Genomic DNA, 72,089 nt, shown 5'->3' on the forward strand with positions numbered 1-72,089 from the left:
AGCTATTGGGGGAGAGGTAGGCAACCCCACCAGCCCTTCCAGTGTTGTGGGCAGGGTCCAATTTGGTAGAAATGCTCGAATGCACCCTCTGAGCACACCTACTAGAACAGGCCTCACAGGTGAGATATGCTGGGGAATGTCTAGTTCAGGGATCGGCAACCTTTGGCACGCGGCCCGCCAGGGTAAGCCCCCGGCGGGCTGGGCTGGTTTGTTTACTTGCCGCGTCTGCAGGTTCGGTCGATCGCGGCTCCCACTGGCTGCGGTTCGCCGCTCCAAGCCAATGGGAGCTGCGGGAAGTGGCGCGGGACGAGGGGTGTGCTGGCCACGGTTTCCCGCAGCCCCCATTGGCCTGGAGCGGCAAACAGCAGTCAGTGGGAGCCGCGATCGGCCGAACCTGCAGACGCGGCAAGTAAACAAACCAGCCCAGCCCGCCAGGGGGCTTACCCTGGCGGGCCGCGGGCCAAAGGTTGACGATCCCTGGTCTAGTTTGTGAATTTACCTGGTGTTAGTCATGAATTTGGTCCCAAACTGCTCAGTGGTGTTAGGAATGAGGTGGCTGTGTGTATTCCCACTGGCAAAAACTGACAGCTTGTCTACACAGTGCACATTGCAACAGCAAATGGCCCGTGTAGACCCTGAAGGCACTAAAAAATTCCTGAGTGCATGTTATGAGGCAACACTTTAAATCAACTTGATGTGATTTTAAATTGTATCTTGACTGGAATGAAGAAGTACAGTGATTCCCAGCAGACCGAAAAAGTGATCAACTATAAAGGTATTGTACATAGGACAATAGTCTTCATTATAAAGTCAAACCAACAGTTTACATACCATATGGCATCTTTGATTATACCCTTGAAAAATGTATTTTTGGACTTACTGTGCTGCAGCATCTGTTGCGCCCTTGTGGGGATTATCTATTTTAGCTCAAAGGATCATATACAGTCCTCTCAGACTTGAAGCAGCCACCTGCATAAGCTTAAATGATAGTTTTCTTAAGGTATACAATTCTTTCCCTTCACATTCAAGTTTTATAATTCATTTTTAGTCGCAGAACTTTGAGGGGGGGTTTTTAAGTTATTTTCACATCATTTTTGTGTCATTGTACCCATGGTTTGGGGGTACTACAATGTATTTGAAGGGCATTATTTGGCAAATGCTTTACTAATTGCACTGTGGAATAACTTAAAATGTTGTGTTGTATCCTAAAGGTGATGTATCAGTGTCATTTATTTTACATCACCCCTGTTTCTTAGGCTCAGCCAATATTAATTAGTCAGTCAATATTGTTTGGATCCAATAACCAGTGTCCAACTAGAAGAAGCATTATCAAGCATAGGATAGAATAAGGGTTCTTCTGGCTTTTAGTTATGTCCTACCTATTTTATAGATCTGGACTCTATTCCAAACTATGCGACTGACTCACTTTGTAACATTTAACCACTCCTTAATTCTGTTTTCCCATTAATAATATCGGCTTCATAACACTAAATTATGAGATCATTGGCTGAAGATGATTATTTATTTTTTGGCTACTTCAAAAAGTGGGTACCCACCAATTTGTGGGAAGAGATCTCTGTACTTGGCCTTTTTACACCTGCTCCTACATCTGCTGCCAGAAAATGGCACTTTTGGGAACAATGTTATTTCCTCTGCACCTGGTGTACTCTAAGATGGTGGCTCTATCTTTTCCAGAAATACATGAACACAAAGCCCAAGTTTTAGTGTTTCTGAGACTTACTCAACATAATATAAAAGCTAACATACAAATAGAAATCTTTTAATGTTTTTATTAACCTTTCTCTTTGGATTTGCATACATGAGTGACTGTACATGTGTCCAGGTGTGTGGTTGTGCCTTAGCCCCCCCCCCCCCATTGTCCATGACTAACCCTCCCAGAAGAACATGTCTGAAGGGGAGTAGAGGGTGAGTAAGCTAGCATGCTTCATGCTGTGGCATGGCCTCATACTCATGCCAATTTGCAGCATGGACACGGATAAGGATCTTGAGTTTCAATGTTCCAACAATGCACTCAACCCTTTTCTTCCTGATCCTTACCCAACCTACCAAGCTCCCTGACCCCCGTTTTCATTGATAGTACCAAGCTGCACTGACTACTTCAAAGCAGCTTTCTGGTGCACTGTTTAGATCAATGCTGGCGACCATGGCTCCTGCTCTGAGAGCAATTGCCTGGTCTGCTGACCACACCTCAGTGCTGATCAATGTGTAGTTGGAGTACATCATCCTCCACAACTTCTCCTCAAGTGACAGGAACATTCATCTATCCTGGGAAATTTCATAGAGGCTGGAGCAGGCAGGCATTGAGTGAACTGAAGCCCAGTGCCAGGAACACATTTGAGTATTTTGCTCTCCTGTACAGGAGCCTTGAACAGTTACTATGGAAGGGCTCATCGTACAACCCCCTTCTGCAAGGAACTTGACCAGAGGCTGCCAAGGACCCCCTGTACCGAACCTGAAATAGTTCATGATCCCCTCCTGAATCGTGCCTGCCTCTTAGTGTGATGGCATGCTGATGGCGGCCAGAGTGAGGATGCAGCAGGAACTATGGAGGATGATCCAGAAGTCCCGGAGGATGTAGAGTATGTATTTTTGCAGCTCTACCAGGAGGAGCCATTAGAGGAAACCTCTCTGTGACACTGAACCCCATATTCTTCGCAGTAATATTATGATATGATTTTGGCATAATTATAATGTATTTTATTTATTTATTTATTTATATTTATGCAAGATAAGACATGTGAGGTGTCATTGGAAAGGTTATGATTTACTGAATATGATTATCCTATTTGTATGCATATATCATTTTTGTATCTGAAGTTAGGAATATTGACTATATATCTGTATTACAAATGTAGTTACACCTGGGGAACACCCACTAGGCAAAAGACTCTCAGTCTAGATGGCTGGCTGGGAAGGGCCCATTCAGGTTAATAAGTCATTAAAAGAAAACAATAGGTGTTAGAAGAAGCTTATCTCCCACCAGGTAGCCTTCCTGAGAACACTACAGACAGCCTCCGAGTTATGGCTGCTGTGTCACTACAGGGACATGTGACCAGGTCACCTAGTGCTGGTCTCCATCTTGGGATATCAGTGTTTTTCCACTGATTGGTGTGGGAACCAAGCTTTGAAATAAAGGGTTCCCGCCATATGCAAAAGCTATTTAAGGCATGGGAGTGATATCATTTTGGTTCTTCACTGACTTCCCACCCAAAGAGACTCTTGGAAACACCTAAGGAACACAGACTGAAATAGAGGAAGTGCTGGACCCAGGCTAATGGGATTTTTAGTCTGGTAAAGGAACACCTGTGTTTTTTAAGATGAAAGCAAGTGCAGCTGGCCCCTTAAGAATTTGCAGCCTCCTTTTATCATCACTTCGGGTGAGAATTTGCTATTCATATCCAATCTCTTTAGTATATTAAGCTTAGTTTGTGTGTTTTGTTTATTTGCTAGGTAATCTGCTTTGATCTGTTTGCTATCCCTTATAATCACTTAAAATCTATCTTTTGTAGTCAATAAAGTTGTTTTTGCTTTGTCTAAAACCAGTGTGTGGGAGTCATAACTCGGGGCAGAAAGTTGTTGCATATCTCTCTCCACATTGAGGGAGGGGACAAATTTCATGAGGTTGCACTGTACAGTTCCCTGTACAGCACAAGATGGTATAATTTTGGGTTCACATTCCACAGGGGTAAGTAGCTGGGAAGTTCCTTAGCTGGAGCTTGTGACATTCCAGCCCATATTCTGCATAGAAATAAAAATTATGCAAAGTTTTTGTCAACACGATTCACATGTGTTTACAAACCTTTGCTATGCAGAGCACTCAGTCTCTCAAAGACCTTATCAACATTTGCTTTGGGGGAAAGGAATATGCACCCATTTTTTTAACAGTTTAATATCAGTGGTGCTAACCACACGTAGTGGCAATTATGCAGCACTAAATCCCTGCTAAATTTGAAATTAGTCAAAGTTGGGGGTTTTTTTGGTGATGGGGGGAAGGAGTGTCCATTTAAACACAGGAGAGTAGCAGACACTGTCTTTGCCAGGGTTGTTATTGGAATTGTGTCTCAATTTTCTGCATTGTGAACTAAGCCATAAAGACATTTATCTACCCATGTTCTGTGCTGTGAGTGCTACTGCTTTGAAAACTAGTTGTGCTTCCTATAAGCACATAACTGCACTTTCCCAATCCCTTTCTTGTACCCTTGGGACTTTGGATACTTCTGAATCTGGGGTACAGAGTGGGGGCGGGGTGCATCCAGAAAATTTTCCCTGGATATCAGAGAACCAACACATTATGAAAATCAATCCAATGTGCAAATTCATGAGTATAATTGTTTTCCTATAGTGCAGGGGTCGGCAACGTTTGGCACGCAGCTCACCAGGGTGCTTACCCTGGCGGGCTGGGCCAGTTTATTTACCTGCTGACGCGGCAGGTTCGGCTGATCGTGGCCCCGACTCGCCGCGGTTCGCTGTCCCGGGCCAATGGGGGCGGCGAGAAGCGGCGCGGGCGAGCGATGTGCTGGCTGCGGCTTCTCGCCGCCCCCATTGGCCCGGGATGGCGAACCGCGGCCAGTGGGGGCCGTGATCGGCCGCGTCAGCAGGTAGATAAACTGGCCCGGCCCGCCAGGGTGCTTACCCTGGCGAGCCGCGTGCCAAACGTTGCCGACCCCTGCTATAGTGATTTATTCTAGTACAAAACTGCAAAAACTTTAGTACAGTCTCTACTTTATAAATGTCAACTAGACAAAACTTTGTTCTTGTGTTTTATTGCCTAATATATAAAAGTATTGATACAAAATTGGAGGGGGGGGAGGGACAAAAAGCTGTTATACTTAACAGTTGAATACTCAACTTTTCAATCCTACTTTACTTTGAGAATCTATTTACATTTTGCATGAACAATCCATTTTAAAGCTGCATTATCCTCTCACTTGCAACTGATTAGAATTTTCAGTCACCCTCAGGAATGTGTTAAGTTATGTAAATGTAATGCATTCATATAGTCAGTGAAGCGTGATACATATTCAATGCCTCCAATATGCTTGCATCCACCCATGGACAAAGGAGTGTTACCTGAAATGACCTTAAATATAATATCTGGTTTCTATGTATATGTAGCACATGATGTCTCCCTGTGTCATATCATAAATAGAATATATAATTCTATTCCATATAGGTGCTTATACTGTACTCATCACTCTAGTATCAGATTGCCTTCTAATAGTGCATTAAGCAATGTGTCTATATTGCTGTCATGTGTTGTTCTCTCATATCCACCAGAAGGGGACAATTGTGTGCAATGGAATGTTTTGTTTTGGTAGCGTGTTAGGTTATTTTTCTGTTGTTGGAGTGTTTTGGGGTTGTTGTTGTTGTTTTTTTGAGGGGGGGTATTTTTAAATATACACATTCTATGTGTTTAAGAGAGGCCCTGTAATACAGTGGGGAATGTCCAGCACTGGGGCTAAGGAGAACTGGGTTCAGTCACTTCGCCCTCTCTGTGCCTCTATCAAGCCGGTGGGGCTCTTCAGCTGTGGCAGGAAGTCAACCTAGCAGAAGGAAAACTCTGATTTCAGACTGAGAATGTTAAGTGTGGCCAGCTGGTTTGTAAAAGTAGTGCTGAGGTATGGATGTGCACCACTGACCCTGGCTAATGGGGCAAGGTGGAACAAGTATTGATGATGTGTTTCTATGTGTTACTCTTTGAGAAATGAAAGAAATGTACCTTGCATATGGAATGGAAGGTGATGAAGTTTGTGATGGTCCATAATTCCTGTGGGAATTCATTCCACCATCTTAGAGTAGCCCCCAAGAAAGCTTTGTCTCCTAAAAAATGAGCTTTACCCAATTGTCTACCACAGTCTTCATCCTGAAGCTTTAGTCAGTCTTTTAGGCCAGGTCTACACTACTGCTGCTGCTCAGTCTAAGCTACACAATTTGAGTTATGTTAGTAGAGTAACAACAGTTGACATAGTTTAGATCCACTTACCGCGGGGTCCACACTACTCTATGTCAATGGGAGATGCTCTCCTGCTGACATTGCTTCGGCCTCTCGTTGAGGTGGAGTACAGAAATCGATGGGAGAGTGCTCTCCCATCAACTGAGCATGTCTTCAATAGACCCACTAAATCGATGCCACTGCATCGATTTCAGCTGTGCTGATTTAGCTCCGTTGTGAAGACAAGACCTTAGATACCCTAAACTCAGGCCCTGGAGCACCTTGAAGATAAGGACTGAAATCTATGTCTCATTTAAAGCACATATCATGTTATTCATGAACACTAGGTGTTTTCACCTTTTTCAGATATTCTTTTAAATATCTAATTGCCTTTGCACACATTTTTCACTTCATGTTCTTTTTCAATTACAATTGTTTTCCAGCATATTCTAGTACACTTCCAAGAATGTATCCCTTTTCCATCAAAGGTCATTCCAAAGTTATAATAATAGGACTGTATGAGAAAATAAGATATATGTATATTATAATGGGAGCTGATAGTGACTTCTATATTTAGGTTTCCTAAAACTTCCATTATAAAAGATCCTTGCATCTTTTTTTTGAGACCCTCCAACTTTTCTATTGTTTGCAACCGCCCTTTGAAATTTGGCAGGGAGAAAGTCTTTAGGGTAGAGAAGTACATGATATTAGCTCCATGTAATTCCCTTCTCTAGTATGCATATGCAGGAAACTTGGGTAGGATGCCAAAACAGTAACCGAACATGAGCATTCTCATCCGAGATTCAACCCAGCATTAGCAACATATGCTGTACTTAGAGTGTCAGGGAGGTATTGTTGGAACCCTAAAGGGGAGGATGGGGAGGGAGTGCTGGGCCAGACTCATGCCCCACACCCAGCACATTGATCCAGCAGTTCATTTCCGTTTCTGGAGCATAACACGAGGATGCTCTCTGTGGGAGAATAAGTGACACTGATTCACTGGGCTGGACTTTCCCCAACTGCCTGTTGGACTCAGCACATAATACCAGAAGTTCATTCTCCATACTTCTGGAAAAACAATTTTCTCCTGCTGTCATCCACTGTAATTATCCCTGTAACTCATATGGTAGAAGCTTGTGATGAAGGTTCATGATTCAAGCTCTGTTGATGATGCTTGATGGAAGGGGTAGTTACAGTTTTATATAACAGAAATTTGTTTTTGCCTTTTCCTCTAAAAAAATCAGTGTAGGAAATCACGTTTTTTAAAAGGAATTTCAAATAAATGTATTTAGGTTGCATGCTCAAATACTCACAAATTTGGAAATGCAAGATTTAAGGCTACCTATGGTGCTTTCTGTGTGTGTTTACGCCAGGGTTCTGAGCCAGACTGGGCCCTTTAGAAAATAACACTATACAAGTACTAAGCAATCAATCATCCACCTTAACTTCACTCATACATCAGTTTACATCTGAAATTAAAGCATGTAGGTTTTTGTTTTTGTTTGTTTGTTTGTTTGTTTATTTAAAAAAAAATGTAACAGAAAAAAACCTGCAAGGGGTTATTTGTTTAGTTGAAAGACAGAAACAAGCATGAATGTTAGAGTATAAGGAATCTGCTGACCAGTAATAATCTTAGGAGTTCTGCACTAAGAATATGTAGATCTGGGCAAAAAAAAACATTGGCTGAAACTCTTTTCTGGCAAAACTGGCAATACTGAACTATTTCATGAATTTGTGTTGGCGTCACAAAATTGTGTCAGAAAAAACAAACAAACCCACAATTCTGAAAAAAAAAACCTTTTCATTTCAACTATTTTGAAATGAAACATTTTGATCTTTTAGTTTGAAATGACTTTTGTTAAAAATAACAAATCAGGTAAGAGTTGAAGAACTAGGTACTCAATGAGCAGGCATGTGGCTTACAGAGGATTGTGAATAACAGAGAATGGAAAAGTAGTCGATGGAGGAGAAATCATTAAAGACCAGATGTGTCTTTTCCACTAGGTCAATTTTCTGATTTTTTGAGTGAGCTACTGAGTAAACAGTTGGGATGCGTCTATTTCTATAGGTTCTCCAGCAAGACAAATGGTTATCTTCAGTTATTTTTCCTGATACATTATTCATTTTTATCATCAATTTTATTTAATTCAGGTGAATAATTCCCCTGCTGTTTTGTATGATCATCCACTATTATATATTCTTTCAAGCCCTTATTATACTTCTACTGTTCTGAAATTTGTTTGCCAAAGTAGGTTCCGGAGTCTTGGTTATAGCATACCTATTTATATGCATAATTCTATGCTAAACTGTAATGTTTCTTGATTGCTGTTATCAACCCATTCAATCAAGAAATATCATAGCTTAACACAGCAGTTTGCATAAAGACTAGGGGGAAAATCACCGTGGAAACTTCAGTCCAGTAAACAAAACTCTGATGCATTGTGTATATTTCCAGAATAGAGAGAAAAGGTGCAACTCTTCACCCTCAAATAAGATTCAAAATTGGTAGTAGATGGCACCATACAAAACTCCAGAGTATAGCAAAAATGTTTTCACTGTAGCATTTCACCTATATTTTCCTAAAATTGTTGTCATTTATCATTTTTTGACAATCTAATTTTTGAAGGGATAGTATATAAATGCTGATGATACAGAGGTGATGCAGATAGCATGCTGCTTTATTTTCTTCATTGTTGGTTTTCAAAACTCTTCATTATTATTTTCCCTAATTGTATCTTCATATTGCTTTCTTTCAAACTTTTATCTAACTTACTGCTGTTCTTATATGCTTTGTTATTGTAGACTTTGTAAGCTGTTCCCCTTTAAATGGTTCCAATAACTGGAGTGTGTGTACTGTTGCACACATCAAAAAAAGCTCCCAGAAATTTCTTTTCTTTTCCTCAAGAAACCTGACCACCTCATTTATAGCTCTTTTGTTAGAAAAAAATATCCTGATATATTGAAATTAAATCAAGGTACGCACCTATTTAGGGTTTTACTTACTGCAGCCAATTAAACATGTTAATCACTATAATTGCAAAGACAAGTGCTTGCTATAGACATCTTATTGACAAGAATAAAATAATTTAATGAAAAGTCAATGACACCTGCTTATATTAGATAAATGAATGAACTATTTGAGGAAAGTTGGAGCAAACGGATGAAGTGATAAAAATAATTGACATAACTTTTATAATATTATGGGCTAAATCTCATTGAAACTGGAGGGGTGGGGGACGTGATAATAACCACCACCCTACTATTAAGATAGCTGTAAGAAAGAGTTACACTCCTTTATGAAACAATAGCAGCCTCCATCCCAACACAGGCACATGTCCGTGCCCAAATGCACTGTGAGACCACTCAGGAATTTGAACCTTGTAGGAGAGGGACTAGGATGGGTATTCTTTGGTACAGGTGTGTGTGAAAGAGAGACGGGGAGAAGCATAGGTGTAGTTTGACTTCTATATTTTGAGTGGGAGGCAGCTCCAGAAAGGCCAGCGGGGCCGTGCATGGGGGGCAAATTCCACATCTGTCCAAGGGTTGCAGTTTGGGGGTGATACAAAGGATTTTGAGCTGCTCTATTTTGTTTTCATGCACAGTACTGAAAAAATCTGCTTTGCCACCATTAACTGAAAATAGGAGGGGGAAAACAAAATAAAATTAATTAAAATTGGTAAGAAATAGGGTGGCAGCAATAGACCATAACCTTAAGATGCATAAGTTAACAAATAAGTATATATTAAAGAAATAAGGTGATGGCTTATAGTTTAAAAGTTTGGTAATTTTAAGCATGCAATCAATGTTAGCTCACAGCTAAGGACAGTGAGATGGCAGTTCTAAACAGTTCAGCCATTGACTAATGTTTTCGTAGGCAGGGTGTGGACTGAGGTCAGGTAAAGATCATTCCAAAACTTCAGGGAGGGTCACCATAGATTTAGCAGTTGTGATTGATCTATAAGTGTGGACCAATCAGAGATGGTCTGAAGATGATTGGAAGATAGGTATGTTAATGCCAGGATTGAAATATAAGCCAATCATAACAGGCCAAAAACTATATGAAGGAGAGAGCAGGCAGGTAAAAGTTAGTTGGTTAGGAGCAGGAGAAGAAGAAGGAGAAGATAAGAGACACCTAAAAGGGTAAAGAACAGCAAATAAAAGACCTGAAGGAAGAAGCAAATGCAGGGTGGCAGTGGCAGCAGCAGCAGCAGCGGTGTTGCTGGGACAGAACAAAAGGACCCTGACAGAACAGAGGGAAAGAAAAGCCTGCAGACAGACAGTAAGCATGTCAGCCATAGTATAGGATATAGAATAGAAATAGGATTAATGAATGTGTGTGCTTGGGATAATAAAGTTGGATGTCTCTGTAGTGGGGTGGCTGCCCCACTCCATGAGAAAAAGGGCTGGGACAGTCCAGAGAGGCTGCACAGACCAGCAGCCAATCAACAAAGGCCTGTAGACAGTCAATCAGGGCAAAGAAAGAGGCAGCCAATCAGGGCTGGGCTGGGCCCTATATAAAGGCTGCCTAGCAAAGGAGGGGGCAATCTCTCCCTGACAAGCAAGGGAGAAGGACTGGCTCCAGAGGTAAGCAGGTAGCACCTTGGATAGAGCAGTGCTGGGAAAGCTCAGGGGAGCAGGGGAGAGCTCCAGCCCAGTTACGTGCCAGGCTGTGGCCCCTGCTAAAAAGAGTTGAGAAGGTGCATGGGGCCAAAGGGGAAGTGGCCCAGGGAAGATGGGTGGACAAGAGGGGAGAGACGGAGGGCAGAGGGTGGCTGCTGCTAGAGGGTCCCTGGGTCAGGACCCAGAGTAGTGGGTGGGCCTGGGTCCCCCCCTTGCACTGCATCTGGCCATGGAGGAGTGTGGTCGAGACAGACTGCAACTTGCCCCTGAAGTGAGTGGCTAGACTTTGGGGTTATGGTTGGCCCCTGAGGCGGGTACAAGCGGAAGGACTGCTGTTAACAACCCCCTTCCGGAGGGGGTGAGAATGGAGTAGTGGGCGCTGCTGGAGGAGAGTGTCCTGAAGCGGACACTGCTGAGCGGGGAGCAAAGTAGTTCCCAAATCAGCAGAGCAGACAATGGGTGAGACATCATGCACAGAGGGCGCTCCACAGCTGACAAGAGCTAATTCCCAGAGCAACTAGCAGGAGGTGCCAATGGTGGTGAGTCTAGACCCAATTACAGTCTCTGTGTGTATATTTGTTATTGTGTATAACATTTAAAGTATATTAAGATTCCTGTCAGTATCCTGCATATGATTGATCATGTGCAGAACATAATCACTTAAGGCATTCCAACTGTATCACATTACAGCCTTGTGAACTTTAGCTTGTATACGTGTGTGAAGGGATTTTTTGTTAATGTTTTAAGTTAGGTTTTGATTAATTGTATTAGGAAAGATTGGTTACACTAAATAAAGGAAACACTTTGTTTTGGAAAAGTACTGCGTGAGTTTCAATCCTTTGAATGGAGGGCTGTATCCGTGTCCTCCCAGTGGTGAACAGGTTCTGGGAAGTTTCCTGAAGGGCATAGGGAGATCTCTGGCAATTTCACTAGGGTGGGCCCCCTCCTTTCACCCTGCAAGAACAGATTAATAGGTTAGCATCTGAAGCAATCAATAGGAGGGCTACTTTGGGATCCCTGAATCCTTTCTTGAGGCAACAGAGTGGCAACGTCCAAACTGTGACCATAGGGAGAAGCAGGAGAAACACAGAAAAGCAGACAAAGAAAAGGAGCAAAAAAGACAGACAACAGCCTGAGCAATTATTGAGAGTGTAGCCCTGAGAAAAATCATAGTGTGAGAGAGTTGAATGCTGCCTAAAAGGGGTTTGGAGCTATAAGCAAACAAGCTATCTCCTGTTGTTTGATTCCTTCTGGAACAGGAATCTGTACATTGTTTGTAAATAAACAGGGTTGTATTAAAGAGACCTGGATCCACCATCAATTTCCTTTCCTACTGAAACAACCTGCAGGCCCTTAAACTTTGGCTAACTTTTCCGGTCAAAAGGGATAACAACATAACACATCAATGAATAACTGATACTGCTACCCCTCTGCTGTGTTCTCTTATAGTGTATATTTGGGATTCTCTCTTTCAATATTTTAGTAAGAAAATAACCTGTACTGGCAGTAATTCTACTTATCTTCAATAAATGTTAACTGAACTTAGAAATATTGCCCTGAACTCACTGTTCTTTGTTTCAGTCAGGGATGCAAAAGTAAAAGTGTTCCACTTTTTCTTTTCCTTGGTTCATCAAGAGCTTTTTTGTTTTTATTCTTTGTTCCCTTCCAATAACACGAACAATTCTAATGTGAACTCCAGAGTTCTCATATTCAGACATGAAAGGGACAAAATTTGAGAAAAGTGGTAGTTGGATTTTTATTTTTATTAAAGAAAACAGAAAAAAATGTTTATAATTATGACTTGTGAGAGTATGAGAAATCTAGATTTGGAACCAGGGAAACAAAAGATGACTTTAAAATAGTCTAGTGTCAAGGTTATTTCTTAACATGCACAGATCACACTGATTACATGTTAAATTTTCCTTCACTAAGCCCTGAGCAAGACACCAGCAAAAATAGTTGGTTAGTTGGGTTTTTCAGTAGACCAGTGCAGAAGGTCAAAAAGCAGAAGCCTACTGGGAAAAGACTAGGCTTGGCAGATTTATATGCATCATTGCTTGGTTTCTGAACATTGCCTGAGGAAGGTAACATGGGTTATGGATGGCAGTTATTACTGGAGATGCATTACAACTAAGATCTGAGGCTTATTGTGTCATCAATTTTTAAACAGAACTGGCCATTGAAATTAGTGGGGAGTTCTGATTGAAAATTGATTGTACACTAAGCCCCCAGGGAAATAGACATCCCTTGTAGATACCTTTTCAGTAGAAACAACTGTAATCCACTGATTTGAAAAAAAGGCCCTCATTCTTTAATTTCACAATGTAAAGCACCATTTGTACTGAGCTGCAGTAGCTATGTCACATTCCAGGAATATAAAATGTAATACCGTATATTATATAAAATATATGGGGGAACTAATTGACACTTAGTTCATGGTGCCCTGGTTTAGTGCTACCTCATTAATGCACATCACTATATTGCTAGTGCTGACTTCCTAAAATTCCCGTATTTTCTCTGAAGTGATCCCTTCTGTGCTGGAAAACCTAAACACCAGAATGTGCCCATATTAAAATACCCTCCTACCAAAATGTTCTATGGCCAAAAAATCAGGTTTAAAGCTATCAGAGAAACTAATACAGTATATAATGTTGAAGATGCTCTCCACTTCAGTTAACTGATGTGAGTAATGCTCTAATGTGCATTTAATACATGCTAAAAAGGCACTTTTCAACAGCTCACTTATTTAAATATTTGCAACAAATTTAACGGCACAACTGGCAACTTCAGAAATATCATCATCTAGGTCAGAGGGTCTCAAAACTTCATTGCACTGCGACCGCCTTCTGACAACAAAAATTACTCTAGGGCCCCAGAAGGGAGGACCGAAGCTTGAGCTCCGGGTGGGGGTGGGAGCAAAGCTGAAGCCCAAGGGTTTCAGCCCCATGCAGTTGGCCTATAACCTGAGTCCTGCCACCCACAGCTGAAGGTTTCGGATTCAGCCTCAGGTGGTGGGGCTCAGGCTCCAGGCTTAGGCCCCAGCAAGTTTAAGCTAGCCCTGGTGACCCACTTTGGGGTCCCAACCCACAGTTTGAGAACCACTGTTCTAGGTTGTTCAAATCTTGGTGCTTCTCCGCTATAAGTCCCACTTCTGTCTGTCTAGAGTGTCCCTACTCATAGAAGTGAGGCCTCAGAGGGATTGTTCTAAGAGTGGAGTTTGCCACCACATGGAACAAAGTGTCGAGCCTGTACTCAAATTCCATGTATTTCAAAAAGAACAGGAGTACTTGTGGCACCTTAGAGACTAACAAATTTATTAGAGCATAAGCTTTCGTGAGCTACAGCCCACTTCTTCGGATGCATATAGAATGGAACATATATTGAGGAGATATATATACACACATACAGAGAGCATGAACAGGTGGGAGTTGTCTTACCAACTCTGAGAGGCCAATTAAGTAAGAGAAAAAAAACTTTTGAAGTGATAATCAAGATAGCCCAGTACAGACAGTTTGATAAGAAATGTGAGAATACTTACAAGGGGAGATAGATTCAATGTTTGTAATGGCTCAGCCATTTCCAGTCCTTATTCAATCCTAAATTGATTGTATCTAGTTTGCATATCAATTCCAGCTCAGCAGTCTCTTGTTGGAGTCTGTTTTTGAAGTTTTTCTGTTGTAAAATAGCCACCTGCAGGTCTGTCATTGAATGACCAGACAGGTTAAAGTGTTCTCCCACTGGTTTTTGAGTATTATGATTCCTGATGTCAGATTTGTGTCCATTAATTCTTTTGCGTAGAGAATTAATGCACACAAATCTGACATCAGGAATCATAATACTCAAAAACCAGTGGAGAACACTTTAACCTGTCTGATCATTCAGTGACATACCTGCAGGTGGCTATTTTACAACAGGAAAAACTTCAAAAACAGACTCCAACAAGAGACTGCTGAGCTGGAATTGATATGCAAACTAGATACAATCAACTCAGGATTGAATAAGGACTGGGAATGGCTGAGCCATTACAAACATTGAATCTATCTCCCCTTGTAAGTATTCTCACACTTCTTATCAAACTGTCTGTACTGGGCTATCTTGATTATCACTTCAAAAGTTTTTTTTCTCTTACTTAATTGGCCTCTCAGAGTTGGTAAGACAACTCCCACCTGTTCATGCTCTCTGTATGTGTGTATATATAGCTCCTCAATATATGTTCCACTCTATATGCATCCGAAGAAGTGGGCTGTAGCCCACGAAAGCTTATGCTCTAATAAATTTGTTAGTCTCTAAGGTGCCACAAGTACTCATGTTCTTTTGGCGGATACAGACTAACACGGCTGCTACTCTGAAACCTGTCATGTATTTCAAGAGATCAGTGGGAAGCCAGGACTATCTTTATGGGTGCTATATGCTTTTTCTGTATCAACTCAGCATCCCAGACAATTCCTGCCCCCTGGCTTGTCCTCTAGTAGTGCACAATCCTTTGGAACCTCACTGTTGCTATGGTTTCTGCAGCTTTCACCTACCTTGGGTAACACACTGTGGAAGAGGCCTGGTGAAAAATTAACATAACCTGGGTCTGTTTTATCTCCCCACCTTGATCTCTGCAGGGCAGATTTCCTCTTGCACTCCCTTTTTGTTGCATGGATCCCCAGAACCATACACAGTCCATGCGGGGGGAGGGGAGGAATGGCTGCTGCCACAGAGGCACCGAAACCTTTTGTTTTTGTTTTTTGTTCTCAAAGATGAGGTGTGGTTAATTTGTAGAGTGTCCTCTCTGCTAGCAGACCCTGGGGAATATAATCAGGGCCAGTGTATTTAGTATCTGGAATCATAACAGAACTGAAGACAGCAAAAGGAAACTAACTACAACATGACTCATACTAAATAAGTACATTTTAAACAGATAATACTTCTGCTAAATATAAGGATAGAACAGTTTTTCTTTTTGTTTTGAATAGTTGGGCTCTCTGAAAGACTATTTAAATAGAGATGCAAAAATATAAGTGCACAGTATTTAGGAGAACAAATCTGGCAAATATAGGGTTGCCAGGCGTCTGGTTTTTGACCGGAATGCCCGGTCGAAAAAGGACCCGGGCGGCTCCAGTCAGCACTCCTGACTGAGTCATTAAAAGTCTGGGTGATGGCACAGCGGGGCTAAGGCAGGCTCTTTGCCTGCCCTGGCTCCATGCAGCTCCTGGAAGCAGCTGGCATTCCCTGCAGAACAAATGTTTCCCCTTGTGTTTGGAAGAAGAAAATTGTGCCATTTGCCTATGGTTGCCAACTTTCCAATTGCACAAAACTGAACATCCCTGCCCCTGCCCTGCCCCTTCTCCAAGGCCCGCACCCCCACTCACTCCATCCCCCCTCCTGCCATCACATCACTGGGCTCGGGCAGGGGGTTGAGGTGTAGGAGGGGGTGAGGGCTCCAGCTGTGGGGGTGGGCTCTGGGGTGGGTCTGAGGATGAGGGGTTTGGGGTACCAGAGGGGGTTCAGGGCTGAGGGAGGGGTTTGGGGTGTGGGACGGGGATCAGGACACGGGCTCCAGCTGGGCAGCGCTTACCTCAGGCAGATCCTGGTTGGTTGGCGCAGAGGGGCTAAGGCAGTCTCCCTGTCTGCCCTGGCTCCGCGCAGCTCCTTGAAGCAGCGGTCATGTCCCCATGGCCCCTAGGCTGAGGGGCCAGGGGGCTCTGCGTGCTGTCCAAGCCTACAGGAGCCACGCCCCCGTAACTACCATTGGCCACAGTTGCCAGCCAATGGGAGCTGCAGAGCCGGTGCAGGAAGCGGGGGCAGCGCATGGAGCTTCCCTGATCACCCCTGCGCCTAGAGACTGCAGGGACATGCCAGCTGCTTCCAGGAACTGCGTGGAGCCAGGGCAGGCATAGAGCCTGCCTTAGCCCTGCTGTGCCATCACCCAGACTTTTAATGACCCAGTCAGCAGTGCTGACTGGAGCCACCCAGGTCCTTTTTCGACCGGGCATTCCGGTCAAAAACCAGACGCCTGGCAACCCTATATTTGCCACTTTTGCAGAATAGCAAAAAATGTTGGTAGTTAGTTGAAACAAACCAAAATTTTGTCATCCTTTCTATAGTGCAAAATCTGTCACAGTGCAGTATTTCTATTGCAATGAGACAGGAAAAGTATTTTCAGGGTCTCATTTAGGGTTTGATCCAAAGCCTGTGGAAGGTAACAGAATGATTCTTATGATGTGTCTGCACTGCAGCTTTAAGCATGCTCCCAGCCTGTGTAGACAGAAACATGCTAGCTCTGTGAGCTTTAGTGAGCTAAAATATCAGTGAGGACATTGTCGTGTGGGAGGCAGCTCGGTCTAGCCATCTGAGTTCAGACCCAGAGGATTAGGAAAGCTTGGACTCAGGCAACTAGCCCAAGCTCCTGCCCATGCTGCAGTGTCCACACTGCTCTTTTTAATGCATCAGTTCAAACAGAGTTACTGCACGTCTGTTCACCTGGGCAGTAAGGCATGCTACCAGCTGCACTGTAGACATACCCCTACTGACTTCTCAGGCCCAAAGCTACTGAAAACAGCTTTTTTCTTTTAGTGTGAGGAAATTTGTGAGAGTTTTTCTCATTCTCCTTGACATATTTGACTAGAATTAATCCTACTTTGCTTTTTCGTTGCCCTTGTCTTGTCCCCTTGAGCCTTGACTCTGAATTTTCTCCATTTCCAACACAGGTTTGCTTTTATCCACAGCAATTTTAGCAGCCCCTTGTGCATCTACATTGACTGATTTGTATTTCTTACATTCTTTTCTGAGAGGAATTGTACTTAGCTGTGCCTTAATCATAGTCTCTTTGAGGATTTGCCAGAATGCTTCCAAACTGGTATATTATAATACATTGCACCTTGTACATTGGCTTTCTTAATTCACCAGAATTTCATTTCCTGAAATCTAATGTCCTTATACAGCTGCGTTATATGATCCTATTCATTATTATGATGAATACAAGTATCTCACGGTCACTGCTTCCAAGCTTCTCAGTCATTTCCTCCCTGTCAGTAAGAAGTGTCTCTTCTTATGGACTTTGCTCTCTGGAACATAATATTCTCCCCTCTGTGTAATTTAGTAACCTTTTTAATGTGTTACCCCACATATAACTGGGTAAATAAAATTCCCTATGGACCTGATCCCTATGGATCTGGTTGTAGTTACCTGGAGCCCTTCCATTGACTTGAGTGAGCTTTGGGTCAGGCCCATGAGAGCAGTATCTTGCACTAACTCCATAGGTTAGTCTGAAAACTAATTCTAAGGGCTTGCTAACTGTTACTAGGCTGATTAGTTCTAAAAAAAAGTCAGCATTTGTCAACAGTTACGACATGATGGAATCTTAGGTTCAATCTACACTGCAATTAAAAAACCTGCAACACCAAGTCTCAGAGCCCAGGTCATCTGACTTGGGTTCATGGGGCTTGGGCTGTGGGACTAAAAGAAGCAATGTATATATTTGGGCTTTGGCTGGAGCCCAGGCTCTGAGACCCTTGTTCCTCCTGGGCTCTCAGAACCCAGACTCTACCAGAGCCTTTAACATCTACACTGCAATTATATAGCCCTGCAGCCCAAGCCCTATGAGCCCAAGTTAACTGACCTGGACCAGACATGGGTGTGCCATAGGTCTTTTATTACAATATAGACATACACGGAGACTGCAGCAGTTTCCTCCTTTAATTAGTTAGGAGTTATTTATGCAGGTATTTCCAACACACTTGTCTCCATAATGTCTATGTGCTATGTGTCTGTAGAAATTATTGACAAATGCTGACATTCTAATGGCTTCTACTGTTCTATTTTGGCACTGATGAGGATTGGTTCATTGAATGTTCCTATATACTATGTAGATTTGTAGTGATGAGTCCTCATGTTTTGTTTTAATTACCTTTGTAGTCATACAGTCAGGGCAGAAGGTATTTATGCAAAGGAAATGGAGATAATTATTTTAGCTTGATAATGTCACAAATGAACAGAGGAAACTGGGAAATTGGAAAATACTCCATATTTCTATAGACAGAAAACCAAAGCCAGTGTTGCTGCTTATTTTTTATCAATGCAAAGTCAAAACACAAATAATAAGCATATGCTACATACCGAACAGCTCATTTGCAACATTCAACTAGCAAAGAAACTAACAAAGAAAATAGCAACTAGCATTTAACTAGCAAAGAAAATACATAAATACATTCTTTAGATTTATAAAAGAGGTGGTCCTGTTGCAGATCTACTTGATTGAACTGGAAAACCAATTAAAACTCTCCTGTAGACCTGGTTAGTATAGTATGGTATAGTATGGCCTAAACAAGCTGAATGTGAATCAAAAGAATTGAACTCATACTTAGAGATTTAGGCAATGTCTGTGATAAGCTCCTGCTCTGGGAGCCCAATTGTCAGAGTAGTAATAATAAGAGCTGGCCAGTGGCAATGGGTATTTTGCATTCTCAGTGCTTGTCCTTGGAACAAGGACAGCTGGAAGGGATTGTCAAACACCCCACAGTGCAGGAGCTTGGATCTTGGATCAGGGAAAGAGTCAGTCCAGAAATAGCTGTCCCAGAAAGTATCAATTTGCCCAAACCTCTCTCACCTTCCAGCTAGCAGTTCATTTGCTGCCTGAAGTGATAAACCATCTGAATTTCATCTCCCTAGAGACCTGATACATGCACCCACAGGTTCCACTTCCAAAGAAAATTGCTTTTGTCAGCCACCTACGATATGTCTACATGGGGATAAAAGACCTACAGCTAGCCCAAGTCAGCTGACTTGTGCTCACAGAGCTCAGGCTGTGGGGCTAAAATTTGCTGTGTAGATGTTCGGATTCAGGCCTGAGCTCTGGGGCCATCCACCTTTGCAGGGTCCCAGAGCTTGCGTGCCAGCCCGAGCCTGAACTTCTACACAGCAATTTTGCAGCCACAGAGCCTGAATCCCGCAAGTCCAAGTTAGCTGACCTGGTCCAGCTGCAGGTTTTTTATCCATGTGTAGACATTTCCCTACTCTATGAACTACTCCCTATACCAACACTAACCTGCATCAGTTGCTAACCCCTCCCACAGCAATGACAAGTGCTCTTGCAGAGCCTCCCAAGCCTCACCCATTTCAAACTGAGACCAGTTGAGAAAACTGGATTATATGCAAGAGCAAAGGGGTAGGTGAATGCAAAAGCAGCTGGCTTTGTATTATTTAAAAGTAGGTACCAGGCAGAGTACCAGGAAAACAGAGTTCACAGCACAAACAGAGAAAATATGAAGAGTGGTGATTTTTAATACTAAACAAATGGCATCCATGTACAACTATTTATTTTTAGTGTAAGGGAGATTATTTACTATAAATATTTCTGGAAATAGTGTTTAAAAAATCCCTCCTGTCACAGTGTAATTCAATGTTTAATACTGGAAGAGTGGTATTTTATATAGAGGTGGGTGAATAACTGAATTTTGGATTTTCTGGCCATTCCAAAAATTGAGGGGGGAGGAGGGGAAAGGTTCAGCCCAAATTGAGTGTCATTCTCCCCCCGTACCCGCAAGAACTATTCAAGTAGTTTATACAAAGTGGGCTAGCTTCAAAAGGAGAGACTGAGAAAGAACCCATCCCAGAGTACCCCATAGCCCAGGGGTCGGCAACGTTCGGCACGCGGCTCGCCAGGGTAAGCACCCTAGCGGGCCGGGCCAGTTTATTTACCTGCTGACGCAGCAGGTTCGGCCGATTGCGGCCCCCACTCGCCGCAGTTTGCCGTCCCGGGCCAATGGGGGCGGCGGGAAGCCGCGGCCAGCACATCCCTCGGCCCGCGCTGCTTCCCGCCGTCCCCATTGGCCCTGGACGGCGAACTGCAGGCCAATGCTCAAACCACTGAGCTATCCCTCCCCCCATAGTCCACAAAGACATTGCATGGGATTACAATATCTGTTATACACTCAAATCCCATTGCCTTGATTAGAAGATTAAAGTGTTCAGCAATTCCATGAAGCACCTCAGAACCTTGTAGGACTCAGCCTCTTTCTGACTATGCAGGGAAAATAACAAGGAAAAAAATATATATTTCTACCTTTTTTCCCCCTCAGGTTTTCTAAATGGTAGGGAGTTTATACTCCAAACCTTTCCAAATTTCAGTTGGGCAGTAGTTACAATTTGACTATTTCAAACCCTGCTTGTGGTTTCCAGTGAATATGGTGTCCTCTTTCTCTGCCCTATATAGAGGTTTCCGGTGAATATGGTGTCCTCTTTCTCTGCCCTCTATATAGGTTCTATATATGTAGAACCAGTAGAAGGACCACAAGCAGTGAATGTTTCCTTACTTGAAACTGATGTCTTACTTCTCCTTCCCATGATCAGGGAAGAAGATCCATGCCAGTACAAGCAATCATTGTCAGATGAAAGATGGACACAAAACATTAGATCCACAAGGTTTTAGGCTTCTCTCTCTCTCTCTCTCTGAATTTTTACATTGGCTCACATGTAGTGTTAATTAACAGTTATTTTTAACTGTCAGATGTCTTCAGACTTTTAACAACTGAGTTTATAATACATCTACAGTATACTGGAGATTATGTTAATCTTTCTTAGAATTTGAATCAAGGTTTGTAACCATCATCATATTGTTCCAAGGTCAAGATAACCAATCTATAAACATTGCTTGGATCCTTCCTAGATAAGAATGGATTGAGTTAAGAAGAATAATTCCACTGTGCTGACTATAATTTTGGAAAGACTAGTCCTTTCTTCCTGTTCACAGTATAGAGCTGGTCAAGTACTGCCAAAAAAACAGAATCTGTGAACACTCATTCAAAATTGAAATGGATATTTGTGCACGTGACTCTGTGGCGTAGATTTCTGTGCCCTTGCAGAACTCCAGGTGAATGGAACGTGGTTCCATGTTGATGCAGAGATCCACCTGGACAGATCCTGTTACTGGATCTGGCCCTTATTCATCAGCATTCATACAAACAGGCTTTTGTTGACACTAGTGTTTCAGAAATACCTGTTCTTTGGGTACATTTACATTCAATCAAAGGTTTTATCTCTATTTGTCATTTCTAAATTTTGTTATTCTCTGATCCAAAAACTTTGTAATTCAACTGAAAGCATAAATAACTTAGCATATAGATGAAGTGGGAGGGAGAGCTCAGTGGTTTGTGCATTGGCCTGCCAAACCCAGGGCTGTGAGTTCAATCCTTGAGAGGGCCACTTAGGGTTCTGGGCCAAAAATCAGTACTTGGTCCTGCTAGTGAAGGCAGCGGGCTGGACTCAATGATCTTTCAGGGTCCCTTCCAGTTCTTTGAGATAGGTGTATATCTCACATATAAATGAACAATTTCACGAACACCCCATAGGCTTAAATTTGTTCACATAAACTATTCATCAACTACTGATGAATCTGCAGGAGTCAGGATTAGTTTTTGAATGACTCACAAACAGAACAAGGGCTACATTTGTCAGATAATTTATTTGCCCTTAATTACCATTTTGTTCAATATCTTTGTTACAGGGCCTAGGTGTTAACCCTTTATTTTTTCTCAGAGTGGTTTCTTCTAGTTGGCCATCCAGCCTATCTAAGAGACTGGCTCTGTGATGGTTGCACCATCATTTGCCAGTTAGACCCATTTAGCCTTAATGACTTAAATCACAAGCCTTGAGACTATGGGGGAGTGTGTTTAAATTGTCTCCTCCAATTGACGTTCCAACCCTCCAGCACAGGACTTCAATTCATAAAACATTTTCGGGGGCCAGACAAGAGTGCTAGAACCTCGGTAGAAATTGGCAGTCCTTGAGACCCTGCCCCCTCTATGGGCCCACACCCTTCTCCTCCTTCCCCCCCCCCAAGGCCCTGCCCCCTGGCCAGGATGGAAGCTGGAGCTAAGCCATGGTAAGAGCTGCCCAGGGAGCCACCTGCCCTGGGGGCACACCCTGGGGAGAGGGGCCTTGGGCCATGGGCTGCTCTCCGGTACCCTGGACCCCCACTCAGGTCAGGTGGTGAGTCTGGGGCTCCTCACAGCAGCCCAAGCTTCCTGCACAGCTCTTATCATGACCCGGCTCTGGCTTCCATCCTGCCCAGTGGGCGGGGCCTAGGGACGGAGTGGAGGAGCAGATTCACTGAGCACTCCCACATTCATCACACATGGTAACTTTTCAGAGTTGAACAATGTTTAATGGCAGTATGGAAGGATAAAAAATTGGCAGCCTTTCTTAGATTTCAGCTTCAAATTTCACAGAAATGCACTCCAGGTTCCACAGTCACAAAAATATTTAATGTTTGGATTATGTGTTGATTAATGATAGCACATGTTAAAACTCTTGATGTGTTGCTCTAAAGCTACAGAAGTCAATGGAAAGATTCCTACTGATTTTAGTGGATTTTGGATTCAGCCCAGGGTGAGGAATACCAGGAAAAGGATGAAAAACCAGGGAGTATAAGGGTCCCCAAAGTACACATGATAAGACTTTGGCTAACTGTATCATCATACAGTTTCCACATTGTCTTTCAATATGGATACATAACATGTTGCTTTTTTCATATGCTAATATCTTTATTTCTATGCAAAATTCTGCAAAAATGTCAAATGTACTAATCTATCATTACAGATGGGGCTGGTATCACCAATTCTTATTAAGATTGCCTGACACTTCCCTTTCTAAGACCCTGCATTCATTTGTTTATAACTTTGCCAAATTCTATCCATTTGGACTGGAATATCCTATGTCGGTTGTCTTCCTCCTGCTAGTTTCTGGGAGAGGGGCAGATTTTTTTGTTTCTTCGTTAGTTTTTGTTTTGTCATTTTTAAAATTCAGCCACAGTGGTTCAACTGTTTCCAAGAATGAGATTAGAGAAAAATACATTATTTTGCTCATGTTAAAAATGATTGACATGTTTTATTTGAAATGCTCTGGCACCCCATAATTTTGAGCAGGGATATAAAATTTGGCAGGGGACGTGGCCTTTCTCTTAGGAAGGTGCCTTTTTCCAGACCTCTGAAAACCTGCCCAAATTTGACCAAGTTTTAAAACTTTAAAATATCATACTCCGCCCATACTCAGATATGAACTGGTAACCTTAACTCTGGCATTTCCTAAGTTTTGAGTGCGGGACTTCTGTACAATATATATTAAGTTTAAAAAAGCCCTTTAAAAATGGTCTAAGCACAAAAAAAATCTAAAAAGAAAATCAAACTGGTCAACCAGTCCCTCACCCCACCCCAGCAAACACATTTAGATCTTAACATAAGTTAAATGGAATTTTGTCAAACTTTTCTAAATGTCTGGATCAAAGACAAGCAAGAGAATGTTTCAATTAAATTATTTTTTTGGAAAATTTATAGGTGTTTAAAATTTACAGAGGTGTAGAATAAAACCACTTATTTAACCATAACCACAATGACACTGGCTTGACATTATAATACTAATATAGTGTAAAGAATATGTTTGTTTATTTCTGACTGGTAACATATGGGGGAATTACACTAATCAAGATAAATGTAATATCTGTTAACTTAACATTTCTATATCAACAGGGAGGTTGATACAAAATCTGCATATAGATAATCGTTAGATTGATGAGAAATTAATCCATATTTACATAAGTTAAAGAGCATCTTAGATTCATTATAAACATGTTTATTTGTAAATAAAGACATTTTAGTCCCTTGAGCTAACATAAGTTGACTAATTTCTTTAAACTAATATTCAAAACACTAGTGAATACTCTGTTGCCTTTCAAAATTAAAATTCGCTTTCTAATTTCAACCTCATAACAGCAGCATTTTTGCATTCATTTCATTTTGCTAATCACCATGGGGGAGATTATAAGGCACAAATGAGAGTTGAACACCCAACTTGCATTGACTTTCCATAGGATTTGGTATCTAGTTGCCTTTTATGCCTTTCTGCTGTGTTATTGTATTTTGTTTTGGTTTTATGTTGTCGGTGTTTTGTGCCTTTGAAAGTCTCTCCCAGAATACCAAAAACCTCCATTAGATGTGGTTGTCGCAACAGCCAATTTCTGACTGAATTCATTCTCATTAACTGACAGAGATAGATAGATAGATAGATAGATAGATAGATAGATAGATAGATAGATAGATAGATAGATGATACTTATTTTGGTTTATTTATTTTCTGTTGTATAACTGGAACTGAAACAATTATGAATAAAGAATTTGTCTTACAAATATTTGTTCCAGTCTTGTTACTAAGAAAGATTAATTACTGTTTGCTGTGTTATTCTAGCCATGTTAGTCCCAGAATGTTAGCGACACAAGGTAGGTGAGGTAATATCTTTTATTGGACCAACTTCTGTCTTGTCTATCTAAAGATTAATTACAAATTTAGCATTTTAATTGTGTCCTGTAATTTCTGGGTATTAGCAGTCACCTCTTCAAGTCTTCCCACCATTCTTACTCTTCTTAACATGGAGTATTATAAAAAATACATATATTTTTACTGGGATGGTTCTTTAATTGAATTACTACATATCTCATATTTTAGAGATCACGGCATATACAGTTAAAGCTTGAAACTTTGCCAGGTACTAGTTGCCAGTATAACAGCAGCCTCAATTTTGTGTGGTGTAAAAATGGTATTTTCTTGCCAAGGAACCAGAAATAGGGACAATTAAATCTGTAAAGCAGGTTGAGATTTTTAACAGACACACTTTCCCACTGAAAAAATGGAGTTTGATCAAAAGATTTTTCACATGATAATGTCATTTTTGACAAACAATTGATTTAATTTCAAAATTTCCAGCAAAAAAATAATAATTAAAAAGCAGAGTAAAAAAAATTTAGCCAGAATTTTTGTTCACTTTTTTTTTTACAGGAAAAGAAATGATCGCTGCGTTCTAAAAATAGTATTCATTATTACGTTAATATAGATATTGAATATTGTTTTTGAAGTCTACATAGTTCAATGACTGTATAACTCTGGGAATTATTAGTGACTGAAAAAGTTTAGCAGTTTTTTACTTGAATCCAGATTTTATCATTCATGTCTGCACATCTTTGCCATCTAATGGCTGTATGGAAGGCTCAGTGAAGGTCCTAGTAAACCAGTGTTCATATAAAAAACACTTGCAACAACAAAACTACTGAGCTCTATCTCAGCAGAACAGAGAAAGAATGACCAAGTATAAAGCTTGTACTATCCTCCCTTCCATAGCAAAGATCTATCAGGTGTAATGATGCGTCCCTTTAGTCCACAATGCTATAACTTGAGAGCCTCTGTGCTCCCACAAGTTAGTCCACTGAACGAGTTGTTGGAGTGTGGAGCAGATTGTTGGAGAACTGCTCCATATAAAAAGAACATAATTAACCTTATACCTAGGTGTACCAGAGTGGGTTTACTTCCAAAGACACTACATCAGGATGGAGACAAAGTTGCAGGACAATGTGGGGAGAACTACATAGCTGTTGCCTGTATTCTATCATTTCTGTGGATAAACAGAAGATCTTATTTTCTAGTATTTTCAAATTGACAACTACTATGACCACCAAATTGCTTCACATTCATGCTCCTAAACAGTGAATCTTTGTGTGATTTAATATAATCTGTTAAGTCATTGAGAGTATAAAAGCTTCCTTATCATACATTGTTAAACACAAGAAGGTTGTTGATCATATTTTATTTACTTTAAATGTTTTAAATGTTTCAGAACCATAAAGCTATGTCCATAGGTGGCCTGCTACAGATATTTTCATCCTCCCTCTCTGCCTTCTTTCCTACTGTTGTTAAACTCATGTAGGCCCTGATCCAAAGCCCATTGAAATCAATGGAAACTCAGTGGTTTCATATCAGGACCAAGATGGATCTTGTTTTAAATTAGGCTGTAAACCAAGTGGAGGAGGGATGATATCTTGTTGTGTGTTCATGCACTATAGAGGCTCAGCTCTAAATGGGACTAAATGTATTCCAAGTGATCAATAATACTAATGCACCTGTCTATACTACATTTGACCCACATCTTGCACATGCTTTATTTATTATTTTATTTATTTATTTGTTTGTTGCTGTCCACATGCAACAAATTGCAGGATTGGCCAACACTGACAAGATAGACAAACAAAGTATTGTCCCTATTTTATAGCTGGAGGCACAGAATCTTGTGTGGATTTGCTCTATGTCACACAGGAAGTCTGTAGCAGAGCCTAGAACACCCGAATCTCCTGAGTCTCAGGCCTTTTCTACATGCAGGGTTTAGTCCACACAGAGATGATGCACACTAGATAGTGTTCTGTACATAAGGTGCACTGATAGCATGCACACACGGCAGCTGTGCCCTCTTTCAATTTGCATCCTTGTGTACACATGGCAGGGGCTGGGTGCATACTTAACATGTGGGAAACTGGGAGGGTCCTTGGATTCACTGCTGAGCAGTGTGCATTGTATAGGAATGTATAGCAGAAGCCAGGCTGAAGCCGGTGAAATTTTACAACAGAGTAAAAGAGGCTGTCAGAGACAAAAAGACATCCTTTTAAAAATGGAAGTCAAATCCCAGTAGGGAAAATAGAAAGGAGCGTAAACTTTGGCAAGTCAAGTGCAAAAGTATAATTAGGAAGGCCAAAAAAGAATTTGAAGAGCAACTAGCAAAAGACAACAACTAACAGCATTTTTTTTCAGGTACATAAGAAGCAGAAAGCCTTCCAAAAAATCAGTGGGGCCACTGGACACTCAAGGTGCTAAAGGAGCACTCAAGTTAGACAAGGCTGTTTTGGAGAAGCTATTGAATTATTTGCATCAATCTTTACTGCAGACGATGTGAGGGAGATTCCCACACCTGAGACATTCTTTTTAGGGGGCAAATCTGAGGAACTGTCCCAGATTGAGGTGTCATTACAGGAGGTTTTGAAACGGATGGATAAACTAAACAGTAATAAGTCACCAGGACCAGATGGTATTCATCCAAGAGTTCTGAAGGAACTCAGATGTTAAAATGCAAAACTATTAAGTGTGGTACATAAACTATCGCTTAAATCAAACTCTGTACCACATGACTGGAGGACAGCTAAAGTAACACTGAATTTTAGAAAGGCTCCAGAGGTGATCTTGGCAATTACAGGCTGGTAACCCTAACTTCAGTACTAGGAAAATTGGTTGAAACTATTATAAAAATCAGAATAATCAGACATATAGATGAACACAATATGTTGTGGAACAGTCACCATGACTTTTATAAAGTGAAATTATGCCTCGTCAGAATTCTTTGACAGGTGTCAAAAAGCATGTGGAGAAGGGTGATTCAGTGGATATAGTGTACTTGGATTTCAGACAACTTTTGACTAGGTCCTTCACCAAAGGCTCTTAAGCAAAGTATGGATAACAAAGAACCAGGGGTCACCCAATGAAATTAATAAGCAGCAGGCAACCTCCAATATATAGAGGTGCTTTGGCTTTATTTGAGCATTTGAAGCCAGGTGACTTTGGTTTTGGACTTCATTCGCTGCATCACCAAGTAGATGATGTGGCTGCATCAGTGACTATTCCAGCAACAGTTGCAGCAATGGCAGAGGAAGTTAGGATGAGGATAAAGACACCAAGCAACTAAAGGAGCTGTTCCTGAAACAGCTTTAAACAGTGTAGCATGATTTCTAAGTTCAGGAAACTATTGTTGATTGGTTGAGAAGAACCAGTAGTGGCTACAGAATTTCAGGATGGCAAAGGTAACCTTTTCTGAGATCTGTGCTGAAATAGCCCTGAAGCTATAGTGGCAGTGTCCTAACATAAAGTGGCCCATACCCCATAAGAAATGGGTCATCATTGCCATCTGGAAGCTGGCCACCCCAAATGTTACTGGTCTGCAGTCAACCAATTTGGTGTAGGGAGATCAACTATTAGTGCCATTGCCATGCAGGTGTGTGATGTCTTGCGCTGGTTAATAACCTTGGTAATGCTCAGGAGATGGGGTTAGCAAACTGTATTGGGGCAATTATTGGGATCCATGTGCCTATTGTTTGCTACCCTCACTAGGGTTCAGAATTTATGGACAGAAAGGGGTATTTCTCCAAAGTGCTCCAAGGGCTGGTATATATTTGTGAATCTGCCACAGTCGTCAATGCATAAATACATGACAATAGGATATTTAGGAATTCAACTTTATTTATCTTAATGGATAGAGGACAGTTTGCCCTCAGGATCACTATGGATATTAATGGTATGGAGATTACTCCAGTTATCCTGGGAAAACTGGCTTAACCTTTGCTGCTCTGGCTAATTAAACCATTCACAGATCATTTGGACAGAAGGAAAGAATTGTTTAACTATTGACTGAGTAGGACTAGTCTGGAAAAATGGGAATTGTGAATGTAACCCCTGCTTCTTCGGTGTGACATTCTGTCCCCCTCTAGTGGTTAAAAGAGAGGTGTATTTTAGCTCAGACAGTAGAGGCTCATGCATTACGCTCAAGAGGTCCCAGGTTTGATTCTTGCTGCCGACACCCCTGTGTGGGTAGGGTTACATGAAGATGACATAAAAGAAAAATCAAACTAGCTGCAATACTGAGAATTACAAGATTGCAGAAAATAAAAAATGAAGAGATAAGAAAATGGCTAAGGCAAGAAATAATGCTGTTGCAGAAGATTCAAGAAAGATGACTGTGATGGTTTGGACACATGTCCAGAATGGCCAGGAAAAGGATACCATACCTGGTGATACACACCAGAGTATAAGGAACTAGAACTAGAGGAAGACTGAGGATGCATTGGATAGACACAATGAAGAATGACATAAAACAAAAAGATTCAAAGATGAACAAAACCATGAATTGGTACAAGATAGAAGGTGGTAGAAAGAGTTCATTCAGCTCCTTGTCACTGTTGAGCAGAGAGATGGGTATCAAAGAAGAAGGGGGGGCTGAGAGTGGGAAGTGGGGGCTGGAGACTTGGAAAGTCTCCTAGCCAACATCCATCAAAAATGGCCTCGGCTGTGGGGCACCTGGAGCAGAAGCTAGCACAGCAGTATAGTATAATAATACTATTAATATTGTAAAGATAGATATTCACATACTGAGGTTCCTTCCATAGGATCTGCCTCCTCAGTCCTGGCCTGGGTTTCTGGCTGAGAATCAGGCTTATATCCTACAAGGCTGTCTTCAGGGCCCTGCATCCCAAAGAGATCCTGGCTTTCGGGGGACAGCACTTCACTGCCCTACTCAGGTTCCTGCTGTGATGACTCTTACTGTTTTTCCTCAGGGAGGGCAGCACATTCCACATCCTCTTTTGGTTCAATACTGGTATATTGTCCAGGTCTCCAAAATCTTGTCCAGGTCTCAAAAAAAGTAGGTTATATTTCCATGGCTGGCCCATTTTCTGGCATTCTTGGTTTTACTGTAAGTCTCCTGAGATGTTTCCTTTTTATCCGGCACCATTATTCCATAATTCAATATTCCAGTTTTGACCCCTTGTGGACTTCTGACACAAACACATCTTTATTGTGGTGCCTGATTAACATTGTAACTGAAAAAGTGAATTCAAAACTAGCGACTCATAAATTATCACTTGAGCTTACAGTAAATTGAATTTTCACAGAAGTTATATGAAATGGAAAAAACACTCTGAAATTATGCTGTATGCTTTTGCTGTTGTATTTGATTATGGACTAAAATGAGATTTTTTTGAGTATTTTGCTGTGCTACACAATTTTTTTTTCAAGCAAAACCAGGCCCCATTTTTGAGCAAAGATTACTCTATTATTAAAACCACATCGATATTTGTATTTTCCACATGACTGTAATGCAGTGGTTCCCAAACGGGTTCGTGAAATATTACAGGGGGTTCTCGGGAAAAAAAATCCCTAATGGCGGACAGAGCTGTCCCTATGGGCAAGCAGCCCAGAGCCCCTGGACTTTCAAGAGCTAAGCAGATCAAAGCAAACATATTGATCACACTGAGGAGATTTAAACTTCAAGACTCCTTATAAGAAAATGGAAAGGGAGGTGGATATTTTTTGCTGTTTTTAAAATTAAATAGGCAGCTAGTATTGTTTTAAAATTACCGGTATTATGAAGAACAAGTTTAAGCTTTGTTGTAACATGTGTTGTTTGCCTGGACTGCTCAAGACCTGAATACTTGTGTAGGAGGAACTCTTTGGGTTGGCTTCTTAAATACCTTCTTGCTGTTTCACATCTGATACTCCTTCATGAAACATAGGAGCCTTGTCTTATAACAGGCTTATTCAAAGTGATACAAGCTACGAAAGAGAGATCTTGGAAGAGTGTTGCCTTTTTCATAATGTAATAAAAATACAGTAATGATAAATAATAATTAATAATAAATAGTGTGTAATAAGCATGTCATAAAAAGAAATTTTATATTTCCAAGTAAACTGCTTTTATAATTTATACTCAGGTAAAGGAGAAAATCCCCTGGAAATATTCATTTTTAGGAGGGGGTTCACGAGACTTGACATTTTACTGAAAGGGGTTCACAGGTTGTTAAAGTTTGGGAACCACTGCTGTAATGTGAAATTAGCCATTTCTTTATTACTTTTTACTGTATGGGACATGACCCTTTGCTGATTATTTCTTTATTTTGCTCTGCTATTCTGTCAAACCCAGCTTCAGGGAACAAATCTGCAATTTTCTAATGTTAATTTTGAATTACTGTTTAGAGAACCGAGTTTTTCTGACTCCAGAGAATTCATTGCTCCGCTGGTTATGACTAGGCTGTCATATAGTCAACTATTACTGTTATATTTTCTTGTCATGGGTATCTAGAACAAGAGTTCAGCTATCCAACAGAAATGAAATCTAGCAGTAAGGAATCCTTACTGTGAGCATAATTAGGTGAATGGTTATTCAAGTATTTGCTCTACTATGCCCAATCAGTACACAGTAGCTCTGTGAGATCTTCAGCAATGTCTAGCTGAGAAGTACTGAAAACCACTTCCTGATTGTATGAGCTGCATTGCCTTATGGGATGCCTGCGACAGAGACAATGAGATGTACCAGGAACATGCAACCATTATATTAAATTTTGTTTAGTTACACAGACTTGGTTAGCCAAAACTGTACTTATAAATTACATTTAACTGGTTGCTTGTCTTCTGTAACATAGCTGCACATATCACCATATTTGGGAATTTCAAATCTGACTGGTGCTTTACAGGCAAACAGGAAGCCAAGGCATTTATTAAGTTGAGTTTAGAAACATATGGCTGATGAACTGCTAAAATAAATAAACTGAGTAAGGTAGCTGGAAAAGAATATGGTGGGGAGATCCTTTTCACCCTATATCAAATTTGACCAATGCAAGTGTAACCTACAAACCTCCTGGGTGTGGTGTTCTGTCCCATCTAGTGGCACCAAGACCACTTAAAGAGGGAGATAATATGAGTCTGCTTAACAACCAGGTGGCTTTTAGCTCATACGGTAGAGGCTCAAGCACTAAGCTCCAGAAGTCCCCGGTTCAATCCATTCTACCGATGACTGGGGTCTGTCTGTGTTACACAAGCACTTGTTGTAGATGAATATATTATGAGCACTGCTGGTACTGCTAGAAATCAATGGAATTACACCAGCAGAAAATGTGTCCTGTTGAGTCCAGTAGTGGAGCAAACAAAAGTGTGGATAGAAACAACTACCAGTATCCTTCATTTGGGGACTAGTATTGTCTATGTAAAGGTTTGTACAAGTGGGCCCTGCAAATTATGACAGAGAAGCTGTTAACTAGGACCTTTGAGGCCTACAGAAATCAGGTGAGTCCAAAATGAATCTTTTAATGGCATTGTGGCTTGCAGCAATCCAGAAGTTGACAAGGGGGAAACCATATTGACCACTAGTAAATTTCTGGTGTAACTCTGGCAATTAAAGGAAGATTGAAGAGATTAAAGGAAGATAGAAAATCCTTACTAAAAGGGACTAGCAATATTTTTGCAGTGTTGGAAAATCTTCTAGCTCTTGACATGAAATATATTTAAGATTCTAGTGAAAAAAATATCACAGCTGAGCAGAAGAAGTGACCCTCCTTTGTCTGCCTTGAAACAAAAACATACTTAATTGTTGATAGTTGTAGGATCAATTTACTACTGGGGTTGACTTCACTAGGACTACTCACTCTAGAAAGCGTTACACTTTGGGGATCAGTGTTTGCAGGATTGAGCATTATTTCAATACTATCCCTAATTCTTATAAATACACATGAAATAGTCTTTACTATTTTTGAAAATCTATTTATAGTAGGACTGTATTCCTTGATCTGTGGAATGGGGAAAACAGTCTTGAATGACAAGAAACTGATAGGCAAGAGTAGTCAGAATTCATATAAGGTTACACACCAACCCTCCAACTAGAAGTCTTGAAAACTGGACCCATGAAGCACATTCACAGCATGAGGATCCTTCCCAGAGGTCCGATTGGCAGAGTCCCAGATTGGCTGATTGGCCCGCTGGCCCTACTTAAGCCAGAAACAGGAAACTGTCTGAACAGCTGGTCCCGGTCCTACTTTGGCCTAAGTGCCTCCTACTCCTCTGGCTTTATCTCCCGGCATCCCAACCTGACTTGACTCCTGGCATCTGACTTTTGGTTCCTGATCTCCAGCTTGGTTCCTGCCTCTGACCCTGTGGTATCCTGACCTAGCCTACTCTGGTTCCTGACTTGTGGTTCTGCTCTCCAGTTTGTCTCCTGTAGTACCTTGGAATGGTTCCTCCCTGTCAACATCAGAGGGAGGTCACTCTGCCTTGCTACACTCCTGCTTCTGGTATTTTGATCCTCCTGTCTCATGACTGCAGACTCTGGCTCTGACTACTAGGTCTGGTTGCTCATAACCTGCTGGGACACTCTGGAACAGAGATCACGGTATTTAATATTAAAATTGTGTATTAATACACTAGTACCAGACAAGCCATCTTGTGTAATGCACCTCTGAAATAACCCATGGCTTGTCAGGAGAATTTTGTTCTTTTAGCTCATTGTTTCCTTTCAGATTATCGAATCAATGAAACATAGGGCTGGGGGGGACCTCAGAAATTCATCAAATTCAGCCCACTGTGCTGAAACAGGACCAAGTAAAGCTAGAATATGCCTGATATTCCATTAGAAATAGTTTATTTGAGAAAATTCTACTTGGGTTTTCTATCTGTGGTACAAAAAGTTACAGTGTAGAAATGCTTGGGAATGCTGGTGAAGAATAAACTCTTCTGTGCAATTTCGTGGATACAGGACTGGGATTCTTGAAATCTGGGTTTTATTCCCGGCTCTGCCACTGGCCTTCTTGGTAACCATGGGCAGGGCCGGCTCCAGGCACCAGCTCAGCAAGCAGGTGCTTGGGGCGGCCAAGGGGAAGGGGCGGCACGTCGGGCTCTTCGACGGCAATTCAGCAGCAGGTCCCTCAGTCCCTCTTGGAGGGAAGGACCTGCCGCTGAATTGCCGCCAAAGAAGAAAGCGGCACGGTAGAGCTGCCGCCGATCACGATCGCGGCTTTTTTTTTTTTTTCTTGCCGCTTGGGGTGGCAAAAACCCTGGAGCCGGCCCTGACTATGGGCAAGTCACTTCACCTCTCTGGGCCTCAGTTTCCCCATCTGTAAAGAAGGGAGAATGATACTGACCTCCTTGGCAAAGCACTTTGAGATCTACTGACAAGCTGGGTATGATTATTTGTCTGGAAACTACTCATGAATTATGGTACTCTCAAACCATATATATAATAAATTGAATGCCTACCCTATACATAAAATATGAGACATAAAAATGGAATGATCTTTATTTAGAAACAGATTAATATGCAATCTTGACATTATTTTAATCTTAAAACCCAATCCACTGCAGTATTTCTTCATTTTAATAATAAATTTACACTTGAAAACTCGTGGCACAAGCCAAGTTAGTTGTTTGCTGTGTTATTTATTACTTCCTACCTTTCTTCTATAATTATATTCTTGTTTGCAATAAAAAAACAAGCCTTCAAATGGATATATGGAACACCATGTAAAAATGAAATAAGTATGAAAAGAACCTCTGTAGTTCCCTATAGCATTTGGCAGTGTTTGTTTGGTTTTTGTTTTACTACAGCATAGTTGAAACTGTGACTGTCAGGTGTTTAATAACTACAGGATTCACAAATCAGGGTTTTTAAAATGACAATGCAGTACAATAGATTTTTTTTTAATTTAATAAAATCTGGAACAATCTTAACTGAGGAAATGTATCCATAGATTAACTCACAAATTGTGACACGAGAACTTGTAGGGAGCGACCTCACCCCACCATCTTTTACCTCCTATTGCAATGGACGAACTACAAACTGTTTGTACCATCCGTCTCCTTCCTCTCTACCATCCTCGCTGGGGCCTCCCAATTCTGTTACCCGGGGTCCTTTCAACCCAAAGATCTCTGTAACTTTTACTCTGTGTGAGGTGGTGTCAGGGAATAAATCAAGGGAGACATGGCCGTCCGACCGATAGATGGCTGGCACAAACAGGGCAACACAAGAGTGCTTTCACTTAACGCTAGATTTTACTGAGTCTCAAGCACTTACACACATCCAGAACAGGTTAGTAAAACACCCCCACTCCTCGATAATTACCGCAGCTGAGTATGGCTCTCGAGTGGCACAGTGGCAGCCTTCTGGTGGACAAATCTTCCGTCTGCTGGTGGGGACCACAAGATGCGTCCAGAGGGAGAGTCCCTGAAGAAACCCTCCTGAAGAGTCCAACTAATTCAAACTTTCCCCCCTAATTTATACATTAGAAATACAATGACATGTTACGTGAAGAAAACTTGTTAAGCAAGCAGTTTCAAAGATCAAGCAAGAGGTTTCCTTCTGGTCATTGATTAACCAGGTGTGGTTTTTCAGAGTTTTCCCGCCTTGAGGCCCTTTCAGACACATTCCTGAGGGCAAACAGACAAGCTTCCTGTTTTTCTAAAATGCATGTGTGACATTATTGACATGAACTGTTACCGTCTAGATCATTGTTGCAACCAAGGTCCTATAGTTACACCAAATCTTGTACAAAGGAGGTCAAGTAAGGTTTCTAAGGAAAGGTTGTAATTTGCTGGTTATGATTATGCTGTCTGTATGTGTGTATCATTTTTGTATTTGAAGTTATGAATATTGGCTATGTACTTGTATCTCAAAGTGTCTGATTCTAAGAAGCCTCAGTGAAGCATTTGGTCAGCTTCTTGAGAAAGGACTATTCTCAGTAAGTTCCCAGTCAAGAAACACTTAACTGACAATGGACTTTGGGAGATGCCAATCCACATCTGAGCTTTCCTGGGAACGTTCAAGCTAACAAGTAAACAATGGCATCGACCTGCAAAAAGCGGAGTCATTCATGGACATGTGACTTGCCCAGGTGGCTACAAACTCCATCTTGTTGCTGTGATTTTTGCACAGAAGAACAAAGGGCTTTCCACCCACAAGAGAGAGAATATAAAAGGCCCTGGAAACCCCTCCATTTTGTCTTCAGCTGGCTCAAGAGATGGCCCCTCCATCCCAAAGAGATTCCTGAAAGAAACTGGAACAAAGGACAGTAACTACGGGGTGTGAGTGATTGCTGGACCCAGGCCATTAAATTCAAGATTGGGCCCAGACTAGGAAGGAGTCTAGTCTGTGAAAGAAGTTTATTGGAACATCTCTGAGGGTGAGATTTACTTGTATTCAGTTTCCTACTGCATTAGGCTTAGACTTGCGTGTTTTGTTTTATTTTGCTTGATAACTTACTTTGTTCTGTCTGTTATTACTTGGAACCACTTAAATCCTACTCTTTATACTTAATAAAATCACTTTTGCTTATTAATTAACCCCGAGTAAGTAATTAATACCTGGGGGAGCAAACAGCTGTGCATATCTCTCTATCAGTATTATAGAGGGTGGACAATTTATGATTTAACCCTGTATAAGCTTTATACAGAGTAAAACAGATTAATTTGGGGTTTGGATCCCATTGGGAGTTGGGTGTCTGGGTGCTGGAGACAGGAGCACTTCTTAAGATGTCTGCAGCTTTCAGGCATATGGTTCAGACTCTGGGTCTGAGTTGGAGCAGACTGGCGAATCTGGATCAACAAGGCAGGGTTCTGGAGGCCCAAACTGGCAGAGAAAATGGGCTCAGGGGTAGTCTCAGCACATCAGGTGACAGTCCCAAGGGGGTTTCTGTGACCCAACCCATCACAGCATGTATCAGCAATTTCAACACAATTGTTATCAGGAAGGACGTGCGGTCAAGCTGCCCTTTTTGTGGCACCCAATACCCCCTCCCCTCCTGCCTTGGTTAACCTAAGTCTGCTGCATGGCCAATTTATGGCCTGCTGATTTGGCCACTTTTAGCAATAAGCAATAGTGATCCAGGCACTTTACTGGTTTGCCAAAATCTCCCCACACAAATATTGCTAGCAACCTCATGGACTTTGAATCTTTGTATGTATGTGACTGTTTTACCATTTAACAACTCTCTTCTTGTTCTTTCTTTTTTCTTTATAATAAACCTTTAGTTTTAGATATTGAAGGATTAGCTAGAAGTGTGGTCTTTTGGGTAAGATCCAAACCTATACTGACCTGGTGACATGGCTGACTCTTTGGAGTCAAAAGAACATTTTGTATATGTGAGCAGAGTTTTTTAAATAACTTCTCACTGTACTGGACTAGGTGCTGATTGGGAGCCAGAAAACTGGAATGCAATAAAGGGGGTTGTAAAAGTTTTCCATCCACATGACTCAGATTCCTTGCATGGCCTGTGTTTTAAACGGTGACTACTATTGACTACTACTATTGTTTCAACTATATATTCCACAATGGAACTTAACATTTTACATTTGTCCTGAAGGAAGGGCAGTGTTTATGCCCTCCAGCATAACAGTATGGAGGGCAGTAAGAGCACCTGGGATAACAGATGCTTGCTGAAATTATGATTACAATTCTCAAATTCCTTCTTCAATCATCATTTCAAGATGAAACACTCTTTGTTGAAAATACTGTACTCCCAATGTATCATGATCAGTGGAACTAGAATTGGAGAGCTAGTGTTGCCTGGAGGAGCTGTTATTGACAGAACACTAGTGTAACAGGGAATGTGGCAAGTTAGACCTGAAGGAACTCATCCATATGGACTGAGCAGTCCACAGGTTTTCATAATGTTTTTCACTTGTTCAACTTAACTGCATTTAGCATTGCTCCTTGCGAATGAAACATAGCATCAGCAGGGGAGTCCTGTGCAGTGCAGCAGCAGGCAGCGTAAACCATGGAATTTGGTCTGAAGCCCCTAGGATTTTGCAAACACAAACCTAACCCAGTGATGGACCCAGTGGAAGGAGGAGTTCCAGCTATACACAGACCTGGCCATACGGTAGGATGACAACAGCAGGAAAGAAAACAGTTACTTTACTGTCTTGGGGAACAAAACAGAGAGGTCTGCACCACTCTGAAGCTCACCACTGCCTCAAGCCTCACAGCAGTCTGCAGCTTTGCCTCTCCTGGAATTGACACCTCCTCATCTATTATTGGGAGTGGACTACATCCACCCTGATTGAATTGGCCCTGTCAACACTGGTTCTCCACTTGTGAGGTACTCCCTTCTCTTCATGTGTCATTATATAATGCCTGCATCTGTAACTTTCACTCCATGCATCTGAAGAAGTGAGGTTTTTTTTACCCACGAAAGCTTATGCCCAAATAAATCTGTTAATCTTTAAGGAGCCATGGACTTCTTGTTGTTTTTGTGGATACAGACTAACATGGCTATCCCATGATAAATGTCTAAGAAAGATTCAGTCAGATTTGGCACATCAGACAACAGTGATGACATCCTGACTCTTCTGGAGTCCAAGAGCATATCAGGTTCTGGCTGTCAGGACAGGAAAGCAGCAAGGGACAATATGAATCTACATATGCATAATGTAATCTAACATGCAACAATGTTAATAGAGAAACACTCTGTGTGATTTCAGCTGGATAGCAGAGTCTCCTGCAATGTGATTCCCCAGGGTGAATTGGACTTGAACACACCCATTGCATAGAGCAGGCAAACCTAATATGCATAATGCAGCACATGGGAAAATGTAATCTCATAGTAACTAACCTGAAAAAAAAATAACAGATGCTACCAACTGAAGTTTGTGGTGCTGGATGGTAAGCACCACAGACCACTCTTGGGGAATAGAAAGTCACGCGTTTGATACAAGTCACAGATTTGGTACGGATTTGATCAGGGTACAGCATCAGAATGTTATAGCTGCAGTGCAAGAAGCAAAGGAGGAAGTCCCATAAACAACTGAGACAATTTTAAAAGTATACGAAGATATTTTCAATGGGGATAGATGCCTCAAAGAAAATCTATTCCTGTAAGGCCATGTCTACACTATGGGGACTATAACAGCATAGTTATAGCACCATAGCTATGCTGGCATAAACCTGTAGTGCAGATGCAGCTTATAACAACAGAAGGGGTTTTTCCATCACTAGTGGACACCATCTCCCCAAGCAATGGTAGCTAGGACAATAGAATCATTCTTCCTTCCACCTAGCTGTGTCTACAACAGGGCTTAGGTCAGTATAGCTACAGTGTCCAGGGACATGGATTTTTCATACCTCTGAGACCCATAGCTATGTCCATCTAAATTTTTAAGTGGCAGAAGCAGGTACACAGTGTTTTTGACAATCAGACCCAAACTTTTAATTTCAATGACTAAGTATGGATTTAGGAGACTCGTGTTATGCACACCCACATTTGAAAATTCTGTCCATAGTTCTCACTAGTAGCCATTTCATTCGTGAGATCACTGATTAACCTGTCATCTATCAGAAATTAGCATTATCTGAAGGTCATGAGATATTTATGTTCAAAATTCTTGGGCCCAATGGATTACCTTGGAAATATTTAATCAAAATGTAATTGAATCTCAAGCAAAATGTGGCAGTATGGAACAGAAGATAGATTTGTTTGTTTCTTGTTCTTCTAGGATGTTTATTTGAACTTCAAACACTATTGCCTTTGTTCTGCTTCAAACAAGGACATTCATTCGTGGTTCAGCACTGCAGTGGCGATGGTACATTACAGCCCTCAGAAGTAATGACTCCTAAACTGAATTTTGATTCCAATTCTATTTATTTTATTTTAATTTTAATCTTGTCATATGAGACCCCTCATCCTCCACAAAAGCAGCTGATCAATGTATACTTTCTTAAATTCATCTGCACATTCAATCTGTGGTGCCCACTCCAGCTAACTGCTGAAATCTCAATCAAACAAAATTAAAAACTCAGAAGAGAAAGTAACAAAACAGCATCAAAAAGTTGAAATATGTTTTTTTTCTTTGTTTTAAAATATTACCCTTGAAAACAGTTTCAATAAGTTATGCCTTGTTACATTGATATGTATTTTGGTTGATGTAAAATGAATTAATTACATGGTAATTTGTCTGGAAGTAAGAAAAAATAAAATCTAATAAATGTAGGGATATAATAAACATGATTACCTCATGGAATGATATGTTGTGTTGCCGTAGCTGTGTTGGTCCCAGGATACTGGAGATACAAGGTGAGTGAGGTAATATCTTTTATTGGACCAACTTCTGTTGGTGAGAGATACAAGCTTTAGAGCCACACACAGCTCTTCTTCCGGTCTGGGAAAGGAACTCCCAGTGCCACAGCAAAATGCAAGGTGGAACGGATTGTTTAGCATAAATTGTTACTACATATTATTGGGGAGCCATGGTGTGGACAAAGTGTGTGTTATTGAATGTAATATTGTTATGGGTGAGGATGACATGGATGAGTTTGGCAACGTGTTTGGTATAGATATCTGAAGGTTGTACATTGTCTTGTAAATAGTTGAGGCAGACAGCTCAGCCATCATGGTGAGGGATGTTGGTGTAGGCAAGTGACATCCATGGTGGTGAGGATGGTGTTCTGAGGATGATTTGTTAATATTATGGAGTTTGTGGAGCAAGTCAGTTGTGATCTGGAGGAAGCTGGCCCTTTGTGTGTTGAGTGGTTTGAGGATGGTTTCTATGAGTCCCAATATTCCTTCAGTAAGAGTGCCATGGCTAGATAGGAATAGTCTGCCTGGGTTCCCTTGTTTGTGTCTCTTGGGAAGCATGTAGAAGATCTCTGGGGTGGGTTCATGGGGGATTAATTTGTACAGGTTCTCTTGGAGTTGTTTGTGGAAGGATTTGATAATATCCTTAAGTTCCTGGTGTGACAGACCCAGATCAGTGGGGTACAGGAGTCTGGTAGAGGGCAAATATACTGGTCACTGGATGAGTAGTTTTCTGTTCCCTGAGTGACCAGAGCAGGGGCTACATTAGAGTAATCAGGAACCTGCTAGAACCAGTTAAGGCAGGCAGGCTAATTAGGACACCTGGAGCCAATTAAGAAGAAGCTTCTAGAATCAATTAAGGCAGGCTAATCAGGGCACCTGGGTTTTAAAAAGGAGCTCACTTCAGTTTGTGGTGGGAGTGTGAGGAGCTGGGAGCAAGAGGCGCAAGGAGCTGAGAGTGAGAGGGTGTGCTGCTGGAGGACTGAGGAGCACAAGCATTATCAGACACCAGGAGGAAGGTCCTGTGGTGAGAATAAGGAAGGTGTTTGGAGGAAGCCATGGGGAAGTAGCCCAGGGAGTTGTAGCTGGCATGCAGCTGTTACAGGAGGCACTATAGACAGCTGCCGTCCACAGGGCCCTGGGCTGGAACCCGGAGTAGAGGGCGGGCCCGGGTTCCCCCCAAACCTCCCAATTGACCTGGACTGTGGGTTCTCCCAGAAGGGAAGGTCTCTGGGCTGTTCCCCAACCCACATGGTGAATCTCTGAGGCAAGAAAATCTGCCAATAAGCGCAGGACCCACCAAGATAGAGGAGGAACTTTGTCACACTGGATAAAATGTTGTGTGGGGTCCTCTTTGAGTTCTTTATAGCAGGTGATGTTGGAGACTGATCTGTTGGCCTCATTAATGTAGTCATCATGGTTGAGGACTACAAAGGACCCCCCTTTGTTTGCTGGTTTGGTCACTATCTGCTGGTTAGATTTCAGGGACTGTGTGGCTGTCCTTTCTGCAGTGGAGAGATTACAGTGGATGTGATGTTTGTTAAGGATTTTGAAGTCCATTTTTTTCCCCTGAAGGCATCAATGTAATTATCAAAACAGGTTTCATCCACTCTATAGCATCCGGTCAGGCATATTACAACAACCTGAAACCCACTAACTCCCTCTTTTTGTCCTTTGACTGCAGAGATGTTAATGGACCAATCTAACTTGAATGGTTGCTTACAATATGTGCTAACTACTTATGCTAAACAATCTGTTCTACCTTGCATTTTGTTGTGAGGCTGGGAGTTCCTTTCCCAGATGGGAAAAAGAGCTCTGTGTCACTCAAAAGCTTGTCTCTCTCACCAAAAGAAGTTAGTCCAATAAAATATATTGCCTCACTCACATTGTCTCTCTAATGTCCTACAACTACAGCTACAACTACATTTCTTTTAATGTAGTTGTTTTTGTATAACATACAGATAAAAGAACCATCCACAATATATAGATGCTTGATTCTAATTAACTTAAAGGGTCATATTTAAAAATGATTCTACCTATGTTAGTGTAAATTAAAGATATACAATTTTTCCAACCATTCTATAGTTGAGAAATTACAAGGTAATTTTGCTTGTGTGTGTGTGTGTGTGTGTTGTAATTACTACATTTTAATTTGTTCTATCCAAGACTGATCAGTTATTTCTCAAGCCTGCACACACAGAGTGCAAGTGGAAGTTATAATGAAACCCTTATCCCAGAATTGCAAAAGTGAGCAGCAGCAGAATATTGTTAGCATTCAGTTTACACCAGAAAATTCAGGAACACTGATGTTTTATTCAACAATTTTACACAAGAATCTCCTGAGAGAGAGAGATCCAGTTTAAGAGAAACAGTGGCAGGAATATCTGTCTCCTTAGGGCTCACATCCACTATCAGATTCTATATATAACCTTAAAGCACATCTACCACTGATTTACCTGTAGGTTTCCCAACTAAACCTTGCAGGATGCATGTTCCCTATCTGGCCAAATTACCTTTGGGAGTATAGTGTCTGATCCAAAGCCCATTAAAGTCATTCTACTGACTTCAGTGGGCTTTGAATCAGATTATAATGATAATGAGGTACTGCAGACTTAGAATGGGCAAGACACAGAAGAACACCAATGTAAGCTCTGTGTCCTGAGGCACTAGAGAGTAGGGAGTTTGCTATTGACACCTACTGGTGAACAGGGAGAAGAATATACCAGAACTGCTGGAGAACTCAAGGTGGACAGAGGCTTCATAGGGGAGTTTGCTCTCTGTTGTCATCTGTTGGTGATCAAGGGAATATGACTGAATTGGGCCAGCCCTCACTTGCATTGCAATAATGTGACAGTTTGAGGCATTTTGGTCAAAAGTCAGTTATGTTTTATTTTGGGAGGAGTAAGAAAACACTAGTATCCCTGTTGGGTAATGAAAAATCAAGAGAACTGTGCCAGACAAGCCTGGGCGGAGGGATGACCCTGACCAAACCCCAATCTGTCACACTTGGGTAGTGAAGCCTGGATAAAGTTAGAGAAGGGAAAGGGGCTTCTATCAGTGGCTGTTAGGACTCTGCTAATGGTACTGTACTACATGTCACTGATTTCTCTCTGACGACTTTGCAAATGGGTAGTACTGAGGCAGTGTTTTGAAACAATAAGTTATTTTCAGTTGAGTGATAGTATAAAAGTGGTTTTAGTAGATGCTATAGAGAGCAGCAGCTTAGCTGAGAAATTCCAGTGAGCGGTCCCCTTCCAGCAATCAAGTCTATAACCACTATAGTTGGGTTAGATGACAGAGATGCTGGAACAGACCAGGAAGCACTTCCTTTGGAGCTGGAGACCAACCTGTTTAAATTCTTGACTCTGCCAACCAGGACAATACACAGTGAGTGGGGGGGTGTAGCAAACAGTAGCTACTGCAAGAATTCATTGTCTTATTGGACACTCACACCATGACAGAAGGACAGAATTTGACTATTGCCAAGACAGTTAGGATTGGGGGGTGAGGAGGTCTTAATATATACATGAGTATTGTTGATTGATTATTAATGGCTTTCCCAAGCTTATACTGTCTTTTTTTCCTCCAGTAATGTTTTCTTTGTTTTGTACAATGTGTTCAGTGCTTGCAAGGGGAAAGTCCTGCCAGAAGTTTTCTAGTTTTCCCAGGTTTCTGGGTGGGCACTCAAGCTGATGTGAAAGTTTTCAGAAGGAACTCCTAGACATGACCCTTTTTGCTGCAGACAACAGCTGGCAGAAGAGTGACACAAGGAAATACTTACTAGAAAAGTTTCAGTGTCTTCACAGAATGGGTAGAGACTTTTCCTTCATTCTCTGCCAGTACAGCAACATCCTAATTGATGGATTTTCAAGACACAAGAGCCAAAATATCCTGACCATTGCCCTGATCCCAAAGTGTAGTTAACAAATTCTCATTGCAGAACCCAAAGGAATATGATGGGGCACTAAGCTGCTGTGTCACCATTCTGCTCCCTGATCTCCAGGGACATCTGAGGATGTAAAAAATAACTTTAAAATCTTGAAACAAGAAATTAAACATTTCAAGAATGTCTTGTAGTACTTGACTAATTCAGCTTTTTTGAATGAATGCTAGAATGTTGACATCAGAAAAGGGCAGTGCAAGATACCCCACCACAGGAGAACACCAGAGAGCCAATTATGACCAGAGTCTCAGACTATGTCTACACTTGGAGTGAGGGGTGTGATTCCCAGCTCACAGAGCCATACTCACAGTAGCTGTCATTGAGCTAGCATGCTCAGAATAGTAGTGTAGCCACCACAGGATTAGGAATGGTGGCACTGGCTATCCATCCCAAGTACAAACCTTCTGGACACTGTATGTCCTTGGAAAGGCTAGCCTGCACCACCACTTGCTGCTGCCCATGCTACCATGGCTACTCTGCTATTTTTAGGTATGAATATACCTATGCAAGCTGGGAGTCGTACCTCTAGCTCCATGTGGAGACATAGCCGCAGTCCTCCTCTGCTCCCCCTCTTGTTGTGGGGGGAGCAGTAAGTTATTTCACCTCTTTTAATGGAGTGCTGTCTGCCTGGACAGCCAGGCTGGCCACCAAGTGAAGTGGGCATCAAGGGAAGTGAAGTGGCCAGCCTTCTTTGCTCACTCCCCATCCATGTGCTTCTAAATATCTCCTGCTCTCCTCCTCCCAGCTGGAGTCACAATGTGAGTAAAGCCAAACAGAAGAGCAAGGAGAGAAGGGATTTACTCCCCTGCACAGCCAAGAAGAAGATGTGACAATCTAGCCCTCGGAGACCAAAATCACAAACACACTCTGACTTAATTGTGATGGAAACCTTCTCAGTCAAACCATTCACCACCTGTAGAAACACTATATTTGGGCTAAAGAAACAAAGAGAGAAAGCAGAGTGATTGGGTGGTTTTGTCTCAGACTGTTCATAAGGTTCCTTCATTGTCCATCCACAGTATTATCAACTTTTGTGACTTTTTTTTCCCCAGGAGTCTTGCAATATTTAGCACTTTTCTTAAAGTCCCAGGTCCTGGAGCCACATATACATGGAATTCTCAGTGTTCACTTAGAGTCACTTTCTAGCTGTAATGGTTGCAGAGAAAAGTTTGAAAACGTAAATCCTAAACGCTCAAAACCCAGAACACATATAATTACATGGTTTTTAAGACTATCTCATGAATAAGTATGGGGTCTGACACATGCTTGTTGCATGTTTAGAGTTGACAATTCTACATCCCTCTCCTTCTCACTTTGGGCATCTGTTTAGACACCAACTCTTACAAGTGTGGGTAGGATTGGTAAATCCAGGCAACTCATAAAGTTTTTTGATGTGAGTCTTTATTAAGCCACAAATCCCTCATTGCTTCTCCTGGACACATCACAGATGCAGTAGATTTATCTGGCCTGGGTAAAATTTGGTGTAGCCGTAACTGACAAAATCTTTTATGCATGTATAGTCTTTAATTTTAGATTTCTTTGTATGTCTTTAAAAATGGTCTGGATCTGGAAGTAATTATAGTAATTTTGTACTAATGATTGGAGTTCACTTCTTAGATGATGAAAGGTTTTAAGTCTATTAATAATAAGCATATCTTGCACTAGGAGTGATCTTTCTGTTTTCTCTCAAAAATGTGTTTCATTCAAATCATGCAGAAATTAGAATGAAGAAGGTATGAATTAATGACATTTTAAAAAGAGTTAACCCTGTGATTTGAAGACAATATAATGGTGTTGATTAATAGTGGCCCAAATTCTTATTAATTCATGGGTCAGACTATGTCAGTCTCTTTGCATCCATCAGTTGTCTCTTCCATGATCATTGCTTCAAATTCTTTATCATTTTTTTGTAGTCACTAGATATTGCATTGTGATGTTGAGCAAACCTTGCACTTTCTACTTAAATTGTTAAAACAATAAAGATGTTCAGGAAGAACATATTTCATGTCTAACTTTTTTTTAAGGAAACACTGTCTCAACTGATTTATACTGGAGCTTTCATTAATAATGATGAGGCTAATTACATATTAGACATTATACTTAATACTGTTAAAGTACCAATACTAAGTGAGTTTCTTCCAGAAGAGGTTACCAGAGTGATGCATCTTTAGAAGTAGTACCATCTTGGGATATATCTTTAGTCTTTTTATACCTCCCTAGTGTTTTAACCATGTATTCAATTTAACTGGCATCTTTGTTGTTGTTCATATATCAGACATTTCTCACTGGGATTGGTCCATCTGTGGTATGTTCTATCTGCTTGTTTATGTTTTGTGGGCTAAATGGTACCAGGGGACTAGTAATTGTAAACAGGCTGCAAAAAAAATGGTAGGAAATTAAGCATCAAGAAGCTTCTTCAATATGTGGAGAATAACAGTGCACTTAAGACAAATTTGGGAAGGTTATTTGCCCAAATAAAGGCACATATTGTTGAATGCAACTTTTTGAAGCACCTAAATATTCTTAGTTTGGTGTTGAAACTTTCATGCTGTCATTATTTTTTTTTTATTTGTTCTTAAATAGTCATTTGAAATTAATACTTAATGTAGGCCTTAAGCTGATCATTAAAATACTAGGAAAGGTAGACATAAAAATATAATGAATTCCAATTTTAATTTTAATAAGGAACTAACCCTTTGGAATAATTATGGTTAGGGCTCCGTCTTTGTCATGGAGGTCGCAGAAGTCATGGACTCTGTGACTTCCTGAGACCTCTGTGACTTCTGCAGCGACCTGTGTGGCTGAACCCAGGGCCTCCTGAGCAGCAGGCAGCCCTGGGGACAGCCACACCGGCCGTTGCGGCTGGAGGAGCTCTGCAGCCAGCCGCTCAGGGCAGCCCCACAGCCAGCCACATTAGCCATTGCTCTGGGGGCCCTGGGCAACTGCCTACATTCACCACCCAAACAGCAGCCAATGCAGCTTGCCCCAGGGACTGCCTGAGCAGCAATCCCAGAGGAGGCCAGAGCTGCTGCCACTTGGCAGCTCCTGGCAGCAGTCCTGGAGTGGCCGGAGCAGTGTCTGGCACTGGGGCTCCCCCCCAGCGATGACTGGAGCAACAGCTGGCCCCCCTGGGGCTCCCTGCCCCCACAGCTGGTGCCCCCCCCCCACGACAGCACCCCCCCCCCCCATAAGATTCAATCAGGCTTATATATGGTATACGTCATGGACAGGTCACGGGCTGTAATTTTTTTTCTTTCTTGCCCATGACCTGCCCATGACTTTTGCTAAAAATACCCAGGACTAATTTGTAGCCTTAATTATGGTCCATTCTTTTACAAGCATGATATGAGAGTATATACATAATTTGAACAATATGGAAGTTAATTGGTATTTTCTGGAACACTGAGTGGGGGTGATCTTTTCGGACCTGGTTGATGTGAAATCACACACATTTCTGTGATTTCAAGGAATGACAATGATGGAGTTTAATCCATCCATCTTGAAGCGTGGGTGAGATGCTTAAACGTGACTACTTGGTTGTGAGTGAAAATTGGTTGTTAGAAATGAAAGGGCTAGATTCACAAAGAAATATAGGTTTGGCAATGCTGAGCATTACCATGCCTAACTGTTAGGTGTATAGAAAATCACGGATTCACAAAACCTGAGTTATGTACCTATGCTCTGAATGCAAGGAACGGGGCAAGATAGGCACCTAAGAATTTGATCCACAAAAGACAGGATTCCCACCCTAAACTAGCCAATGGGAGATGCCAAGGTGAGAGGTGAGTCCTCAGATCTGCCTCTCTCGGGGAGTTCAGAGCCTAAATCTGGGCTGAAGAGAAATACCTCCCTCTGCTTGGGATTCTCACCTGCAAACTCTTCTGGGGCCAGGCACCTACCATGTTTCACGTGAGGTGTGGGAGACCCCTGGGTCAAGGCCTTTCTCTACCTGAGTGGAAAAGGGTTCTGCCACCTCTTAGGTGACTGCCTGAATCACTGGGTTATGGGATATTCTGTTGTGGGGACTCCTTTAGTCTCTCCTGTTGAAGCTGTTCCACTGTGAACAAATAATTTGATATATATATGACTCTGTAGCCTGGTGATTAGAGCACTGAGATGGGGGATCCAGTCCCCCTGCTCCAATAACTTTTTAAATTATTTATTCTCTGTGGAATAGTTTCAAAAGGAGAGGTTGAGGGTGCCCCTATGCCAGAGTATCCTATAGCTCAGCTCTAGAGTCCTAGAGCACTCACCTGAGAGGTAACAGATCCCTGTTTAAATACTTTCTCCCTATCAGGCCCAGGAGGGGACCTGAACTGGGGGTCTCTCACATCCCAGTGAATACCCTAACCAGTAGGTTACAAGTTATGAGGGAGAACTTCCAGTGCTTAATTTGTAATGAAAGAGGTGCTGGGGCTCAAAAGGGAATCCTCCATACAGCATGACCTCACATGCACCATATGCAGTGTCCATGCACAGAGGCAGAAACATAGGCAGCTGGAGAAATCTTACTGCACAATGTAGGTACCAAGTGAAGTGCCTGCAGGGTTTGGCAGGAGCTGAATGGGGTCTGATTCTAGGGTTTAAGTGACTCAGGTAGCACCTAAGTCCTTTTGTGAATCTAGCCCTAATTGCCTCTTGATATGAACAAATCTGGAATTTATGGCCACAGCTCAAGCAGTCTATTCTGAAAGTCTGAAATGTCTCTCTTATTAACTGAACATTGGACACAATCTTAGCTTACACCAGACATTGATAATGCTTGACTTTTTAAACCACTTTCTACGAATGTTCAATATGAAATCTACATTTTGGAACACAGAAAAGGCGATAAGGAATATTTTGGGATTAACTGTTGACTTAAAGAAATTATATTTTGGAAAAAATGTACTTGGAACTATAAAGATAACTTGTACTATAACTTGATGTGCTGTGATTTACTAAGAAACAAGACAAGACAGAGAAAGGAAGTTATTGCACTAAAAAAATGATTTTTTAAACCATAATACAAAATATGTATGAATCCAAAACTTGGGAATGTTTACAAAGATTTAAATACCAACCCATTGAATCAGGATTTAAAATGTATGTTTTTGTATGCAGAATCACTTCACTTTTGGCCAAATTTTGAACTCAGTCTCACTAGTGAAATATAAATATGACTGAAATCTGATTCAGGCCCTTTAAAAATCATAAAATGCCATACTTAATTTAATAAAAAAAAAATATTTGTACCTCACCTTTTGTAATTTGAAAATAATTTCATAGCTATGGGCTACTGATTATGACATACATTCTTTGGGCAAAGTACTGTATTGAATAAAAAACTAACAGTAATTTTCATCATGATGAAAGAGAATTGAAGATCAGAGAATATTTAAGTTTCTAGGCTTTGATTTTAAATAACTTAATGACAGAGATACATCAAACCCTGCAAGAACAAATGTGATTGATCAGAAGTCTGTTAATTTAGATGCCCCTATAATTATTCTGTTCAATTTGGTTAAGTTTATTTTATTTTATTTTTTATTTTGTAAAAAAATAAACTAGAAAAAAACTGTTTTTTAATCTGCTGGGTACTGAAATTAATGATAGACTTCACCTCTTCTCTCAGTAATAAATTGTAAAGGTTTAGTCATCATCAATTAACCTTTTCAATTCAAACTATAAAGCATTTTGGAATGATGAAGCAGTCTGATTACTGGAACTACTGAGAATCCCTTACCCCCAAATTTTGTGTATAGGTTTTCTCATACTATGGAATTTTCTGTTCTCCTTTTTATTACATTACATTAATTGAAACCTACACCCAACTTTTACTTTTACATTTTCCCTTTTGATCTATGAATTTAAAGAACAGCTTAAGGAAAATAAAATCTAATTTAACCAATGTAATTATTAAGCCTGAACAGCTACCCTTGTCAGTTAACCTTCAACAATTTGTTTTACTTTCTAATGATCTGCAGAAGAGCCTGATGGTCAGATTTGTATCTATTTGTGAGGGAATGCAATTCCACCTATTACTATGGAAGTATATTCTGCTTACACCAGGTCTGAATATGATCCTTCATCTTGACCACGTTTTTTTACTTTTATTTCATTGGGTTATAGAGGGCCTTTGATAGCAGAGATTTGGCCCAGATGGGAATAGCACTGCAACAAGATGTGTGCAATTTGTACTCCATCAGTTGATCTGTTTCTGTTCAACTCTGTCCCCAAGCCGAGTGGTGGACAAGAAGGGGACAAAGTTAGAGGATGTCTGACCCCATCACCAGTTAGCAAGCTTCTTAGTAGCCCCAACCACTTGTTAAAAATATCCTCTTCCACCAAAATAGGTCTGTCCTAAAGGCAAGTGGTGAACTCTGCCACCTCAGAGAGTTGAACTTAGAATTTCCTTTTTTAGTGGCACATGAGGCAACTGATATTTTTCCATTGCTATCTATCCAGAACAAGATGTTTGACTCCATCATAAGTTGTCTCTATGATGGCAGTATATTTTTTCGATTGTCCTGTGATAGGTCATTCTTTGTCCTCTGTGTCTTATCATACCCCCCGGTGAAATCCAATCTAAGATGTACTCTGTGCTTCTGTCACAGAGTAGCCCGATGACATGGCCAAGCCACCGTAATTGTCTCTAATTATTGAGTCAGCAGTCTGCTGACCTGTGCAGCACAGCACTTGCACATTGGTTATATGATCTCTCCAGTGAATTCGCAAGATTCTCCTTAAACAATGCTGGTGGAATGAGTTCCTGTTGAGTTCTTCCACTATCTGCCGCATTTGAGGCATTACTACTGCAAGGACAACAGTGTTGTACACTCTCATTTTAATATGTAGATGTGTCTTCTTACTCTGCTAGATGTTTGACAAATAGAAAATGATCCACCGCTTTACCGATTCTTTCCTTAAGTTCTTTAGTGGGCTGGCCATTAGCAGGGAGTGGAAACTTACACCTCACTTCACCATCGGGAATGAATTTACTTGATCTCAGTGTTGTGGTGTTTTTATATTCATGCTGTTTATGCTACAGACTATGTATAACATGTTTTTATTTTTTGTACATGCTTGTATGGATGCTATGATCCACTGGGGCTCAGAGCATCTTTAGATGCTCTGTAGATTTTTACTGTGGCTTGTTTCCTGTTCCCAATTGCCTTAGTATTAACAAACCCAAACATTTAAAAAATCAGTCAGGTCTACAATAAAATCATGAGAGTTAAAACAAAAAGATTATTTGTATTTGTTTTCTGATTTAAGCTCTTAGGATGTGCTTGTTTCACATTTTATGACTTTCTCTTTAGCCATGAGGGCTGGAAATTTTTAATGAAAGCTGAGGTTTTCATGTAATAAATTGACTCCAGGAGCTGGGGAGAAAAACACCAAATATTGTGAGAATTGTCAACACTGCCCTCTGGAGGCTGAGTGTTCCAAGAAGGGTGATCCAGATCATGGTTGAAAGAATGGCTGCCCCACCAGAATGTTAGTCCTGTGGGACTTCTGCACCACCGTGCAAGAGAAGAATTAATGTCCCCCTGAAGACATTTTTATTCTTACTCAGCAAAAAAAAAAAGATTCATGTGTGGGGAGGAGGTGACCAGCCCTCCGTGGAGAAAGAAGTGGTTCGGGACTATTTAGAAAAACTGGATGAGCACAAATCCATGGGGCTGGATGCGCTGCATCCGAGGGTGCTAAAGGAGTTGACGGATGTGATTGCGGAGCCATTGGCCATCATCTTTGAAAACTCATGGCGATCGGGGGAGGTCCCGGATGACTGGAAAAAGGCTAATGTAGTGCCCATCTTTAAAAAAGGGAAGAAGGAGGATCTGGGGAACTACAGGCCAGTCAGCCTCACCTCAGTCCCTGGAAAAATCATGGAGCAGGTCCTCAAGGAATCAATTATGAAACACTTAGAGGAGAGGAAAGTGATCAGGAACAGTCAGCATGGATTCACCTAATTGCCTTCTATGATGAGATAACTGGCTCTGTGGATGAGGGGAAAGCAGTGGATGTGTTATTCCTTGACTTTAGCAAAGCTTTTGATACGGTCCCCCACAGTATTCTTGCCGCCAAGTTAAAGAAGTATGGGCTGGATGAATGGACTGTAAGGTGGAAAGAAAGCTGGCTAGATCGTCGGGCTCAATGGGTAGTGATCAATGTCTCCATGTCTAGTTGGCAGCCGGTTTCAAGCGGAGTGCCCCAAGGGTCGGTCCTGGGGCCAGTTTTGTTTAATATCTTTATTAATGATCTGGAGGATGGTGTGGACTGCACTCTCAGCAAGTTTGCAGATGACACTAAACTGGGAGGCGTGGTAGATACGCTGGAGGGTAGGGATCAGATACAGAGGGACCTAGACAAATTAGAGGATTGGGCCAAAAAAAAAAACATGATGAGGTTCAACAAGGACAAGTGCAGAGTCCTGTACTTAGGACGGAAGAATCCTATGCACTGCTACAGACTAGGGACCAAATGGTTAGTTCTGCAGAAAAGGACCTAGGGGTCACAGTGGATGAGAAGCTGGATATGAGTCAACAGTGTGCTCTTGTTGCCAAGAAAGCTAATGGCATTTTGGGCTGTATAAGTAGGGGCATTGCCAGCAGATCGAGGAACGTGATCGTTCCCCTTTATTCAACATTGGTGAGGCCTCATCTGGAGTACTGTGTCCAGTTTTGGGCCCCACACTATAAGAAGGATGTGGAAATATTGGAAAGAGTCCAGCGGAGGGCAACAAAAATGATTAGGGGTCTGGAGCACATGACTTATGAGGAGAGGCTGAGGGAACTGGGATTGTTTATTCTCCAGAAGAGAAGAATGAGGGGGGATTTGATAGCTGCTTTCAACTACCTGAAGGGGGGTTCCAAAGAGGATGGAGCTCGGCTGTTCTCAGTGGTGGCAGATGACAGAACAAGGAGCAATGGTCTCAAGTTGCAGTGGGGGAGGTCTAGGTTGGATATTAGGAAACACTATTTCACTAGGAGGGTGGTGAAGCACTGGAATGCTTTACCTAGGGAGGTGGTGGAATCTCCTTCCTTGGAGGTTTTTAAGGCCCGGCTTGACAAAGCCCTGGCTGGGATGATTTAGTTGGGAATTGGTCCTGCTTTGAGCAGGGGGTTGGACTAGATGACCTCCTGAGGTCCCTTCCAACCCTGATATTCTATGATTCTATGTGCCCTTCCGGGGAATTGGCTATGGGGAGGGCGTGTTTAGTTTGGTGTTGGCAATAGCTGGGGAGATGTAAATCACCGCCTCGGGGGGCGGGTGGGGAGAACTGGGCATGCTTGCGAGACTCTCTCCCTCTCTTTTGCTATTGTGGTGCACTGGAGCTGGGGAGGGGCAGGACTGGGGATGCCCTGGCCAGTGACTTCTACTGTGCACTGGGATCCAGCTGCTACTCCCAGCTGGGCTTGGGGTGAGGGGAATGGGACTTCCTCTTCCCCTGCATGGGTCACTTCTGGGGCTGGGTCAGACCCATCTCCAGGAACCTCCCCCACTGCAGAAAGCTCCGCACTCCCCCCTACTCCCTGTCCCCATCGCTCCCCAGCCATGGGAGGAGGGGTCATTGTACATGGAGCTACCCCCCCATCCTCCCAACCCCATGCATCCGGACCCCCCCTCCAACACCTCGACCCCTCCACCAAGCCCCCTTCTGCATCTGGACCCCCTGCAGCCAGACTGACCCCCGTGCATCTGGGTCGCCACCCCTGCAACCAGACCACCTCCCACTGAGCCCCCACACTTGAATGCCCACCCCGCTGAGCCCCACCCCCCACGTTCACCTGGACCACCCTGCCAAGCTCCCCACATCTAAACCCTCGACCCACTGTGCCCCAACCTACTGCACCCAGACCCCAACCCCACCAAGCCCTACTCCCCCAGTACCCGGAGTCCCCTGCACTGATCCCCCTGCACCAAGACCAACCACTGAGTTGCCTGCACCCAGATTGCTCCACACAGAACCCATTCACCCCACATCTGGATCCCCCCATATTAAGCCTCTCCACATTTGGATCCTGCTGGGCTGAGCCGGCTTGCCCCACTCGTGGATCGGGGGGCAGGGCTGGGTAATCATGTGAGACTCTGTGGAGCCGTATAGATGTCCTAATATGCCTAGTAAGGAATCAGTTAAAAAAACATTTCCTGAACCTTCTTTTGTTATCTGTATTGTTACAGATATACTTATTGACATGTATTTTAAAATAAAGTACCAAAATAGTTGAAAATGGTGTGATAATATTATTTTTACAAATAAAATATGCAGATTTTTGCAGAATGTTAAAATACTGTTCACAGAATTTTTAATTTTTTTGGTGCAGAACTTTTAATATTTTGGCATAGAATTTCCCCAGGAGTAGAATGTGTAGAAGCACAGAGAGTCCTATATTTCATTAGCAGTAAGACATACTACAAGCAGAAATAAAATGTAAGAAACCAAGCTCTATTAAACATGCTGAGGGACCATTATTACATGCTGAGGCTCTAAAATTTGTCTATCAACAGCCAGACAAGGGTCACATTCATGAGTCTCTGGGTCATCGCCAATATAGATCTCTCCTGAAGTCAGATCCTCTTTCTGCAGTTCAATTTGTTGTGCTACAGCACCACTCTCATTTAGGAATGTGCTTTTGACTTCTCCTACAGAGACATTGTTAAATCAGCAGATGCAATGTAAGCTATCCAGGCATCAGCCACTCATTGTCTGTTCTGTACACCAGACCTCAGGGGACACCAGTCCAAAGTGACTTAAAAAGTCTCAAACACACAGGAAAGTGAGAGACACAAAGGCCAGGAGAGAAAGCATAAAAGCAAGCAGTCACTAACAGGCTAGAGTGAGAAGGGGGAAAGAGTTGGAGGGCAGTCAGGAGAATAGCAGCTAATCGGTCAGGAGGGCTAGGTATATCTTAGCTTTCATAGGATAGTGTAGGGACTGCATTTTTATTCAGATGACACTTGTTTTATTTATGTATGTTGTCAGTATTAATGAAATCCTGTCCTGTTTCAGAAAATGTACTTCTTACAGTGCATACACACATTTGAGATGCTAAAGACACATACCAGAAGTCCCCAATACTTTGAGATTCTGGTTGCAGTAATTGTACAGATTGAAGATGCTTCTTCAAAATGAATATTGCATAAGTTTTCAATATTTTAAGCAAAATTGTGAATTGCAGGGACACAGTAGTTAGCATTCAAGTACCTACATTTCAGAATTATGAGCAAGTAAAGCAACCTTTTGTTTCCTAGATTTAAAATATAGGTTGCTGTACTCCTCATGCAATATTAAATCTCATATTGTACTAGGAAGCTCATTGAAGCTGATCATCTTTCTCCTTGATTCATATAAATAGTGTTTGTCTACATTAGATATTCAAGCTTTTTCAGGAAGCATGTAAACATTATCAAGAAACCATGTCAAGAAAAAAGATTTGGAGACATAATAGGAAGTGCCAGTGACTTCCATATAAATTTGAACTGCAAGACAGGTTCTATAGACGACAAACAGCAATAAAGAACTAATTTTGTCGCAGTATTGGGAAGGACGTAAAAGAGTTCATATATTCATTTGGTTAAAGCAAAAATGCCTGAAGAGACATTAATGTTGAAATTGGAGCTAAACAAATCATCATGATATTGAATACAGAACAAAATGTGGTTGTTTCTGAACTTAATCTGTATGATAAATGTTGGAGAAGGAAAAAAAGGTTAAAAATGTAAATCAAAGCCATTAATACAATTTTCCATTTCTTTACTCAAAGCAGGTTTGCAGAATAAGATCAACTCATATATGACATGTTGTAAAGCTTTCTTCTGAATGTGTATTCTATAGAATTAGCATTGATTTTAAAATATCATTCTCCCCTTTTATTAGTTATCCTATTCCATTTAAATGCAGTGTCCTGTACATAGTGGTCAATGAGGACATTCACAATTTTTATGATTTAGTCATTCAGATGCCCTAGAGATGAACACAGTATGACTACCTCTCTAAACAGATACACCACTTCATAGTGAGTTTTAAATCCTCTTTCCCTGAAGGTGATGGGTAAACTCAGATTGTGGGGATCTCACTGGCAGAAGTTGGACTAAAACTACATGCCGCAATAGCTGATATTTAAATCTGCTGTTCCTGCAGTACTTCCTAGATGCTTTGTCACTAATTTTGAACCAAAAACTTTGCATGTAAAGAAAAAAAAAGACATTTTTCTTTTTGCTAAAGACTTCCCTAGATGAACAAAGGTAGCCCCACCTCAGGTTAGAGCAACCTTATGGATGTCCTAACTTGAACCAGCTGACAAAAATCCACGATGACCATAAAGCAGCTGGGGTTAGCCAGAACACTATATGCTCTGACTACTCCTGCCCCTGCTCCCAGCATAGCCTCTGTGCCAAAGGCTGTTGGTGAGGGAAGAATAGGAGATAGCAATGCTCTAGACCAGGGGTCGGCAACGTTCGGCACGCGGCTCGCCAGGGTAAGCACTCTAGCGGGCCGGGCCAGTTTATTTACCTGCTGGCACGGCAGGTTCGGCCGATCGCGGCCCCCACTGGCAGCAGTTTGCCGTCCCGGGCCAATGGGGGCAGCGGGAAGCCGCGGCCAGCACATCCCTCGGCCCGCGCCGCTTCCCACCGCCCCCATTGGACCGGGACGGCAAACCGCTGCGAGTGGGGGCCGCGATCGGCCGAACCTGCCGCGTCAGCAGGTAAATAAACTGGCCCAGCCTGCTAGGGTGCTTACCCTGGCGAGCCGCATGCCGAACGTTGCCGACCCCTGATCTAGACTTACTGAGGATGTACTAAAAGAAAAAAAACCTACGCAAGTGGTTGCCCTTCTACTCCCTTTTCACTGCTTAGGGCTTGTCTACACTTAAAATTCTGCACCTGCACCACTGTAGCTCTACATGAAGACCCAATCTACCCTGACGGGAGCGATTCTCCTGTCAGCATAGGTACTCCACCTCCATGAGAGGCGGTAGCTTGGTTGACAGAAGATTTCTCCCATCGACCTAGAACTGTCTACAGCGGGGCTTAGGTTGGTTTAACTGCGTTCCACAGGCATGTGGATTTTTCATACCCCTGAGCGATGTACTTATACTGACCTAATTTCCTCATATAGACTAGCCCCTAGGTAGTATAAAGAGACCAGGATGGAGAATCTGATCAAAATTGTGGCCCAGTGACCTTTTTTAAATATTCAACTCTCAGGCATGCAGAGGGAGCAGGCAGAATTTTCAAATATTAAACATCACTCTGATTTTGTCAATTAAAGATCCGATTACTCTAATTGTAGAGCTCAGGTAAGTCTGAGTATACCAGCTCAGTGAGAAAATAAATGTCTCTTTTCAATACTCATTTTAGTTGTTCCACTTGCCTTACCAATGCACCCCACTCAGGTTCAATCTAGGTTATGTATATTCTCATGCCAACATTGAAAATCTCTTTATATGCAAGCACTTTAAATTATAAAGCACCAAGGAAGTAACAAGATACATGTACTAGCTTCCTTGACTGACATACTAGTTTGCAGTACTACCTGTCAAAAGAGATGAATTAAGGGAGGAAAAAGTAGTAGATCTGACTTCCTCTGGATGACTAGCAGGGGAAAGTTGACATGGTACATCACTAACATAACATTGTGCCCTCAATAGTATGAACTCATCTCTTGATTTTGATTTTGTTTTTGTTTAGGTCTCTCTTTTTCTTTTCCCTTTGAGCATAGCAATGCTGCTTTCCCCTTAGAAAATTATTTTGCTAGTACCTTGACATTTTATATAAAAAAATGAAATCAAGTTTAGTAGTGCTTTTTGAGTTCATAAGGTTTATATCAAGCTTAAAATATGTCTGAAGCTTTTCCAAGATTTATGACACTTCTTTACCCCAAATGCTAGACTTCCTTCATATTCCAATTATTCTTCATATACCACAAATGGCTACACCTCTTAAGCTCAAACAAGTTCACCATATCTACATATGGCTGGCTATGTAAGGGATGAGAAATCAACGTTGGGCTGTCCATTGAGGAGTTGACTCAATTATCATTGTTTGTACAATGACCACTGGGACAAAATCTGTGGTCCTTAATCAATCAAAATTGCCTCAAAATAAAAGAGTGTTTTGCTCATTTAAGGACTGAAGAATTTTGACCACTCAATTTATTTTGTGTCCATGAAAAGGAGAATGACACTCCTAGAGATGTCATTAAAAGTGCTCATTTCTGCCCATTGGCATACATGTACACTATGTTCCAAAAGAGTTAGAACATAGTTTTTGGGGCTAACCACAGCCTAAGTGAGAACCTCTTGTTGTACTATGATATGACCTTCCTCTGAAAAGTGCATTAGGAACCAGATATGTCTAACATGCTGTCATAAACAGAAAGTTAAGGGTTAATTCCTCTTTTACCTGTGAAGGGTTAAGAAGTTCACATAGCCTAGCTGACACCTGACCAGAGGAACCAATGGGGGGACAAGATGTTTTCAAAGAGGGAGGAGGGAAAAAAGTCCTTGGTCTGGTCAGAAAAGTTTTTGTGCCGGAGTGAAGGAGCCAGGAATCAGCCATCTAACATTTCTTAAAAGTAGTAAGTGTTTAGAGAAGGAATGTATTAGATTATGTTTATTTTCTTTTGTGACTTTCTTTTGCAAAATGGTAATTATTTGCTAGCTCTCACTGCTTGAAACCTTCTCTAACAAGGACCTTTGTTAGAAAACGTAACACCTCTGCCTTCAGGCAAAGAGAGATAAGATCTGTATCTCTCTTCACTACTTCCAAAAGGAGGGGGAAAAATCTACTGGCTTTTGGTTCAATTGAATCCCACTTCGCTGCCTACCATGTCAAGGTATCACCCCCACTTTGAACTTTAGGGTACAGATGTGGGGACCTGCATGAGATAGTCCCTAAGCTTATTTACCAGTTTAGATCTAGTAGCTGCCACCACCAAATAGTTTAAACAAACGTTTATGGGAAAGTCATTTGGAAACTCTGTCTTCCCCCCAAATATTTCCCCAGGCTTTATCCCCCTTTTCCTGGCAGGATTGAGACTGATTCACCTCCCACCAATTCCTGGTGAGCCCAGATCCAAAAAACCCTTGGATCTAAATGAGGAAAAATCAATCAGGTTCTAAAAAGAAGACCTGTAATTAAAGAAAAAGGGTGAAAGGAATACCTCTGTGAGATTAGCATGCAAGCTACTCTCACAGACAACAGATTCAAAACACAGAGGATGTCCCTCTGGACAAAATCTTAAAGTTACACAAAAGAAACCCAATTTGATTCTCCCTCTTATGCAAAAGAAAGTTACAAAAGAAAATAAACATAATCGAATACATTCCTTCTCTAAACACTTACTACTTTTAAGAAATGTTAGATGGCTGATTCCTGGCTCCTTCACTCCAGCACAAAAACTTTTCTGAACAGACCAAGGACTTTATTACCTCCTCCTTCTTTGAAAACATCTTTTCCCCCCATTGGTTCCTCTGGTCAGGTGTCAGCTAGGCTATGTGAACTTCTTAACCCTTTACAGGTAAAAGAGGAATTAACCCTTAACTGTCTGTTTATAACACATGGCCTGTACTATATATATTATAAACTGAGGAATAGATCACATTCATCTGCCTGGGACAAATCCTCAGGTCCTTACTCAGCCAAACTCCCACTGACTTTAAGGACTCAGTAAAAAGGAAATTAAGGACCTGAGGATTTGGTCCTATGTATTGCTTTTTCATCTGTATCAAATGTAATATTCGTTTAATAAGTAATTTTAAGAATTCAGCACAATTACTAAATTATAAATGTTCCTCCTTTTATTTAACTGTTTCAGAAAATCACATAAGTGATTTTACATTACAAATATTACATCCAAGTGGATTTCAGGGCACTAAGGGCTGGCCAGATTTTTCCACCCATTCTGAAGTTGAGTAGAATCTTAATCTGCACAACATCAGAATTAAAATCTATAGGATAGCTTGCAGGGTAAATTACTAATCCACCATGAACCTGGGTAAGGATGACAGAATCCTACCCTTTACAAACGTAAACTAAGTACTAATTAGGCCCCAAGCACGTTCTCACCAACCACATGGGGCAGGGAACTCCAGGCTCCTCCCAAGGGAGTGAATGCTTTAAAAGGCCCTGGGAGCAGAAGCAGGCTACATCTACAGGGGGGGGTCGATTTAAGATACGCAAATTCAGCTACGCGAATAGCGTAGCTGAATTCGACGTATCGCAGCCGACTTACCCCGCTGTGAGGACGGCGGCAAAATCGACCTCCGCGGCTTCCCGTCGACGGCTCTTACTCCCACCTTCGCTGGTGGAGTAAGAGCGTCGATTCGGGGATCGATTGTCGCGTCCTGACGGGACGCGATAAATCGATCCCCGAGAGGTCGATTTCTACCCGCCGATTCCGGCGGGTAGTGTAGACCAGGCCACAGACAGGTATAGCTAAGCCAGTGTAGTTATTCTAGTCTAATTCCCTGTGTGGACACTCATATTTTGGAATAAAAGTGCCTCTTTTAGTTTTGCTGAAACACTTTCCAAAATGACATAAACTAAACTAAAAAAGGTATTCTTATACCTGAAAAGTGTCTCCATACAGGGAGTTATAACAGTGTAAGTATGTCAGTAATTAGATTATAAGATCTTTGGGGAAGGATCTGTTTCTCATTAGCTGTTTGTACAGTAACTAACAGAATGGGGTCTGGTAATAATAGTGTCACCACCTATGGTGGAATTCCATTTGTTTGGTGGAGATAAAGAGATTTTTTGGCTAGACCTGCAAAAATGTGTGTGCTGGGGTTTTTTAGTAGATATTTAAGAACAGACAAAGGTTTAAGATCAAAGAGAAAATAAACAGCAGTAGATCAGAGCACACTACATACATTTTAATGTGCCATAGCAGGGTCCACATGGCCACTTAGTGCACAGCAAGCTTCTGTGCTGTAGATTCACACCGCAGCTTGCTGAGCATTAAGTGTATGTCAGCTGGAAGGTGTAATTTCCATCTCAAGGAAACATATCCACGATAGATCTGATTGAGCTAGTGAACTAAAAAATATAATGTAGCCACAGCAGCTCAAAACACAGGAGAGGCTAGCAGTCCTCAGAACACACCTGTCCAAAATTCTAGGTATACATTTGGGTAGTGAACCCCTCCCCCTGCTCACACCATCATGGCTCCACTCTATTTTTAGCTCTGTCGGAGCTAGCGTGGGTACATCTCCTCTAGAGGGAAATTACACCTCCAAATTGAAGTCTGAACATACCTTAAACAGCCGTGGAGAGAAGACCTGAGGTTAATAACCCCACTCTTGAGAAAAATGCAATGGCATTTTTAATGACCACAAATGTCAGGATCTTGATACATATCACTGAAAGGAAGAGTCTTTAAAAGCACAGTGCCCCACAGCACAATTCTGGGACATTGCTCCAGTACTAACACAGAATTGCCAACACCACTTCCTGCAAAACTTGGCTTTTCCCTAGAGGTTTCAGATCAAGGTACTGAATCAGCCTAATGATGCTTAGATTGAGTTCTGATGAAATCGCAGCTTCAGGTGGTATGGCTTCTGGCTATATTTGAAATAACAAATTGAGTAGACATTGCTCATATGTAATACACTGAAAAGAGTGAAGTAGTTGGTATTGCTGTGATTCATGCATTTTGCTTTACCAGAGAGGAGCACAATATGAGAAAGGAGGACAAATACCCAAGTGAGTATCCTCAGTAAGTACTTACTGTAAAGGTTACATAAACATTTGCATTTTAACTTTCTGTTTTCATTCACTTACTGCTTCCCAAAACTTTCCCCTTTGGATAGAATTTTCCAGTTTTTGGACCAGATCCTCGAATGGGGTAAAACTGATGTAGTTCCATTGACTTCAGTGGAACTATTACAATTTACACCAGCTGAGAATCTGGTCCCTCGTTCCTGTAAAAAAAAATGAACAAAAACACTTCTTTTGTTTTTGACTAAAAACTGAAAAAACAACATATTTTTTGCATTATAAACAGAAGTTCTTGTGAAGTTTAACATCTTAATGCCAAAATACTGGGGAATGGAAAGCTGAATCTTGGTATTACAATAGCCCTCATTGAGGAAAAAGTGTCTCTGAGGATTCTGGTGGACATTGGTTTTCATTTGATGGAGTTATCTGAAAATTGCTCTCCGTGCATGTGCAGTGTATTTTCCCTGGTGTTGTCTCGCTAACTCATAAAGTGCTCTGCCAAGGAAAACAGGTCAGTACATATATGAGATTATACATTCAGTATAGTTCAGTACACATATGCAGAAACTTAGCTGAGTAATGACAAATTTAGTGAAGCCGGGAAGTAAATGAAAATGAGACTCATATTTTGAAAACTTTTATCTTGAAGTGTTACGGTTTATCTCTTATTCTACCCAATGTGGAATTGGACTTCCATAAATACATTTTCCAATTATTGGGCCAGATTTTGGCCTGCATTAGGGCTCCTTGCCAAACAATGCAATATAAAGGAGCAGCTGAAGATTACCTGCTGGGAGGGAATCATTGGCTGGAGTGGAGCCAGCTATGCTCTCATACTATCCCTGGTGCATCTGGAGACATATTGAGGGTTACAAGAGATGTGATCTGAGTGTGATATTCTCTTGCAATCTCTGCCTGCATAAAGCTCTTTTGGGGCCATTCCAAGCTCATGCAAGTTAGAGCAGCTCTAGTCTCACTTGGACTGCCATCTGAACCAGCACCTATCTGCCTGGATTGGAATGGGGATGGGGCGGGGAGGATTGCAGAACTGTGACGTGGAGCAGCCACCTTTGCTCCCATCACCCTTTTCTTATGAGGTCTGGTGATGTTTGTTTCTTAAAGATTAAAGAACACACGTTTTCTGAATAAAGCTGCTACCAGCTATGTTTTTATATTCAAGATTAACACGAAAGAATGTTAAGAGGGACTTTGAAGACTGAAACCAATCTATGGTATGTGGCCGTTAGATTTTAGATGTGGGTAACTGGCTGGCAGCCTCAGTTCAGAGTCTGACTGTGTATGTGCAAGGTTAAAAGAAGGCTAGAATTTTACCTTCAAAGCAATGAATAATGTGCTTGTTTGAGAAGTTTCTCCTCTTTAAGCCCAGGGCTAGACATTCAAGTTGAGTAACTTGTAGTGTGTTAATATTAGGTTACATTTATTTTAAGAACAAGTCTTTCTTGGGGCATAAAAACCTTGACTTTAAAGGCATACACACCCTTATTTGATGATGATAAGGGAATACATGTGGCTGTATTTTCTTAATGCATGGTGAAGGTTTTCTGGTTCATCCACAGTTCTGCTATCCTTGGAGACATAGTTAAAAGCAATCTTGGTTAATATGGTAGCATTGGACTAAGAGTGTTACTACTAACGATGCATTGTGAAGTCTAGTCCCTTCTCCTTCCCAAAAGAGTATTAGAAAAGAAAATAGTTCAAGCCTGGGGGAAACTGTTTGCAAGGGGTATGACGGTGGTGGATCAAAGAAAAAAAAAGTGCATAATTCTGCCTCATGAATTACAATAAATTAGAAAAAAGTAGGGTTTAGTAAAGCAGCCTCATTTGATAGTTAAGGTACTGGGGGGGAAAGCTCATTTTAGAAGCATTTCAGCTAAAAATCACAATGAACCAATTTTGTTTTTAAATGGGCAATCTGATTTTGAAAAAATGGGATTAGAATCCAGTTATCCTGATTTCCAGTCCAACCACGAGACCAGGAGTGCCCAACCTGAGGCCCAGTGGTCACTTTTGGTCCTGGAGTCTCTAAATTGTAGCCCTTGAGGGCAACTGTTTACTAGATACTTTCTATCTGATTATGAATTGAAATTGTGCTTCATAGTAAATTTTTTCAGGAGGGATGGGGAAATAAAGAGAAAAGCAGCCTCAAAGCAACTGCTCTTTCAAGGAGCAGGGAGGAGATAGTGAGAGAGCAGAGAGCCATTTAGTCTTCACAACAGAAGTAGGATGAGATTAAGGTAGACAAGAAAGTAGCACAAAAACTTGCGCAGGAAGATCTGGGGCACCCAAGAGACACAGTGTTCAAAAGAGGAAGCAACTATTGTAACCCACGTGCTTACACTGAACCATTTCATTAAAGTCCAAAGAAAAGAAGGGAAGCAATGGAGAGGGGACATGGATTTAGTTGAATCTTCAGTGTCTCTGAACACATGCAGAGAGCAGGTGGGGAGAACATAAGATCGGCAATGCTGGGTCAGACCAAGTGTCCATCTAGCACAGCACCCTGTATTCCGACAGTGGCCAATGCCAGGTGCCCCAGAGGGAATGAATAGAACAGGTAATCATCAAATGATCCATCCCCTGTCTCCCATTCTGGCAAACAGAGGCTAGGGACACCATTCCTGCCCATCCTAGCTAATAGCCATTGATGGACCTATCCTCCATGAATTTATCTAGTTCTTTTTTGAACCCTATTATAGACTTGACCTTCACAACATCCTCTGGCAAAGAGTTCCACAGTTGACTGTGCATTGTGTGAAGAAATATGTCCTTTTATTTGTTTTAAACCTGCTGCATATTAATTTAATTTGGTGACCCCTAGTTCTTGAGTTATGGGGAGTAAATAACACTTCCTTATTTACTTTCTCAACACCAGTCATGATTTTATAGACCTCAATCATATCCCCCCTTAGCCATCTCTTTTCCAAGCTGAAAAGTCCCAGTCTTATTAATCTTGCCTCATATGGAAGCTGTTCCATACCTCTAATCATTTTGTTGCCCTTTTCTGAACCTTTTCCAATACCAATATATCTTTTTTGAAATGGGGCAACCACATCTGCACACAGTAGTCAAGATGTGGGCGTACCATGGATTTATATAGAGGCAATATGATATTTTCTGTCTTATTATCTATCCCTTTGTTAATGATTCCCAACATTCTGTTCGCTTTTTTGACTGCTGCTGCATATTAAGTGGATGTTTTCAGAGAACTATCCACAATGACTCTAAGAGCTCTTTCTTGAGTGGTAACAGCTCATTTAGACTCCAGCATTTTATATGTATAGTTGGGATTATGTTTTCCAATGTGCATTACTTAATACAGCTTAATTGAAAGAGTCCAGAAATACTCAGAAGGAGTGGTAATTATTATGTATATATGGCAGCTGTTTCTGAAGCTGTGTAGCGGGTTTCCATTGATAGCAAGTTGTCTTGCAGATTCCACACATTGAACATCCAAGAGCTGAACCAGTGAGTGCTCAGGGGAAAAGGGAACAGGAGTTGGAAACAGCCCTGTGGACTCAGTGACACAGGATCATGAGCTATGTTTGCTGTGAAGGCTGCAGATTCCCAATCCAACTGGAAACTGAGAAGACAGTCAGCTATTGGTTTCAGAAGTATAAATGCTGCTGGCTATAAAGATCTTCAGACTGTTGTTTTCCAAGGATGATTTTGAAGTGTTTAAAGAGAACCGAGAGACTTGCATTCTCCTCAGGCTCCAGAGAATCCAGGAGCCACCCACATGCATTTTGAGCCCACACTGTGGAGACTGAGAAATCCTCTCCATGAGACCATAGGGAGATATGTATGTAGGTGTGTGTGAAAGTATAAAAGTGTCATTGTTTTGTCAAATCTTCGCACTGAAATACCAGTAAAAATAACACCAATAGGCTTCCTGTGTAATAGCTTGGGTTTAAATGTTATTCCTAACTATTCCCAGTGCTATTTACTATATTCTTGTGTGTATTAAATGTTTTGTTTTCTTAGAAACTGTCTCTCTTTAAAGCTGATGGGAAACTATATTAACACCCAACATTCAGGGTTTTGCATATCATAGCTCTAAGGTTTCTCTCTGTGTAATATGTTTTTGAAAAGTCCTGAAAAGATGGAAAACTGACTTCTGCATAAGCAGATAGGTAAACTGAAGTGCAGGAGATGAGGAGTGTAATAGACCAATAGACCCTGGTTGGTTATTTATTTATTTATTTATTTATTTATTTATTTGCAGTCCTCTGCAGCATGGGGCACAGGTCACTTGCAGGTTTGAACTAGTGTAAATGGTGGATTCTCTGTAACTTGAGGCATTTCAATCATAATTTGAGGACTTTTCAGTAACTCAGCCAGAGGTTAGGGCTCTGTTACAGGAGCGGGTGGGTAAGGTTCTCTGATCTGCAATGTGCAGGAGGTCAGACTAGGTGATCAGAATGGTCCCTTCCGGCCTAAAAATTGAAGAGCAGTGTAATAGACTATGTCTATACAACGGGCTGAGGGTGTGCTTTCCCCTACTTGTGCACACATATTTTCAGGAGGTCAATGAGAGCCAGATTGAGTATAAATAGCAGTGTAGCCACAACATCATGTGCAGTGGGGATGGAGACATGGCTGAGTTGTACCGAGTGCAAACTTGCCTGAAAACAGTGGGTATGTACTTGACATGTCTCAGCCTTGCCTCAGCTGCCAGGGGGCTTGGGCTACCGCAGCTACACTGCTATTTAAATTGCAATCGCTTCCATTGAGCTACAACAAGTATGTGTACGTGAGCCAGGGAATCATGCCCCTAGCTCATAGTGTAGACATAGTCATAGTTTTTATATTACTTCAGCACCCCATTTCCCATTACAACGGCAGCAGGGGTGGCACAAACAGAGTTATGGAGCTGCATCATCAGCAGTTGATTATAGAACTTTGGTGTGGGCCTCAGTAATTGATATGGGGAAAGGGAGAATTTACTCTGGGGAGGAGGAAGATTCAATGGATTCAGGGTGGAAGAGAGACTAAGGAGTGGAGTATATTTACTGAAAAGTGTTGGGGGAAGGAATGAGTGATTTGGCGAGTAGAGTGTTGTGACCAGAGCCCCAGGGGAGCCAACTGAAGTCACTCAATTAGGGTGAACTGCAAAGAACGGGGCAGACAATCCCCAAAGCTGGTGGATATTCCAATACTTAGATTTACCAAGCGAGCACAAAACAGCTTCTATAATACCTCACTGCTTACCCAGAAGCTAACAACACAGTTCCCTCGAAGTAACCCAGCCTTCGGCCTCCACCCAGACACCCAAGTCAAATATGATCAGAATTACTGAAAATCGTATTCATCATATAAAAAAGTTCTACCAATACCAAAGGATCAGACACATTACCTCCCAGGGTAATTAATATTTCAGATCTTACCCAAATACACGCTTACAGCCAATGCTTATTAACTAAACTAAAATTTATTAAAAAAGAAAAGAGAGAGAGTATTGGTTAAAAGATCAGTATACATACAGACATAAGTACAATTTTGAGATACAGACTCATAGCAGAGATGGTGAGCTTTGTAGTTGCAAAGAGTTCTTTTAGAATTAGTTCATAGGTTATAGTCCAATGTGTATATTCAGAGTGGTCCAGTTAGGACTGGGATCTCATCCTTGTTGCTTAAGCTTCTCCTGCATGAAGCCTCAAGCAGATCTGAGATAAAAGGATTGGGATCCAAAGCATCTTTATACAGTTTCAGGCCTTCTTGTGACAGCTCAGAGTCCTTCAGCGAACAATAAGCAATTATGGGAACTTTTGAAGTAGATTCATTTCCTAAACATTGCTGATAATTATCTACACAGATTAACATAAGGCAATTGCCCGTTTATCATTCTCAGGTGATTTGCTATACATTTTGAAAGAGAGATGACTATAGCAACTTCCTATGTTTACAGTTCTTCTAAATGTTAATATGTCTTTTTGATCTCTGAATTAACAGAATACAGCATAGACAGGGACTGTTTGATTACATTGTTAACCTTTAACAATATATATATATATGTAAAGATGGAACGCCTCACAAATTGTGATGCTTGGCCAGAATTTCTCTAGGGGTTCAATCTGGGTCAATTATCCTGCAGGATGCTTAACCCTTTCTGGCCAAGCGTCACAAGTGTGTTCCTGGGAACATGACAGACCGAATCCTTGGGGGCTGGTTAGAGGGAGTCAAAGATGGTGGTTCCTAGAGAGGGAAACAGATGATTACCTTGGATATTTGGGCTGAGAAGGCTTGTTTCATGGGATATGGGCTGGAGAAAAAGTCAGAGATGGGTTTGAGGGATCAGTGTAGTATGGGGCACATTTAATTCCCCTGTATTTGATCATTGCTTAAATCACACCACACTTTACATACTTATGTATTTTGCAGAAGTACAGATGTTGTTCAGCACCTATATAAAATTAAAAGCATCAGATAATGTATTTACTGGAGACTCATTTCACAATTATTGTTGGTGCAATCAGTTATTTTCTTATTCTGATTTTCCTTCTCTATTCTGTGCACATCTAAAGTAAATGAATTGAAGCTAGCAGACTTACACCAGTGTAAAATCGCAATCAGGCCCATTAGGCTTTGCATGCCAAAATTACATTTTGTAGCTTCTGGAGTTTTAAAAAGTAATATGAATGTAGAAAAATGAAACCTCATTAGGAAGAATAACTCATAACATTCATTTCTTTTTATTTTGAAAAAAATGAAACATACTGTAAATTTTAATTACTGGTACTTTACTCTTCCCTATATTTTGTAATCTAATATCTGATCTCCTTAATCAATTCCACAGTGTTTAAAAATGGCTTTAAACATATTTTAATTGAAGATATAATGATGTTTGACATCATGTAATACACAGTTTGGGCTAAATTCTTGCAGATCACTATATATCTTCACCACAAAAGAAAAAAAAAACACCTGAGGGAGCACAGAGTGGAAATTTTCTGCCCCTATTCTTGATCCGCTCAATATCTTTAGATCTTTTCTACAGATTTTTCTTTACAATAATTTGTATGGAAGGCAGTTGCCAAGCAGAATAATTGTATGTGCAATTACACTATATTTAGACTACACAAACTGGTTACCATTAAAAGTCAACATTTGCCTGCATTTACTGCAGATTTATTTCCTTTTCTAAATTCAGAGGGAAATTCTGGCATCTCACATGGCATTATGAGGTTACCAATGGCAAATCTTAAATTACTAAATGCAACCATGGTATTTATCATTTATGACAAGATGTTGGACCAATTCATTTTTTGTGTAAGCATGTGCAACTCTACTGACTCTTTAAACTTGATGTAATATTGTTCTTTCCTTTTAAATTATAGTTAAACTAGTACATTAATATTCTTATTTTCATACTGTCTAGAGAAGGTGTAATTCTTTGTACAACTTTCAGAGAAATGCAGTATAATTTTTCATATATTAGGAATTCCACTCTGACCCATGGTGACTAATGAGCTCTACAAAGCACTAAAGAGGTTAATGATCTGACCAATAAACTATATAAAACATCCTTGTTATATGCTCATGCCTGCACACTTCTGTGAGGCACAGAATAGTCTTGTTCTAAAGTAATTTCATGTTATAGACTCCTAATTTAGGTGGACAAAAGTGCATAACTGCAGAAAAAATACAATAATGATCTGGGGATATATGATTACTGGAAATTATAGGGATGGATGCAAAACATTTATCTATTAATTAAATCAGCAATAACAATGTTTTGCTTCATTTCCACAGAAACAATAGAAGGTTAGGTCAGATGTTTAGCTGAAGCCTTGACTCCTATAATTTGTGGATACAGTCTGATGCTCTTGGCATAGTCCTAGGCTTCTTTTACCCTCCCTATGCTCCCTGACTCAACTGTATCTTTTGCCATCCTCTTGAAGGCTAGTAGCCTGAGGGCATAGCTACACTTACAGTTGTAGAGCGCTGGGAGTTAAACCAGCCTTCCGAGACCACAGCAGGGAAAATGCTGCCGAGTGTTTACACTGTCAGCTGGAAGTGCACTGGCATGGCCACATTAGCAGCTCTTGCAACACTACAAAGAGCAGTGCATTGTGATAGCCATCCCAGCATGCAAGTGGCTGCAATGTGCTTTTCAAATGTGGGGGGTGGGGTGGAGTGTGACAGGGAGTGTGTTGTGTGTATGTGGAGGAACAGAGAGTGGGTTTTGGGGGGCTGAGAGCGTGTCAGCATGCTGTCTTGTAAGTTCAGACAGCAGCAGACCTCCCTCCTCCCCCCGCCTCTCTCTCACTCACACAAAGCAAGGAGCATTCCTTTGTCCCGGAGCAGATAAGCAACCAGCTGTCAGAAACGGAGCTTTGAAAGGGCATATCCGCATTCCTACAGCATTCCTACAGCGAGTTCAAAACAATGACAAGAGTGGCCACTTGACTTAAGGGGATTATGGGATGTTTCCAGAGGTCAATCAGAGCACAGTAATGCAACACCTAGTTCACAATGGCGCTGTGGTGCTCCAGTAGGGGCGCAGCAAACATTACTCCACTCACCAAGATGGAGTACCAGCAGCGCTGTAGCCACTGAGTCAGAGCGCTCTACGTGTCTTGCCAGTGTGGACGGGTAGTGAGCTAGAGTGCCTTTATTGTGCTGTAACTCGCAAGTGTAGCCAAGCCCTGAATCTCTGAATCCAGGATTAGGTAATCATCCTCATTAGGTTCTTCATGGGACAGCACATGGCCACCAGTTCCCTTCATGCAGTTTCAGCAGAAATGTTTGAATTAGCAAGGGAAAGTTATGAAAACAACTCCAGAACTTTCCCTATGGAATCTTTTATAATCATTAAATACAACTATTATCAGGACAACAGAAAAGAAATTAGATTGAAACAAAGGAACTTGGGGTTTTTAGAAAATCCTCTCCACTTACTAGACTATTGTACACATTATTTCCTTTAAAATGCTTTTTTAATAATAGATAGTTTCATATTCATATAAATAAATTTAGATTACTGGGCTCCCTGTGTCTAAGAAGCCACATACACATTGCATCTTACTATGGTAAGGCACAGACAAGACTATGCAGTATAATTTTTCATATATTAGGAATTCCACTCTTATTCACTGCTGAATAACTGAGTATGCAAATAATCATCACTAATGTATATAAATGTATATAAATGGCCAGAACACACAATGCAGCTCATCTTGAGCAACCTTAAATTATGTTCCATTTACTGTTTGCATTTACTTTGAGTGGTGAGTGCTGTGTTTTAAGTGTTTTACTATCGTGTTTTCTTTTTTCATTTCTTATGACTGCCCTTAAGAAAGCATCTCTTCAATAAGTAATAGAAAGATGGAAAGTGTCGGGGATTGGAGGTCTTAAACCCAAGCCTCCGGTTGTCACTCAGCAGCTTCCCAGAATCACTGGAGATGGGGGCTGCTGGAGCTCTAGCTCACCAAGGGCTCTGCCCATGAAGTTCCTGACTGGGGGAGATGTCCAGCCCCATCACTTGCCTCAGACACACTACTTAAGCCAGAAGAAAACACAGGAAGTTGTCTGAGCAACTAGGCGAATCCCTGGCTGGCTGCCAGCCATGTTAGGCCCTGCCTACTGTCCTGACTCCTGTCTTCCTGCCCGTTCCTGGCTCCTGCCCTCCTTATCCCAGACCCTCCTCTTGGTTTCTGCTTTCCAGCCTCTCTCAAGATCCCTGATTTCTACCCAAGTCTCCAACTTTGGCTTAATCCTTGGCTTGACATGTGCCTCTGATTCTGGCTTTGACCTCCAGCTTCAGTTCTTGGTGTCTAACTCCAACTATTAGACCTGACTGCTCACTCCATGACCCTTACAGCTTGCTCATACTGCTCCAACTCTGAGGATGGACCCAGCAGAGTTATTTATACTCAAGGGTCATTGGTGCTCCACAAACAGGTGATCTGTCTCAAGGAAGACAAGTGAGCACTGCAGTCACAGAATATGCAGCTGGTCACTGGGAATCAGAAGCAAGTCTATCAACTCCACACAGAACACTGTACTCAGGGCACATCCAGCCACATTGTCACCCGATCTTGGATCTTCTGTCCCTCTTCTCAAGTGCTTTGATGGAAGCTGCTGCAAATTCCAAGACTTCATGAATCAGTGCTGCCTCTTGTTCAGGCTTTGACCACAGATGTGCTCTTCTGACAAGGTAGGTCTGCTGACTGGGGTGGCATTGGATTGGGTCTTGCCCCTGTTGGAAGCCAGCAGTCTGGTGCTTTCCAGCAGGGGTACCTTCCTGTGGGTGATAATCAACCATCTTTTATGACCCCAACCATCTCTGCTCCACTGAGGCTACCCTGCAGAAACTCCAACAGGGGGTCAGCACAGCGTTTTCCTATGCAGCACACATCTCATACTGGACACAGAATGGAATGAGGAGGTCCAGTTA

The sequence above is a fragment of the Emys orbicularis genome, chromosome 1 (genome assembly GCF_028017835.1).
Source record: "Emys orbicularis isolate rEmyOrb1 chromosome 1, rEmyOrb1.hap1, whole genome shotgun sequence".
In the NCBI taxonomy this organism is placed as follows: domain Eukaryota; kingdom Metazoa; phylum Chordata; order Testudines; family Emydidae; genus Emys; species Emys orbicularis.